At 41.7% G+C, this 72,089-nt stretch overlaps 1 pseudogene; it reads left to right on the plus strand.

Annotated features, from left to right (window-relative positions):
• The first annotated feature begins 27,499 nt into the window (after nucleotides 1–27,499).
• LOC144761442 (ER membrane protein complex subunit 3-like) lies at nucleotides 27,500–35,708 on the plus strand (annotated as a pseudogene).
• The last annotated feature ends 36,381 nt before the right edge of the window (nucleotides 35,709–72,089 follow it).

Below are 72,089 nucleotides of genomic sequence, written 5' to 3' on the forward strand. Positions count from 1 at the left end.
AAAACGGGTCATGTAAAATCTGTCCTGTGCATTATGGATCCATGAGAGATAGGGTTCCCTTCCACTCTCCATTTTCAATAATCTATAAGCCGCAACTGTGGATATACGCTCTTCAGTGGCTGTCCTACTTACAGTTGTCCATTCCCTAAACATTTTCTTAACTGTCATTTTATTCTGGGCAGTGAGGGCTTCAGGCTCAGTGAAGAGGTTCTTACAACCAATGACCTCTAAAGTACACTTTACATATTTTAGCCAGGGGATAGAACTACCTTTGTCTCGATTTAGACAGTCTGTGATAATTTGTCTACTGAGGCCTGCCTCGGGGTTAGACCAGATTTTCACCCAGGCCAGAAGTGGCCTGATCTTAATCTGGTCTTCAATATAAGGTTCTCCCAGTTCCTCATGTATAATGTAGGCAGATGTGCTATGTGGAACTTTCAGTATCCTTCTAAAGTATTTGTTTTCCTCTGCCTGGACCTGATATATGTTCCCAAAACCCCAGACTTCTGCCCCATAGGCTGCCTTGGCGCAGCATATTGATCTATGCAAATTCATCACTTGCTCAGGGGACCATCTTCCCAGCCTTCTCCCATACCCATTATAGCCCTGGATGAGGCCACCAGTTTTGCGCAGTATTTGTCCACCAAAAGTCTGAACTTTAAAAGCCCATCAAATAATACACCTAGATAGGAAAAGGACTGGACCAGACTAATTTTGTAAGTTCCTATCTTATAAGAAAATGTCTTATCTGGTCTGGCCCCCGCAAGCATAACATATGATTTGTCCAGGTTTGCTGATAAGTCAAGTGTGGACATAAAACATACAAATCCGTCAATCAGCCTCTGTAACCCCCGCGGTGTCCGGGCTAACAAAACCGCGTCGTCCGCGTAAAGAAGGACTGGGACTGGACGGGTGCCTAATTGAGGAGAGTCCACTCCAAGTTTGCATAGTTCCCTGTCTAGGTTATTAATGTAAAACTTAAATTTAAACTTACAAATTAAGTGAAAACAAAAAAGGAGCTAAAATGCAGCCCTGCCGCACTCCACTAGTGCATGGAAATGGTGAAGTCTTACTTCCGTCTTGGTTAAAACGAACAGACGCAGTTGTGTTCCAGTAGAGGGCCTTATGGATGTTGACTAAATCCTGGTCCACCCCTAGGCCTATCATCAGGGCCCATAGCTTCTCCCTGTTCACATGATCAAATGCTGCGGAGAGGTCCATGAACCCCAAGTAGACCGCCTCCTTGCTGGCTATAGTATACTTAGCAACCAGCAGGTAGAGGTTCAGGCATTGGTCCGTGGTTGACCTTCCCTCCCTGAACCCATATTGCGTGTCCGTTATTACCTGGTGGGTGTCTGCCCATTCAGTCAGGCGATTTAGGACAACTTGACTCAGGACCTTCACCGTGACATCAATCAAGGATATCGGCGATAACATTGGGGGTCATCCTGATTTCCTTTTTTGAATATTGGGACTATAGTTGCTGATGACCAAGAGCGCGGCAGACCCGCCTCCACTGCCTCGTTCAGGACCCTCGTAAGAATAGGTGCCCACAACTCCACTTTACTAAGGTATAGGTCGGGAGGAATGCCATCCGGGCCAGGTGCCTTATTTTAGGTTAGCCCCAGGATTGCCTCTTCCACTTCTGCCAGGGTAATCTCTGGCCGTGCAGTCAATTTTAGCCTCTGCCCTTCATCGTTGTTAATTTCACCCGTATGGTTATATAGATTTTTAAAGTGGGAATACCGCTGCTCTGGCAAAATGGTATTTAAAATTTGTGGGGCATTTGAGTCCTGGAAACATGGTTTATTTATAATTTTTCAGAACTCAGTGAGGTCTCTTCTATCCGCCGCCTCCCTTAAGTCCACCCAAGCTTGCAATTGGAGGCTAGTTTTGCGGGCTTTTAGTGCCTTCTTATGTGTCAGCCTGCATTGGGCTATATAAATATTATCCCTGGGAAGCAATTTTAGGCTAAATTTAAGGTCTTTATGTGCCTTTGAGCATTCTTTGTCGAACCATCTAGGTATGATAGTAGTTAATGTTCTTGTCCTAGTGGTCGGTAATAGTCCTTCAATGAGGTGCGCCATCTCTTCAAATGCAGTTCCTACCGCAGCCCCCTCAATATTGGGGTCGAGACATACATTTAATGTGTCTGCCCCTCTGGTTATTAAGCTTTTATAAAAACTATCCCCATCTATTTTGGACCATCTAAGTCTCCTCCATTGGTCTGATATCGTCTCCACCAATCCTACCCCACGTGATGCATTTTTGATAGTTGGGCCTTTTAGTTCTAACACCAGGGGGTTATGGTCGCTAAATATGCTACTTTCTATATCCGCCCCGCTAACCCATGCTTTAAGTATAGGTGAGACCATGATATAGGCAATGTATGATCGATGTCCTCTGCCCTGAAAGGTGGGATTGAGCTCCCCGCTGCTGCCCATTCCTAACAGGTCCATTGTGTGGACCAAATTGTGGCCTTTCAACACCTTATCTAGCTCCACCCCTTCCGGGGAATGCAAGAAGTGTGGCCCTTTCTCCACTGTGCACCGTGACCAATCCTTGTTAAGTGGTCTTAGGTTCGCGCAGAGATGACAATTAAAATCACCTACAAGAACTACAGATGGAGCTGCTACCGACTTTACCGTCGACAACTGGGCGTTTAGGCGAGGGTTCAGTTCTTTTATTGTGTTTCCCTTGCCATTTGCTCCCACCGCGTTGTACCAGTTAACCAGGGTGATGTTTACCCCTTTTGAGCGGAGGCCCACCGCCTGCATGTTCTGTGATGCCCAGTTGGAATGCCCCTAAGTAGCAGAATTCTCTAGTTGGTCCTGGCTCACGGGGGGTCGAGGCTTGTCCATGTACCATTACCCGGTGTATGCCTTTTGGCGCTCCCTGGGGAACTTCTCTGCTGGTAGCGGGCAAACTCGGGGGGGCCTGTATCAAGCCTGCTGGTTGTGTGTTCGAGGGGTCAAGGGATGTGTGATGGTGTTACTTTGGTCATTTCGGGGCCTGTTTATAGGTGATAATTCTGAGCTAGTGCTAATATCCTCCCCAAATGGGTTATTACCCAAGGAGGCAGGATGCTGCCACCAGCCGACCCCTTTGTTTTAACCAGAGTTATTACTTTATCCAACCTGCTGAGAATCAATTTAGTTTGGTTGGCGATAAGTTGTTCTAAGTGGTTCTGTAGGTTAGATATTATTTGGGCTACCCACATTGGGGGAGCTTGTGTGTTTAAATCGGCCCCTCCAGGAGACCTTGTTTCTGTGGAGGGGGTATCTAACGGGGCCTTATTCGGGGTGACTCTCTTACGCCTAGTCTTTTTCCTGTTAGTTTTCCTCATCTTACTCGTTTGTGGTGTTTCCCCCCTTGGTGTTGTCTCCTGTACCAGTAAAGTCCCCTCTTGAGCACAAGGGATATCAAATATCCCGAGGTCAGGGGAAGCCAGTAAAGATGTTTGGGCTTCTGGATCCTGCTCCAGGCTTGGTAAAACAGGTTGGGGGTTAATGAGAGGCGTCTCTCCGTTCGCTCAATCTCAGATGCTACTTTCCCTAATGCTTGACGTAGCATTCTGTCAATAGCAGTTGGTTAATCCCGGATCGATATAGGCATATCTTTAGATTTACTACTTTTTGAGGGACCTGGAGGGGTACACTTGGATAGTTTTGACGACCTTGTTTGCACTGCTCTTGCCATGTCCATGTGCTATTCGATTTTAATAAGTGGTTACCCAGGTTCATGAACACTTTGTGCAACTAAATGTCCAGGCGATTACAGCTGCCCACTATCACTAGTCTCAAGTCCCAATGGTGACTCACAAGATCACCCGTTAGTTAATTAACAAGGATTATTCCATGTACTGACCCGATACTTGTCCAGTGCTGTTCACAGGCACTTCCCAATCCACAAAGGTTAGAGACCGGGCCCGTCCCGTCCTCCTCCGTCCCCGGACGGCCACAAATGGCCCGCCCTTTGCCCGGGCGTGGCCCGGCGCGTCCCGCGCGCGTCTCGCGGGGCGAGGATCCCAACAGAGCTTTATGCGCCTCCTGGCTCTGGGGCTTGACTTGTGTGGCGCCACGCTATACTTCACTATACAAGGCTACTTCCATATACACATGGAAGACCCCTCTTATGCTGCCATTAATATTCTGCGTCAGGATCTTGGGCCATTACAATTAAAATGACTTATGAATGGGCCAACATAGGAGAAAAGGCATACAATTGACTTATTATTTAGTAATTCCAATTGGTTAGAAGCACAGAGCCCCACTCCAGTCACGTGATCACCCATTTCCAGGCCCCCAGTAAGTTAAATGGAATGCTGTTAGTAAAATCTAAATCGGAAGGACTGGTCAACCGCTCCACAGATCACCAGACCTTGCCTAATTGACTTGATCACCTCTTCCTCCTGCTGCTCTAATGAATGGATCAAGAATTCTCTTGATTCTGTTCAACCAGTTAAGAAGCTTACAATCATTCCCAGCAAAAAAATCACCTCATTCAAATCCAACCTCCTTGCACTCAAAAAGGAGTGCAAACAACTTGAAAGATGTTGGAGAAAGGCATATGATGAGGCATGCAAAAGTAACTACAGGATATCCATGAGGCATTATCATGCTGCAATAAAAAAAAGCTAATTACAGTTACTTTGCTTCAAAAAGTGAACATGCTTCTACTTCCCAGAGAGAGATTTTGAACATCCTAAAATATATCACTGAGCCTAAACTGCTAGGCTCTGCCCACAAAGCCTCCTCAGAACACAGCTAGAAGCTGGCCTTATTGTTTCACCAAACAATTCTGGACATTTACTCCACCTTCCCTAATAGGCCAACTGTGGTAAATAAATAAATAATACCCTATTTTTGAGTGCATGAATGAATAAATAACAGATAGCTCAATAAATAAGAGTCAAGATTCGAGGTAGTAGGAGTTTTGCAGGTTTATTACAGCATAAGGACAGGATCAGGACAACCTGCATAGGATGAGCAGAACGACAGGGCCCAGCAGGACAACTGGGACCCAGTAGGGGAAAAAAGATGCCCAGCAGCTGCTGGGGCTTGGTCTGGGATGAGCGCGCTAACATTCAATAATAAAACACAGGCATATATATATAGCGCAAACACATAGCATTACATTGCAGTAGGCGTAACAGTGGGTGGAATAGAAGGCGTGACGTGTAACAGTCGCGAGAGATAACAGCAAAAGTGGGTGTAACTGGGAGTTTACATAGACATGTGATGCAAACGTAACAGAATATGTCATGAATGGGCGGAAACATAGGAGGGGGCTACCTAAGGAGCCGGGACCTCTAACCTAATGGTGCGCGAAAACTGGCAATGACGTGTTACTAGGAGAAGTTGGGGCTACGAACTCTGTGCTAGGAGCAGAGACTAGAGTCTGGAGGGTCGGAGCGACATGTACCTAATCCTATCTGGTATCTAATGTTTAGGGAACATGTTGATATAAACTAGAAGTCATGAGGGGAAAAGCTAACCTGATTCTAAGACTGGACCATGCATTATTCTACATGTAGTACGTGAAGAATATTAAATGACCATTAAATACAGTATTTCTCTAACGTGGAGACGAGAAGGCTAGACGATGACGGAAACTATTGATGCAGTTCAGTAGCTTAGGAATGCAGAAGAGGAGGACTGAACTGATAGCAGGAACTATAACATACTTTTGGCAGACTCAGAGGCAGAGCCGGGGTGCACCGGGCACTGCGAGGCAGGAAGTAAGTGAAGGGTCGAGGATACAGGCGGGGGCTGTATCGCTCCTCAGCGAGGCTTTCAGGAGACAGGAGCTGAATCTGTGGTCCGGGCCCTTTTGAGGCCTAGAAACGGGGACTTTATAATTGAATAACGTGTACACTGAGAAACGTGGCAACATTACTTACATAGGCCTGATATTCGTAGTATTCACGAGGACTGGAAAATAGCATACTAGGGGTGGACACAACTGTAATTGCGTCTTTAATCAGAAATGGGGAATAACATATGCATATTGGTCATGCATACATAACATATGATGGATGAGGCGTAGGGACACAGAACATGGCAAAATTTACTTTTCCACATTCCCTCCTTGTCACTACGTTCACATCAGGAAACATCAATATTCATGATACCGTCTATCATTTCATACAGTACCATTTGCTCGTCTCGAATTGTCTTGGAACGGGATTTAGAACGGGGCTTGGGACTAGGAATACAAGAGGTAGCACACATACTGCAAATCGCAGGGCCACATTGTATACAGAGGCAGCAGCTAAATATGATCGCTACTGTAATACCTAGGAAGGACAGGACTTTCCATCCCCATGCGGAAATTACATTCCAGAACCAACCGGACCATGTCCAGGTGCCTGGATCTTGGTGTATCAGATGGGCAATTTTATGGAGTCTGGTTATAGCTGAATAAACAGACGGCGCGTTATTTGGAATGAAAATGCAACAACTAGATCCGAGAATTCTACAGGCCCCGCCCCTATCGGCCAGTATGACGTCAAGGACGAGACGATTTTGCAAAACGACAAATCTCATAGCAGATTGCTCTTCGGTTAAGTTACCTAGAGCAGAGGCAGTCTCATTTACTACAGCTTCGAGGGTTCTTGTTAACCTACGGATCAGTTTACTATTCTGGACAGGTCCTATAAAGAAAAAGAAACCTTTATTGAAATCTGTATATTGTTCTAGAGTAGTTTCAGTTTGATCGACAATCGGGGACTCCCTTCTAGGTCTAGTGTGTACTAAGAAAGAATTCCTATGATAATCAGGTGGGGCTAGAAAAACAGGTGGCAGTAGGAAGGCAATGTAACAGGTTCCCTCCCAATCGAGGGGCAGACGGACATATGCAGTTTGACCACAAACAAAATAAGAATGACGTGAAGCTTTGAAAATAGATTTCCCACTGTCACTATACTCGATAACAGTAGTACATTCACTATGACCTATATGTATAGAACCATAACTACGGATACATAATTCGCCTTTGACTGGTAGTACTGAAATAGCAGGTAAGTCTGGAGTAGTATCAGACTGAACATTCAGAACCATGAAATTCGACGAATAATTTCCTAAATTATATACCTCATTTTCTAAATCTAAACCTGTTCTGTGGGGAAAACCTTGCTTGTCTGGAAAACATGTACTGTTAAGAAAAGACATATCTGTTGAGGATGACGTTAGCGTGGACCATGCTCCACACGAACCATTGTGTGAGAATGGATAAGGAAAGAGTGGCAGAACTCCCTTCGATGTCTGGAAAGGGGGGAGTCGACCACACACCCAACAATTAGTGGCATTGCTGGTCTGGTGTGAATAATGTAACATACGGATGAATGTGTTATTACGCATGGCAAGGCGGTATGCATATTCGTGAGGAGGCAGATCACTAAACGTGTGCTCTACTGTAGCATTAGCAGACATATTTACATGAGGAACTGGTAAATACAGAAAAAATGCGTAGCTGGTGCAGGAAATCATTAGGCTGAGAAATAATATGAAACTCAGAAAAACGATGCATTGTAGTGAACTGCGACTGACTCTCTCACTATGGGGGTCTATTTTATACATGTCAGAAACAGTCTAACCGTTTCACCTAGGGGAGGACTTATACAATCAAACTGGCTGACTTATTAGACCTGAGCTTTAACTTATACTCCTGTTGCGGAGTTTTCTCTAACAAGGGAGGGGTTGTAACAAAGTCTGGTGCGGGACAGTCCTTTAAAACAATGTTCTGGCAATCCTTCGAATCCTGGAAAATGTTCTTGGCAATGTCTTTGACGACTGGCTTTGGTCCTTTAAAAAGTTTTACATGAGAAAGGTGGACCCACCCCTTCCTGCCTTCTAACTTGACGGCAGTTCGGGTGGTCAAGAGGACTTGACGTGGCTCTTTCCAACGTGGTTCCAGCGGACTTGATCTGTCAAAGTTGCGGATCATCACCAACGACCCTGGAACGATCTCGTGCGGTGCCACCTCGGTATTGTCTGGAAATGCGGCGGCAACCTGTGAACGACATGAGTTGAGGGCAGACATCAAGGAAGCTAGGTAATCTGTCAGCATATTACATGAAACATCGGTAATACTTCGGGGTCTAGGAGTACCCCACATGTTAGGGGGGCGGCCGAATACGACCTCATACGGGGACAGACCTGATCTGGAATGTGCGACCATACGCATGTAAAACAGAGCGACTGGCAAAGCAACTAACCAGTCCACACCCTTGTCTTGACAGATTTTTGCAATACGGATTTTCAGAGTCTGATTATGTCTTTCTACTAGTCCAGCTGCTTCTGGATGGCGTACACAATGGAACTTCCACTGGTACCCTAACAACAGGGAAACGTGTCTCATGAGTTCGGATGAGAACGGCTGACCGTTATCAGAATATACGACTCTAGGGAGTCCGTATCTAGGGAAAAATTCACGAACCAACTGTTTGGCAGTGGTCGCGGCTGTGTAATCTGGGACTGGATATGCTTCTGTCCACCTGGACAAAGCGCATACTACTACAAGGACATACTTGAAACCTCGACATCGCTCCATCTGAATATAATCCATCTGGAGGACCTCAAAAGGGTGGTCAGGGGGCTGGAAACCACCTTGTTCCACCGGGACACTTTTACCTGGATTAAACTGACAACATATCATACAGGTACGGACTTTCTGCTTGGCTGCAGCTCGTAAATGCTTGTTGAACCAAATGTTCTGGATACTGTCTAACATAGCTTTTTCTCCTAAATGTGCTGGACTATGTGCGGTATTGATAATGACTTGAACCATAGAATCGGGGAGAAACCATGTGGCTCTACCCTTCGTTAACCATCCTTGATCTGTCTGGACCCCTCCTTGTACAGACCATTTCTTGATTTCATCGGGAGTAGCATGTAACTGGATATCTATGACATCTTGTGTAGGGTCCTTAACTGTCATGCATGTAATCAGATCTGGAGTATGTGTCTGATTAACTGGAACGTCTGGAGTCTGTGCTGTAAGCTTGGCTGTGCGGTCTGCTAGATCATTACCTTGGGAAATAATGTCTGTGACTTTCGTATGTGCTTTGCACTTCATGATAGCAATAGATGTCGGTAAATGTATGGCATCTAACAGGGCTTGAATAAGGAGACCATGCTGAATCTTGGTTCCATGAGAAGTCATAAAACCTCTCTCCTGCCAGAGCACTCCGAAGTCGTGTACAACTCCGAATGCGTAACGTGAATCTGTGTAAACATTAACCTTCAGGTTCTTGGCATGTATACAGGCTTGTGTCAGAGCAACTAGCTCTGCTGCTTGAGCGGACAGAGTATCAATACGGTGTGTTTCAATAACTTCAGTGTCAGTAGTCACTGCATACGCGGCGACTAGTTCTCCTGTACTAGTTCTCATACATGAACCATCCACATAAAGTGTCAGGTCAGGATCTAGTAACGGAATGTCTGTCAGGTCTTGTCTGGGCTTTGTCGTAATGTTAACTACTTCCACACAATCATGTGGATCTGGATTTGAATTAACTGATGGTAACAGTGTAGCAGGATTCAGGACGTTGCAGCGTCTAATTTCTATGTGTGGCTGGAACAGTGTCAATTCATAACCTGTTAAACGTGCAATTGTCAAGTGCTGAGTCTGTGTTCGGTTTAAAAGAACTTCTACTGAATGTGGAACTTGTACTGTCAGGGAATGTCCTAAAACTATGGAATCACTTTGTCTGATAGCTAGTGCTGTGGCTGCAACTGACTTGAGGCACGCAGGCAACGCCTGGGCGACTGGATCTAATGTGCTCGAAAAATAAGCACAGGGCTTGTATTGACCTGCTTGATCTTGTGTGAGAACAGATAATGCTGTACCTTCGCGTTCTGTAACGAAAAGTGTAAAAGGCTTACTGTAGTTCGGTGTAGCTAGAACTGGAGCTTGACATAGGGCTTTCTTTAACTCGTTGAAACTAAGTGTATGTTCAGATGTCCAAGGGAGGACAGTCGATACGGCTGCCTCCTGTGTCGTTAACTGTATCAATGGCTTGGCTAGAAATGCATACTGGGGAATCCATTGTCTACAATAGGAAGTAAGGCCGATAAAAGCACGTACCTCCTTCTGGGTTCTGGGCTGGGGAAGACTCGCTATTAACTGGATACGGTCGGGTGTCAACTGCCTACCCCTCTTGGACAGCAAGTGTCCTAAGTATACCACTTGCTGGACACAGAATTGAAGCTTCGAAGGTGACACCTTGTGCCCCATCTCGGCTAGAAAATACAGAACTGTAAGTGATGCTCGCTCGCAAGCACGTTCAGAACGGGCTGTGATCAGTAGATCATCGACATACTGGAGCAGGGCAGTGTCAGTTGGCATGTGAATGTTGTCTAGTTGTCTCTTGAGTGCTTGACTGTAAATACTAGGGCTTTCTGTAAAACCTTGAGGAGCGCGTGTAAACATATAGCTCCTTCCATTTAAACAAAATCCGAAAAGAAACTGGCTGTCTGGATGAATTGGAACACTAAAAAATGCATTCTTGAGGTCAATAACAGTGAAAAACATGGCTTCGGAATCAATGGCTGTTAACAGGGAAGAAATATCTGGAACAACTGGGTACTGAGGAATAATACATTTGTTAAGCTCTCGTAAATCAATCACTAATCGATATACTGGTGGTGCATTCGGATCAGTACGTTTCATGACTGGAATGATCGGAGAATTGCATACATTGGAGTCAGTTTCTACAACTACCCCTTGAGCCATGAGCTCGTCAATAATTTTGGATAAGGCTGCTACAGCCTCAGGTGGCAATCTGTACTGTCTGATTCGGGGTAACACTACACCTGGTTTGAGAGTCACACGATAGGGTGTGATTTGCATGTAACCTACATCAGTTGGACCTTGCGCCCATAACTGCTGCGGAACATTAGACAATCTTGAATCAAAATCTCGTAATACATAGTGACCCTTAAAGTCACGTAGGAACAGACGTATTCCCTCTGGGGAACAACAAATAATTGCACCTAATTCTTTCAATGTCTTAATACCCAATAGATTTTCTGGACATGACTTAGTAAGTAACAGATCAGTAGTACGGGACAATGGACCTACTTCTAGAGTAACTGGCTGAGATATTTCATTAACTATGGGTTTTCCTGAAAATCCAAGGGAAACATTTCTTGAGCCTGAGAGCGGAGCCCCTGGAACTTCGGCGTGACTAATTGTGGTCCTACTTGCCCCTGTATCGATCAGAAATTTTCTGTCTTTCCCTAATACTTGACTATGAACATAGGGACCTTCTTGGTCTACAGGTATCTCGATGAGAGGCAAGCCTACCTCCCTCTCTAGGCTGTTTCATGTATATGACTGGTACTCTGGATACTCAGACTGTGCATACTGGTACATCTGCGATGTAACGTGCTGTGTTGCAGCAATAGGCTGCGGTACTGTAACTGTCTGTGGTGCATTCTGTGACTGAGGAGCCTGTGAAACTTGTTCTTGTCTCGGCGGACGTGGTCTTTCTTTAGTCTTACCAGTAGCTATATTGTGTTTCAGAACTGCACACTCGTTTATAAAATGACCTGGCTGTTTACAATAATTGCAGTTCCCTTTAACGGGAGCTGCAGGATGACTGGCTTGATTCGGACCCCTCTTCTGACTGTCTTGAGGAATAGATTGTGCAACTAGCACTTTCATTTTCGTGTCTTTCATACGTTTTCTTTCGTGTTCTTGCTCTTCTCTGATTCTATTCTGGTGGTACTGGAGCATCTGGAGCATCTGGGACGGACTATTTGCTTGCCAGGTGCTTTCGACTTTCAAAACTCGGTTTTTAATCTGTGGACTTGAATTCTCGACCAATTTGGTAACGAAAAGATGAGGGTATGACTCACTACTTGTCTTGAGACCACTGTTAATACTGAAACATTTCTCGAATCTGGAATAAAAATCACTAATATCTTCTTCTTGTTTCTGTTTGCAGGCTGAGATTGCATCCCAGTCTTCTTTCCTAGTTGTCAATAATCTGGGTAAAACTTGAATCAATAATTCTGGTAATTCTTTACATTTATCTCCAAGACCGGTCCCTGGTACTCGTGCCTTGTCTTCAGCTTCTAGAGCTGCCCAATCGATCTTTTTCTCTCCCACCTCCCATTCTTTTTCTTTTAACTTTTCATACACCCCTGCGGGTAGCAGAACCTTTAACATTTTAATGATATCTGGGTAGGTGTATTCTCCCATACGGAGCATGTCTTTTAATTCTCGATGGAACCCTGCTGGATCTTTGTCATGACAGGGAATTAATTTCTTCATCTCGAGGAGTTCCATCTTTGATATCGGAGTGTATACAAACACTCGTTGCATGTCGCCACCCGCCCCTTGGACTGGGTGGACTTCTCGTAACGGATTCTGTCTGTCTATGTAAAACGGTTTACTTTCTGGGGGTGAGACATGAACAAAATGCGGGTTCAGGAACGTTCTATACTTGTGGCGCTGTTCTAGAATGACACTAATTAAATCGGTACCTAGACCTCTCCATCTATACTGGAGTAACTCGTTCAGGATATCATGTAACGGACCTGGATCAGAATGTTGACCCTCATACAGGGTAATGAGGTGCTGGATCATATACATACCCACCAGTCGTTGCTCGGCTGGGGGCAGTTTCAGAAACATTTGTGCCACTATTTCGTCTGGAAAAGTGGTAGAATCAGTAATCCATCGGACTGCTGATCGGGCTAGTTCTTGTTCGTGCATAGTACTTAATTCGCTATAACCGACTCGTGATTTCAGAATGTGATCGGTAGCTTGAAATACTTGTTCGAGAGAGCGAGGCTCTCGTGCTGGATGATGAAAAATAGACTTAGGTTCTGGACGTAAATGGCGATCTGGAAATCTGGATTTTCCTACATACGCTATTCTGACGGGATTCTCGTCTTCCTCTTCAGGATCAGAGGCACTTTCTTTCTCGCTTACTTGTGCTGCTTTACGCTGTTCGTGTAACTTTATTATTTCTTTACGAATTTTCTTGTACATACTTTCCATGGCACTAATGGTCTTGTGCTTACCCTCGGCTATATTATCACTCCACCTTGTTAGGATTCTCATGTCGGCGGGATCTTTAGTCGGGTAATCTTGTTCTCTTATTAGACAATTGATCAGGAACTTTAATATCATGAGCTGAATCTCGGCTTTCCTTTGGGACATAATCTCGCCAATACTTTCTGGATCATCCCCTGTACGGATGAAACGATATATTCTGTCTAGATCTTCTTTCATATTTGGTAAGGTGACTAGATACTCGGTCACCCTTCTTACACGCAAGGAATATAAAACCATAGTATTTTCGCCTGGAACTGGATCATAACTACATTCGTTAAGGGCTTGCCTGATTTCTGCGACAGACTTATTACTCTTGGGAGTACGCTGTGATGCTTGAGCATGTAATTCGAGTGCTGATAAACGCTTGTGTGGCGGCGGGGTTTGAGGAGGACCTCCTCCTGCGGCCCCTAGACTAGAATCGTCAACTGACATTCTTCGTGCTTGCAGGGTCGGTAATTGTAACGTGGGCTGAACTTGTATGGCGGGCTGACCCGGGGGTACCGTAACAGGTACTCCGGTGCCTGGAAGAGCGGGAAGTGCCTGATTTACAGGGACAGGTGGAGCGCGAACTGGATTTGCATATTCTGGGACTGTGTCATCCAAGTAGGACGAAATAAAAATATCAGCTGCGGTCGGTTTGTGACGTAGCTTGGTCGGAACTAATGGTGGCGGGAAATTACTGGATGCCTCCGGGGTCGCTTTTGGCACACCTTCGGCAAGAAGAGGATACATACCCTTAATAAGGGCATGCCTCTGTCTGTCTGACTGTTCGGCTTTGACTTGTTCACCTATCTCGATTAATTCTCTTTCTTGGGCTCGTTCTTGGGATTCTCTACTTAACTCTGACTTTCTGACTTCCTTTTCCGTTCTTCTATGCGCTTCCTTACGCCATAACTCGATGGCATCTTTCTGTGACTGTCTGGCTTTCTTTTTCCATAATGCTTCTTCTACTCGCATGATACATTCGGCATCCCATGTACCCGATACGGGCCATCTATACTTTTCTTCTAACTGTTTGGTATACTCTACCCATAAATCTAAATACAATATGGCGCTTATGCCATGTTTCTGATACATAAAGTGACCTGGACTGTCCCTTGGCGGAACAGGAACTGCTGCTTCCAGCAGACCCTTTCTAGTTTTTAACTGACGTAACTTTGAAAAGAGCGGCATTCTAAACTTAAATCGGAACACAATACAATACACGAAAAACAATAACAATTGGGAAAACAATTCAGGCATACCACGACATTGAAAATACATTAAACAACATCATAAATAACAGTTCGAACAGAATACTACCTGAAAAATACTGAAAACAGAAACAGAACAGAATTCTCGAGAACGGAACAGACTAGAGTTACTGGATGCACTGCTGTAACAGTACGGAACATACCGGTCCCATAAAGGAACACATCAAGACCCGTATCCACCTAGGTGGACACTTCGTTTGCGGGCTTGGGTACCACCAACCCACGGACCAGAGTCAATTTAGACTGACCCTGTCTAGACACTACCCCAGCAATGGTACTCACCGGGCAGCACGGAACGGAAGGCCTCGGACGGGACTGGACTACGACGACGAACTTCGGACTTCGGACTTCAGTTACGGGTGGACCTCCGGATACCTCGGACCTTGGACTCTCGGCTTGGGCTCTGGTCGGGACTCGCCGCGTTCCTCCACCGTCTCGTTCGGATGCTGGACCGCCTCCTCCGTCTCCTCCGTGGGCCTGAGGGATACTTGAAGCAGAAATATCTGCACTTGGCCAATATGGTTCCGTCACGACTGCAGAGGGTCAGGGGGTCGGCGTGGCTTCACCGACGCGTGGGGAAAGGGCAAGTCCCTATTCGGGCGCCATTATGTGGTAAATAAATAAATAATACCCTATTTTTGAGTGCATGAATGAATAAATAACAGATAGCTCAATAAATAAGAGTCAAGATTCGAGGTAGTAGGAGTTTTGCAGGTTTATTACAGCATAAGGACAGGATCAGGACAACCTGCATAGGATGAGCAGAACGACAGGGCCCAGCAGGACAACTGGGACCCAGTAGGGGAAAAAAGATGCCCAGCAGCTGCTGGGGCTTGGTCTGGGATGAGCGCGCTAACATTCAATAATAAAACACAGGCATATATACATAGCGCAAACACATAGCATTACATTGCAGTAGGCGTAACAGTGGGTGGAATAGAAGGCGTGACGTGTAACAGTCGCGAGAGATAACAGCAAAAGTGGGTGTAACTGGGAGTTTACATAGACATGTGATGCAAACGTAACAGAATATGTCATGAATGGGCGGAAACATAGGAGGGGGCTACCTAAGGAGCCGGGACCTCTAACCTAATGGTGCGCGAAAACTGGCAATGACGTGTTACTAGGAGAAGTTGGGGCTACGAACTCTGTGCTAGGAGCAGAGACTAGAGTCTGGAGGGTCGGAGCGACATGTACCTAATCCTATCTGGTATCTAATGTTTAGGGAACATGTTGATATAAACTAGAAGTCATGAGGGGAAAAGCTAACCTGATTCTAAGACTGGACCATGCATTATTCTACATGTAGTACGTGAAGAATATTAAATGACCATTAAATACAGTATTTCTCTAACGTGGAGACGAGAAGGCTAGACGATGACGGAAACTATTGATGCAGTTCAGTAGCTTAGGAATGCAGAAGAGGAGGACTGAACTGATAGCAGGAACTATAACATACTTTTGGCAGACTCAGAGGCAGAGCCGGGGTGCACCGGGCACTGCGAGGCAGGAAGTAAGTGAAGGGTCGAGGATACAGGCGGGGGCTGTATCGCTCCTCAGCGAGGCTTTCAGGAGACAGGAGCTGAATCTGTGGTCCGGGCCCTTTTGAGGCCTAGAAACGGGGACTTTATAATTGAATAACGTGTACACTGAGAAACGTGGCAACATTACTTACATAGGCCTGATATTCGTAGTATTCACGAGGACTGGAAAATAGCATACTAGGGGTGGACACAACTGTAATTGCGTCTTTAATCAGAAATGGGGAATAACATATGCATATTGGTCATGCATACATAACATATGATGGATGAGGCGTAGGGACACAGAACATGGCAAAATTTACTTTTCCACACAACCAATGAGGAACCTTCAGGCAAGGCATTCCTGCGTACACTGAAGGCATGCAATCTTTTGTTTTTTTTCGGAAATTCCATACATGTCTTATCTCATAGCCTTGACTGCATTGCCCCCACTTTACCTGATCTGTTGAATCTCTCTCTTACCTTGGGTGAGGTTCCCCCACAAGGAAGAATGCTGTGGTCAAACCTTTAGTTGAAAAACCTGGATTATATCCTTGTTGCCTGAGCAATTGCAGACCAGTAATTTTTGTATCAGGTCTCTTAAAGCTTCTAGAAAAACATATAAATACTCATATAACGACATCCTCCACCCTACACAAAATGTGTTTAGACCAAATACATCTGCCAAAGGTAAGTGCGGTAGGATGGGGGCATGGTGGGGTGGTGGAGTTAAGTCAACAAACAATGGAATATGTCAAAAAAAATAAAATGTAATAAAACCACTTATCTTGTGTTCACCGCATTGCCAACTCGGCAATGTGGCAAGCTCAAGGTAAGTGGTTCTTTTTTTGTGTTTGTTTTACCTATCCCATCATCTGTTGACTTAAAAAAAAAACATTATTCGTACCTCTGCTGCGCACCCTGGTTTAGACCCCTTCATAGCAGTGGAACAGCCTCCTCCTTGTAGTTGAAGAACTTAATTTCTGTCTATGAACTTAAAATATCGCAGCTTGGGTATGTCTTTAAATATATGGTATAATGTCTTCAAGTTGTGCGGGGCACCTTAAAACTTAAGTACGGCTCTGCTTCACTGGGATTATAAAATTTGAGACCATCACCCAAGCACTCATCACAAGCAGGCATGCTTATGGCAATGCACTCTACGCCGGACCGTCCAACCAACTCTTACAAAGACTCCAGACCATCCGGATTGCCACCACTCAGAATCATACTGGACTTCCTATGCCGCATCCATATTGCACCACCCCTCATTTACAAATACATCCAATTAAATCTCCTCACTCACACATATAAAGCCTTACACAACATTGGACCAACATACCTTAACAGCTTCATACACTTTCGCCAAGCAACCAAACACCTATTGTTGGAAGGTGGAATATTGGTAGGGATAAATGTGCACCTACCACTAGCAATAAGGACAACAATTCAATATGGGACCCGATCAAGGTCTCAATACATTAGCACCTGGCTCAACCCTTGGTAGATGGCTGCAAGCAGGCAGGCTTAACTTAGGGGACAGGTGTGTGAAACATTTAAAAACACCAATACATTAAATAAGTAAGACACAGCACACAATAATAATCCACAATCAATTTCTAACAAATAAAAAATATTTTTGATTAAGATTAAAATTACACAAGTGACAAAAATCCAATATAGGGAACTGAATCAATAAGGGGGTGATTACTATAGCGGGCGGATCACCGCCCGCAAAGAGTCACCGCACTCAACCCATTTCCCCCGCCATATTACTATGGCGGGGGGTACCATGGTGGATGGGAAGTCCGTCCACCGGTTGTCCGCCGGTAGGCAATCCGCCCGATCGCCTACCAGGCGGAAACGCACAGCAATATGGTGGCGGTGCCTTGGAGGCACTGCCATCCATATTATTATAATGCCGGAGATGTGCCTTTCCATGGTAGAGACTCCGACATGGAAAGGCATTTTTTTTTTCGTCCTCATCACGCAAAGTTTTAAATACTGGAGTGTTTTAGCAATTTTGCCCACCTGATAAGAGCCTTTTTGTATAACTGTGCCTTCTGTAGCCCTTCCCCGACACTTAGATCATTTCTAATCCATGTGGGGGTATCCTGTTGGCTTATTAGGCGTCTCTTAAGCAGCATGCCCACTCCCCAGGGGTTATATTCTGTAACCAAAACTTCAAAACTTCAAAACTGAAAGTGCGCTTAATCATAGGACCTCATGAGAAAACCACATCAAGGAAAATTACTCCCTTTCTAACCAATACTGTTCCCAGTTTTTCCAAAATTCCAGCCTTTTGCTATGTTTCCCTGCCCTATCCAGCTTGTTTATCCTAATAACTGAATTTAACCATTCTTCCAATGTAGGAGGGTTGGGGTTAACCCATTTTATACAGATCTCACGTCTGGCCACTAGCACCAACATAAATAATAGATTTCTAAGACATTTGTTACGGCTAGAAACCCCTGCATCGTCAATTTTTACCCCAAATAGTATTAGGTGGGAGCTTACCTGTATTTCCTGTTTGAGGACCTCGGAGAGGGTCTTACCTACATTATCCCAATACAACCGAAGGTGCGGGCACTGCCAAAACATATGGATGTCATCGGCTCTCTCTTCAGTTCACTTGGGGCAGCTCCTTATTTTCTTCTTGTTCATTTTTGATAACCTCTTAGGAGTCCAATACGCTCTATGTATAGTAAACAAGAAGTATTTTTTTCAAGGGTGCAGATTTAATCACATCCCCACATGCAGCCACAGTTACTTGCCATAGAGCCGAAACATCCTGCGACGGCAGCACATTTCCCCATATTTCATTCGGCGGGCTAAAATCCTCTCCGCCCTCATTGATAAGCGCCCAGGACTAGTAGGCAACTTCCTTCCTCTGGAATGATTGCATAATCTTCCCCTCCAATTCTGAATTATCTGGCCCGTCCTTTCCCAAAGCTTTGGCCCACCTAATTAGCTGGTAGTACTTTAGTTTAGACAGCCATCCGCCAGATAACTCATACAACTTTTCCCAGTCAATAATGCAAACACCACTCAGAATTTGCCCCCATTCCACAATCCCATTTTCCTTCAGTGTAGTTGAGAATGCATCCCTTAAGCAGTCTGGAGTGCCCGGTGAGTCCCAGATTGGCGCATTTTGACTATAATAGGGGATCTTCCATAGGCGCCTCAGTTGAACCCATAGTTTGATGGCTGCTCCTAAAATTTTTTGCCTTATCTTTTTGAAAAATGTTGCGTGTCTTAATTTGTACTAAAAGTAGTCTCCTCTTGGTCCAACCATCGCTTGCAAATAAGCTGGGAAGTTCTTAAGGTCTTTACATAGCACCCTGATATTCTTAAAGTGGAATGCCCTATAGTACTGTAAAAGATCAGGGGTGGCTAACCCTCCATGTTCCAATTTCCTTCTCATCTTCTTCAAGGAGATTCTGATCCCCTTGGAGGCCCATATGAAGCTACTGATATCCCCCTGTGCCTTGACTATTGCTTCTTTTTTAAATTCTAATGGAATTGAGTTAAAAAGGAAAGTAAATTTAGGTATGATCATCATTTTAATGAAAGATAAAGGAAGAGAACTCCAGGCGTTAAATAACTTTTTAGCCTCTGAGCAGACCTTGTTTAAGTTTATCTGGGCAATGTTCTTGAGGTTTATCACAATTGTTATTCCTAGGTATCTAATTTGAGGTCTTTCTAAGGGGTGGACGGCCTGATTGTTCCAGCACATTATCTCTGTTTTTTGTTGATTAATTTGATACCCTGATATGTTTCCAAACTGTTGTAAAGTAGCCATTATTTCTGGGAGAGTACCTAAAAGATTATTTGTGAAAATCATCAAGTCGTCCGCATACAATGTGACCTTCTTTTCCCATTCCCTACATCTGAATGATGTAATTTGGGGATTGGATCTTAAAGAGCAGGCCAAGGGCTCTATATATACATTAAACAATAAAAGGGATAGCGGACAGACTTGCCTAGTTCCCCTCTCTATATGTATCCTCTCTGTCAGGGAGCCATTGACCAGAACGCATGAAGTTGGAGAAGCATATAATGCGCTGACCACTCTTGAAAAATGATTGCCTACCTTTGTATGCTTTTAATGTGCTATGTAAAAAGCTCCACTTAACCATATCGAAGGCTTTGGCAGCATCAAAGGTTGCAACTGATAGGGGAAGATTTTCTTCATTAGCTAAATCCATTGCACCTATCAATTCGTGTGTAAGTTCCTGAATTTGTCTCCCCCTCATAAAACCCTTCTGATCGGAGTAAATTAGGTCCCCAGCGCATGCTCCTAATCTCTTTGCTAATAACTGAGTAAAAATCCTATAGTCACAGTTTAACATAAAGATTGGTCTATATGACTCACATCGCTTAGGGTCTTTTCCCGGTTTTAATATTATACAAATTACTGCTTCACTCCATGATTTTGGTGGTGTTTGCCCTTTCACAAAAATCTCATTAAACAGATTGGTTAGAACTGGAACCAGTATCCCACGCAGAACTTTATAAACTTGATTAGGTTCAGCGTCTGGACCAGCTGCCTTGGCACTCTTTAGGTTTTTAATCACCTCTTTGACTTCTATTTCTGAAAATTCCGCATTTAGTTTTCCTCTTTGTTCTTCTGACAGCGACTGTTGAACCCATTTGCTAAGAAAGTTGTGGGCTAAATCTTCGTTAGTGCTAGTATTCTCTTTATATAAATCTGAGAAAAATTCAAAGAAGGCGTTTTTAATTTCTGTCTCCTCCAGCAGTGGGGAAGAGCTTCCTGCTTCTTGAATACTTGAGATTTTGTTTTTACTTAGCTCTGTCTTAGTTTTCCAAGTGGGAAGCTTTCCGCACCCCTCGCCAAATTGGTAATGGGCTTTCTTGCTTGCTTCCCACTTCTTCCTGATTCTAGCGTCTAAAGTATTCACTAGGTTATTTTTTGCCTTAGTCAGCTGGTTCCTTAATATTTCTATTCTTCCTGCTGAGGTTTCCTCGTTGATTTTCTTCTCCCAACTGTGAATCTCGGCCTATAAGTTCTCTATTTCTTTCTTCCTTAACTTATTTCTGTGAGCTGTTAGGCTGATAATTTTGCCTCTAAGGACTGTTTTTTGTGCCTCCCATCTAATCTGGCTCGAAGTCTGTTCTTGGTTATGTTGGAAGTATAACAGAGTTTCTTCTGTAATAATCTCTATTATGTCAGTTTCTGCCAGTATTGCTTTATCTAGGGTCCACCTTGCATGAGGCCTCACCCTATTCAGCTCTAGTCCTAATACAACTGCAGAATGGTCAGACATGTGTTCAAATAAGTGTCGAACATTCTTAGCTTCCCCCACAAGTACCTTATCGATTAAAAAGTAATCGATTCTGGAGGAATGTCCCAATTTTTTGTTCTTAAAAGTGAACAGGTGGTTAGTTGTTTTTTCTCCCTTGAGTTTCCAAACATCAACTAGCCCTAAGTCTTTTTGGTAAGATTTAAGCCACCTCCTCATTTTAGGTAGGTTATGACAGTTTTTTGGGGGCTCCTATCCAATGCCGGGTCCAACAGAATATTGAAATCCCCCCCTAGGATAATGGGCCCTGGAGCATCCAACAGGTAAGCATAAAGCTCCTGCAGTGTTGAGGGATCGTCCGTGTTTGGGCCATAATAATCTCCACCCGTCAGTTTTCTACCCTCTAGACATATGTTTCCTACCGCCCATCTCCCTTTTGTATCAGCTTTTTGTGACTCTATCTGTGCTCTTGCTGACTTCTCAATTATAATGATTACACCTTTGATACACCATGTTTGTTCAGTGCATATATAGTGTTCTACCCAGCGCCGCCCTTTCATTATTGCTTTCCATTCGGACTCCAAGAGATGGGTTTCTTGTAAGAAAATAATGTTCCAATCCTTATTTTTCAGGTACTCTAATATCCTTTGCCTTCTTGCTCTCACTCTCAAGCCATTTACGTTCCATGAAATAATATTAACCCCCATATTTTAAAGGTTTGCGGGCGGAGCCACTTTCTACTTTGAATGACTTGGACAAAAATTGTTTTTTTTGTTTTTTTCCCCTTATGCTTCCACACCGTGCACATATTTTAGCATAACAAAGTCGTGACCCCCCCCTTACCCTTCAATTAGTCCCCCTGGAGAACCCTCCCTTTACTCCTTGGCAGACCTGTACTTCCTATTCGAGTGCCCTATCCCATGAGCCAATTATTAACCTTGTGGTCCTGTTTTCCGTACTTTAATCCTGTCTATCAGAGTTTCTACTTCTGTTGTTTTTTTCAAATAATACATGTGGTTATCCCACATAATTCTCAACATTGCTCGGAATTTCATTTGTACACTTGCCTCCAACGATTTCAGTTGTTGCATATATTGCCCTAACTGTCACTGACGGTATTGTGTGGTTTTATAAATATCGGACCTTATTCTAAAAGACCATTCTTCTTTTTTGTGCGATCCTGCAACTATCGCCTCTTTTAGGATGTTTTCTTTGAGAGCATAGGTCTTAAAGTTTACTAGAATTTTCCTTGGGTTTGTCCTATTTTTATTTTTTGTAAAGGGATCTCTATGGACCCTTTGTATATCATCAACGAGTTCCTCAGAAGTTGCCCAAGGAAAGAACTCTTTTAACAGATCTATTACATAAGTCTTTATGTCGCCTGCCTCTTTTCCCTCTGGTATATGCAAAAGCCTCAAGTTATTGCGCCGGGCCTGATTTTCTAGGGACTCAATCTTACTACGGAGCTCTTTCTCACTGGTCCGCAGATCTCCTGTGGCCTTCTCGTTGCGAGTAAGTCTTCTATCCAGTTCTACCATGTTGGATTCCAGCGTAGTCACCCTGTCCATCATAGCATTCATCTTAGTTTCTAATATCTGGCAAACTCCCTGGATCCTAAGCTGTTTTTTTTCTGACATCGCAAAACCTGATCTCATTTCTGTGATCAAGATTTCCATCAATTGATCTGTGTTTCTCACTCCCCCTGAACTCTTTTGGAATGTGGGCTGAGATTTATCCTCGCTCTCGCCATCCTTACTTTGTTCGATGTTGCCAGCTCGCTAAAACGATTGGGGCTATGTGGGATACCTGCCGTTAGAGCATCATCCGCCATTATTGGCTGAGCAGGCTGAGCCAGCGCTCTTTCCGAATAAATTTCTACTGCCCCCTTCTCAGGGCTTTGCTTTTTTGAATTTTTAGGGGACGTGTGAATTACTTTAAAGTAAGTGCGTAAAGAGGGGGTAACTTTTACCTTTTGTATTGCCTTTTGTGATGCCGCTATAGTGTGTATGTGGACAAAAACTGATTCCTCAAACAATGCGTACTTTTCGGACCAAATATGCAGTTAAACGCACTCGCTGCTCATGGGACTACGGGAGCTCCCGACCAGCACTCCTAACCGGCCGCCTTGTTTTCCAGCCTCAGGGCCCGCATCTCAACAGGAAGCTGCAGTCTGGGCCTGCATCTCAATAGGAAGCTGCAGTGTGGGCCTGCATCTTAAAGCCATGGAAAGACATGCAGCTTTTTATTTGGGGGCCCTTTGCAGGCCTCCAGAAGGTTGGGGTGCTGGGGGGTGCACATGGGGGTACCTATGGTACCCCCCTGCATTTGCATGCACAAGGTGGCCGGCACTGCGCTGTGCCTGCCACAACATGCATTTCTGACATTGCGGAGGGTGCGGCTGAAAGCACCACCCGCCGCAATGTCAGAAATGTGGGATGCACCCGCCAGTATGGTAGGGGCATCCTAATGCCTAATGTGGGACCGCCACATACATAGCGGGCGGTCCCATTTCTCGGGCCCCCAGCCATACTAATGAGCCCCTTACTTTCTTGTGCTTAAAAACATATAGAGCCAGCTTGGGACATCTAGTTCTGCTTAGAAACTTTTCTGGACGATTTTCTCTCGTTGTTGAGTAAGGCTCCTCTTCAGGCCGGAATTTCAGTTAATGACAGCGGTTGGGCTCAACAAGAGGCTTCAGTGAAATCCTGGACATCTTGAGCTCTGGAGTTTTTGGTCACCTTATGCAGCTTTTTCCAAAAGTTGCTCCAAACTTCCCCACATATCTGGAACTTCTTTCTGAAGTTCCTCTTGAGGGTTCAAAGTGCCCAAAATACAAATCCAAGTGTCTAGATCCTCTGAGATGGTCCTTGGAGTTTTGGTACTACAATTCCCACAATGCACCTAGCCAAATCCTTAAAAGTCCACTGAACATACTCCAGGCTGGGGACATTTTAGGGGAGTGGTGCAGGTGAGCTTTCTTAATTTTATGTTTTCAGGGAATGAACTCCCTAATCCTTCTTGAAGCAAGGCAAAGTCCTCAGGGCTCAGGGAGATCCCGCCACCGCATGTCTAGCAGTCCCTCCACCATTGTAATGAGCCCCTTAGTGCTGGGTTTCTGCAGCTTACATATCACTGGGAGGAATTCACGTCTGGCAGCCTGCACAGCTAATGTTAAACTCTCACCCTTCTGATATTGGAGGGGCTGTCAATCTCTGGCCAGGCACAGCGTGGAGTTTTGGTTCTCGATAATTTAGCAGACTGACAATGATCAGGTGCACTGGGGCACCTGAGGGCTGCTGCTGGCCTGTTACCTGGGAGCTCTCTTTATGATGGACCTGGAGGAGAGAGCATCCCCAAAAAGAAACCAGAGCATTGCTTCCACATAGTCTTCTATTCGATCAATCCCCATTGACGCGGAAACTCCTAGGATGCGCATAGTCTCAAATGAGATTTAAGGTCCTTATTCTTGTTGCATATGACCTTAAGTACATTCTCCAAATTGGGTAAGCTATCCCCAGGGTAGGAGTGCTCTTCACGTTTGTCCACTTTCTTCTTCAAACAGTCGAACCTGTCAGTGAGCTGATCTATTTTGTGTCAATAGCATTCCAGCTGTGTTTCAGATCCAGGAACATGGAGCATATGTCTGGCTCTGGTGCGGTCCCTTTGCTGACGTGTGGAATTGGCTCCTAGAATTCCAAGCTTAGCTCAGCAGTATGTGTGAGTTTGAGTGACTCAATGAGCATCCTGGACTTTTTCTTGTCAGTTTTCCCCAAATTGTTTGACGGGGGTGCAGCCAAACCTCATTGGGAGACCTACTGTTCACCAAAAGACACCTAGTTCAGGGGCAAGATGTGCATCCTCGCGGGTCCCACCACTCTCCAGGAGCTTCCAGCTAGAAGGGCACAAGCACGCCCAGCCGTATACCCAGCTACACAGCATCACAGGAAGACTCACAGGCAGGTCAGGGCCCCAATTCAATACTGCACCACCAATGTCATGGACACTATTCTCAAAATAAAGCCTTCATGGGGCCCAGGTGACCCGCTCACTCAGTCTCAACTCGGCCATGCTGGGACCCGCCAATCAGTTCGTCTCTGCCTCCCCAGGCCAGGTGCAGCTCCTGATTGAGTACAGGTGTCTTTGGTTGAGCGCCCCCACCTCCAGGCCCAAGAGCCACATCAATTGAGGCAAGTGCAATCGGCAGCAAGGGGGACAGCAGGCCTCACTCCACGTACGGGTTCTGCTCCACCCCGTCTAACAGTGGTGGGTTAAAAAATCACAGCATGTTGTGTGGAGCACAATCCTGCCCAGTGTTGTACCGATACCCCCAAATAATTTGGATAATTACCGGATAAACTGCCCCAGCCGGCGAAGCCTCACTGTGCAACAGCTATCTTGCTGTCAGACTCTGTAGTGTCCCTAAATAGAGAGACAATTCAGTGGTACTATAGTGAGGAATTAGGTAGTTTAATATGAGTTCAGTGCCATGAGAGACCTGAAAGTATATAGAAGGTCAGCTCATGCACATTTATAAAAAGAAATCCTAATACCTATGGGAAGCATACAAGCATTAAGTCTGTGGCTCTATGTTTTATTGGAAGACTCATTAACAATATGCATGACACGAATTTAGGTCACCAAAATTTGATATATAACAAAGTAGACAGGTAGATTTGCGTCCCCGGTTCCGGAGCTCAATAAGAAAGATGCTAGCTGCATAATGTTCACCTTTCAGAATGTCTTTTAAATTTCAAGTATTACTGCAATATCAAAACAATCATAAAAACATCATTATTATCATTATTGTCAGTTTTGTTCCTATCCCAAGAGCAGGAATTACATTATGTTTGTTGTTTTGCAGTGCATGCATTATTTACAGAGAAAGGTTTCTGCTGCTGCTTCCAGCTGAGCCAGATTACATAATCATGCTGTAAGTCAAAGAAGGAGACTCAGACATGAAGATGTTGTGCCTGGGAAAAAAAGCTTTCAGTAGCCCATGACGACTTCAGCTCATTTTCACTATTCCTCTTTCTGATTCCCTCAAGAGTAAAACCAGAAACTTAAGGCGTTTTAATATTCCGGCCTCATTATTCTCATTTTCTATAATTTAACAACTTCTCGTATTTTTCTTAATGGAAAAGTCATGCAATATTAAACAGTAACTGCTGTTAATTTCCCGCTGTATATCATTTGCATTTTTTTTGTTGCGGGTGGAGGGTAATTAACATGCTCTAATTATCATACTGATTGTCTGCTTTGGTTTATGAGAATAGAGTGATCTCAACCCTTGCTGAACGTACAATGGTGCATTTTGTAGTTTCCAATAATATTGTCCTGTGAGAATGAAGGCTTACATTTTTGCATGCTGGAAATGGCCTGATCTAGTCTGGTAACAGGATCTGCAAATGATTCAATTTAGAGCAAAGTAATGTACTTTTTATAGCACCTATCAAAAATATAGAGGCTAATGTTGGTAGTAGGACAACGTCTGAACTTTTATTGGGTATAATTGTAGTTATATGGCATTATTAACCATAGATTTGGGTCTTGCTGCCATTAAGAATGTGCCTTTTTCTTTCGTTCTGCACACTTCCCTAGCAAGAAAAAACATACTAAAAATATCACCCAGCCATCATGCTTTAGAGAACTGCAGTTGTTCTTGGGAATTACGCATTTTCCTGAGATGCTCTGAACTCCATCGTGAAAAAATTATTTTCACCTTTAGTTTAGCTGCTAAGGTCATCTCTCTGCAGATCTGATATAACAAATCCAGCTACTCCCTTGAACATTGGACAATATATAAGAGGAGGTGAGGTGTGCTCTTTGTGTTCCATTGGAAGTGTACTTCGCAAATATTAAAGGACAACTATGGACCAGGATTCAGCAGTCTAGAGTGCAGCTTAGTTAATCGATGCATTTTAATAAGACTGACAGACAATTGCTTTCATCCCGTGTCAATACTATCATTTCAAACTGGAAGGTCTTTTGGGGTTATAACAGATCAAAATTAGATCGCAGTTAACGAATTCTCCCACGAGGGATCTGCAGTGGCGTAGGTGCTAAACGTAGTACAATTTATGATTTCTACAAATTTGTACATTTTTTTTTGTATATCAATGAACACTTTTCATTCAACATAGTAAATAGAAGCTAACAACCAGCACATAATTTGCAAAGCTTGTAGAATGTTTTTCTTTGCTTGGGTTTCGATTTCAAAAATATTTTCAGTTTCTAAATTGAAAGAAAATCTTTTTTCTTTGCTTGCCAAGAATGCCATGAACATTGCTATTCCGGCTGGGCATTATTAGATATCATTTATTAAATTAGACAGCATGGTGTACAGGACAGGTGTGTTTGTGCTGTCCATGTGACGAATGAGCTGCCTTTTGAGGACTTTAGGAAGCTGAGAAACACCCCGGAGTTTACCGCCTCCTGCCAGGTGCGCGGTAACGTCATATCTCCCAGCACTTCCGGTGGGCAGCCAGTCTGAAGTCAAAGCGTAAGCGGAGCGACTTTCTCGTGGGTGTTACGTCACAGACTGGTGTAAAGGGATGTCAACGGTGATGACGTCACCGTTTTAACTGCTCAAGTTTTGGACTTTGTGCTGGTTATCTTGAGGACAGGGTTGTCGGCGGGGTCAAACGGCAGTCGTAACGTTTTTAACTTCCAGCGCTACTTTGGAGTCATCCGGCAGCAGTTGGGAGAGAGGGCATCATGGCGGCCGTGGAGCTGCTCCTGGACTCCTCTATCCAACTCTGGGTGGTGCTGCCTATAGTCGTTATCACCTTTTTTGTGGGACTTATCCGACACTACTTGACCCAGCTGCTGCACAGCGACATGAAAGTGGAGCTGGAGGCAGTCTCTGACAGTCAAATCTTAATCCGAAGCCGGGTGCTGAGAGAGAATGGACTATTTCAAAAGAACAAGGGTCCTCAGCTTAGAACAATTTCAAAGAGAACAAGATAACATAAAGACCACAATCGGACAATATGTACAATTCTTCTTCTACCCAGCCGGGCAAAGAATTTATTTTAAGAATGTTTGACAGGGAGTCAATTCAAATACTACAATATCATATCAAACATAATAGTGTTTGAAGTAAGGCACAAGCCTGTGCCGTACTCATTAAGATAGAGAGAAGTTGTGAAAAAGGGTGCAGGAGAGAAAATAGTTTACATCAGGCAAAGGAAGAGTTGAGCAAAACAATGGTACTGCTTTCGAATTTAGATTTGCAGTATTCCCTTTAGTAGAACACACAATAATGATTCACAGTAGTAAAAATGTATGTCTACATAGCAGTGTCGACGGCGTTTTGATCCTATGCTCTACAATAAAAGGATCATCATCAGGACTTAATGTATGCCTGGAATAACATAAAACAATCAGGCCGTCGACACTGCTATGTAGACATACATTTTTACTACTGTGAATCATTATTGTGTGTTCTACTAAAGGGAATACTGCAAATCTAAATTCGAAAGCAGTACCATTGTTTTGCTCAACTCTTCCTTTGCCTGATGTAAACTATTTTCTCTCCTGCACCCTTTTTCACAACTTCTCTCTATCTTAATGAGTACAGCACAGGCTTGTGCCTTACTTCAAACACTATTATGTTTGATATGATATTGTAGTATTTGAATTGACTCCCTGTCAAACATTCTTAAAATAAATTCTTTGCCCGGCTGGGTAGAAGAAGAATTGTACATATTGTCCGATTGTGGTCTTTATGTTATCTTGTTCTCTTTGAAATTGTTCTAAGCTGAGGACCCTTGTTCTTTTGAAATAGTTGATACCCATGGTCCAAAGCCACTAAGTGGGTTTCCCTTGTTAAATTTAAATAAAATGAGAGAGAATGGACGGTACATCCCGAAGCCGTCCTTTGTGATGAGGAAACATTACTTCAATTATGCTGAGACTGGATTTTTCAAGAAGACAAAGAGGAAAGTTACTGCCAAGAATCCTATGACAGATCCCACTATGGTGACCGAGATGATGAAAGGAAATCTTACCAACGTGCTCCCTATGATCCTGATTGGTGGCTGGATCAACTGTGTTGCAAAGGAAGTTTAGTGACCTCCAAGGAAATGAAAGGCAGAATCCGTTCCAGTAAGTAAGAGGAGCTTTTATTAGCATGTGTCTCCAGCAGCATACACGTTAGAATACCAGTAACTGTCCCCGTCTTCACATTCATACCATGCCGCTCTCATTCAAAGCACAACACGCACACGAGACATCAGATCAACATCCACACAGCACGCGAGCACACACGCGACATACACACATTCAAACCGCAACAACGCGCACATTGTTTGTGGATGACGCGCGTGCATACACGCGCGTCATTCCAAACAATTACATATACCACACACCTCCCCCCTTTCTATTTTTTTTTTTTTTAAGTAAGAACAAAATCTCTGAACCGTATGGGAGCTCTGCGACATCTTGAACCCCTCTGCAATTCTTGTGCATTGGCATCACAATTGACAGAAACAGCGGCTGCCTCAGGTAATCGTGAACTGTCTGCAGTGACATCCAAATACACATTAGATGAATCATCTTCATCCAAAAACACATCAGATGAAACATCTTCTGAAAAATGCTTGCCATTATTAAACTTTGAAAGTCTACTAAAATGCCAAACACTTCCGTCTAGCACTCTCACAGCATTCTTAAATACCTCAATTACCTCAATAGGATCAGACCACTTTGCTAATCCTTTATGTACATAACTTCCTTTTTTTATTCTCACAAAATCTCCCACATGAATGGGAACACAACTTCTTGCCTCCATTTTTGACAAATCATTCTTCATTTTCTCTTTATAAGCATCAACTTTCTTGCGAATTTCACCAAAATCAACTTCTGCAAAATCAATGCGACCACTATCCTTGTTCTTTAACCACCAAGGAACAAGATTAGTACTGGGTCTCCGCCCTCTCAGCAACTCAAAAGGCGATAACAAGGTAACAGCATTAGGAGCAGTCCTATAAGACAATAACATGGAATGTAACGCCTTATTCCAGCATAAACCACCTTTGATAGCCAATTGAATGGCTTCCTTGACTACCCTATTGAATCTCTCTATCTGACCGTTGGCCTCTGGATGGAATACCGCTATTCTTCTATGAGAAATACCACACCTACTAAAATAATTCTCCATTTGTTTACTAACAAATTGTGGACCATTGTCCGTCACAATCTCTTGGGGAATACCCTCTCTACAAAAAATTTCGTCCATAAATTGTATAATGGCCTCACTAGTAACTTCCCTGACCATCTTTATTTCTGGTCATTTTGAAAAATAATCTATCAGCACTATGCCAAAGGAATGCTGTTGTGGCAACACGCCAAACGGTCCAATAATATCAATGCCAAGTTTGTTCCAAGGTGACACAGGTAATTCAACAGGTTGTGGTACACTGGGTAAAACCTTAGCTGTTTTATCACTCTTAGCACACAATTCACATAACTTCACTTGTTGTTCTACAAAATAATCAATACCAGGCCACCAAAAGTTGTTTTTTAATCGCCTTCTAGTGATTGATATGCCAAAGTGCCCTACATGAGCTAAGTCCAGAAATTTCTTCCTGAGACCAAAAGGTGGTATGAATTTATCACCTCTTAATAAAATGTCGTTTTCTATGGCCAATTCATCTTTAATTTTATGATAGGTCATTAAGCCTCCCGTAAAATTTCCTCCTTCAGGCCAACCCTTCAATACATATTCTTTCACTTCTTTAAGTTCTAAATCCGTGTCCATTTCTTCATTCCATGTTTCTTCTTGTACTACAGAATTTTCTCCAAACACTAAATTTACATCACTGAAAACATGTGCAACTTCACACTCATCTTTGTCAACCACATCAGATTCATTGCACGCCAATGGAAGTCTTGACATGCAATCCGCATGAACATTAGACCTACCAGGAATATATTCTAAGGAATATTGAACATTTTGTAACCTGGAAGAAAGCCTTGCTAATCTGGAAGACAGTTTACGACCTCCACCAGGTGATAATATATGCACCAAGGGTTTGTGGTCCGATTTAATGATAAATTTTGTCCCCCACAAAAAAGGTCGAAAATGTTCTGCTCCCCAAACACATGCCAAAAGTTCTCTTTCAATTACAGAATAATGTCGTTCTGACTCTCTCAACGTCCTTGAAGCATATGCCACAATCCATTCTTTACCCCATTCCTCTTGAGTTAACACAGCACCCAATCCGCAATTACTTGCATCAACCGTCACTATACATTTCTTCCCAATTACAAATGGTTTGAGACAAGGTGCTCTAACAATCATTGACTTTACAGCATTGAAAGTTGCCGTCATAGAATCTGTCCATTCAAATTTGGCATTTTTCCTCAAAAGTAATCTAAACGGTTCAATTACACTTGCATAGTTTTGAATAAATTTAGCCTAAAATTCCACAAGCCCTAAAAAGGCCACCAACTGTTCCTTGTTTTGAGGAATAGGTGCTTTGCTAATGTTTTCCAAATGTGAAGCCTTAGGTTTAATGCCATTTCCACTAATGCAGTGCCCAAGATATTCTACTTCCTCTTTCTTGAATTTGCACTTAGAAGCACGAAGTGTTAGACCTTTATCTGACAGAGCATTTAACACTCTAAATAAATTCTTGTCATGTTCAACCCCATCTTTCCCAAAAACTAAAATGTCATCTTGGAATGCACTTGCCCCAGTTAAACCAACTAAGGTCTCTTTCATCAACCTTTGGAATACTGCAGCTGCACTTGCTAACCCAAAAGGCATCCTGCAAAATCTGTATAAGCCTTCTGGTGTAATGAAAGCAGTTAGGTTCCTTTGAGTCTTCATGTAGGACCACTTGATGATATGCACTTGCCAAATCCAAACAAGAAAATACTTTAGCATTGCCTAAAGTGGAGACCATTTCATGCAGATTAGGTAAAGGATGTGAATCCACACAAATAGCATTGTTCAAACTGCGTAAATTGATACATACACGAAGATCTCCCCCCGATTTGATTGAAATCACAATGGGTGAAACCCAAGGGGATGATTCAATAGGTTCAATTATCTTCTTCTCACACATATCATTAAGGATTTCTTTTAGTTTTTGCCTATATGAGAGAGTAAGATTCCTGACTTTATGACGAACAGGCAAGGCATTTGCATGTACTTTTATCCGATGTTCAAATCCTTTATATCTTCCCAAATCATTGCAGAACAATTTAGGGAATTTCTCTTTAATTTCAGAAATCAGCAAATCCTCTTTCCCTTTGCTTGGTACAGAATTACTCGGCTCAGAATCAATGGAGTAAACAGGAGGATCGGCATTTGGATTAAGTTTCATTCCAAGTTGTTCTTGGTGTGGCCAACCCAATAGTGAATCACCAGATTTTGTGATATACACGTTTCCAAATGTAGAGTGACTCTTGAATTTAAGTTAAGCTATGAAGTAACCAATGAGTTGCAGCCTATGACCTGTATAACCACTTGGTGTAATATCTGGTTGCATTAGGTTAGCTTTAGGCCAATTGGATTTAAATAGAAAATCAGGTAGTATAGTGTACCATGAGCACGAGTCTACAAAAACTTTAGTGGGTATTCCATCAATGATGATATCACACGAAGGAATTTTTTTTACTTTAGGTTCCTTAGTTATGCACATTATAGTATTAACATCAAATTCACAATCACTTGAACCTTCTTGCTCTTGGTCTTGAACTAAACTAACTTTCCTTGGTGCAGATCTACAGACTTTAGAAAAATGTCCCTTTTTCTCACACCTTGAACATATTTTTTCTAAGGCAGGACTTGACCTCGAGTTCCCTAAATGGTAACCACTACCACATCTAAAGCAATATACATTGTATGCTCTTGAGTCCGGTCTTTGCCACATATTCATTCTTTGATCCGATCTTTGCCAACTATTCATTCTCTGATCAGATTTTTGCCATTTACTTCTATTTTCACTCTTAAATAGATTATCATTCCTTGAATTAATAGACTTCCTATATTTGTCTGAGTCCTTAAGTTTGTCATTTTCTCTATTAAGAATTAACACATCTGGTTTATTGCTACTTTGTGATCGAATTTCATCAACAAATTTCTCAGAATGCTCTATTGACTTAGCTATCTCAATTGCAGCGTTCAAAGTCATGTCAGAAGTTGTCCATAACCTCTGTTGTATCTTTTTATTGTTGGTACACATGAGAATTTGATCTCTTAATACCTGATCATAGTTAATATGTTCAAAGTCACATGTAACTGCTAATGCTCTCAATGCAGAAACATAGTTGTCAATAGACTCATCAGTTTGTTGTTTCCTAGAGTAAAATTTAAACCTTTCCATGACCATGTTAATTTTCTTCCCATATCTAATAGAAAGTTGTTTAGCTGCAATTTGATATACATTCATATTAGCAGTATCATTTAAAGGAGGTAAACTTTTGAATTCTTTAAGAGCGATCCCTCCAAGACAATGCTTTAATAAAGCCAACTTTCTTTCTGCTCCACAATCATCTTCTTCAAGAACCTCAACATAAGCTAAAAACATGGGTTCCCAAATGTCCCATTCAATTGGAGGGTCACCTTTAATGGTTAAGAAAGATGGAGGAGGTTGAATCCCAGTCATAGCTGTATAGAATTACTAACAATCAATATATGCAAGTGAATGTAAATACGTTTTTTTTTTTTCTTTTTTTACAGTTCCTTTCCCTTGGAAATTAATAAGAAAATGAGACTCGCAATTTTGTGTGCGAATCACAGAGGTCACTTACTGTTCATTGTATCTTGGCACAGAAAATATTGGTATTTTTCCTTGTAAATATCCTCACTGTAGATATGTTAGAATTATCTACAATCCTTGGTCAGGTTAACTGAATTTTTTTTTTTTCCACAGAAATGCAATAGCAACCAATATCCAATGAGAAAAACCGTCTTAATCAGTCTTTGCTATTATCCAATAAGAAAGAGAAGTAAGCATCCAATAGGAAGAGCCAAAGGAAAAAATCTCCGATGTCAGTGACCAATGAAACGAAGTGTAGCCAAAATCTAGTAATTTCTTCGAAAATCCATTTTAAACACGCATGGAAACGTGTTCCCGATCGTCGCCAGTGTTGCAAAGGAAGTTTAGTGACCTCCAAGGAAATGAAAGGCAGAATCCGTTCCAGTAAGTAAGAGGAGCTTTCATTAGCATGTGTCTCCAGCAGCATACACGTTAGAATACCAGTAACTGTCCCCGTCTTCACATTCATACCATGCCGCTCTCATTCAAAGCACAACACGCACACGAGACATCAGATCAACATCCACACAGCACGCGAGCACACACGCGACATACACACATTCAAACCACGCGCGTCATTCCAAACAATTACATATACCACAAACTGGGCCTTCTCTGGGTTTGTGACCACAAAGGTTCCTTTCCCGTTGACCCTCCGCTTCAAGCCAAAGCTACAGCGTGGGATTGAGCTGCTTTCCCTAGATGCATCTTGGGTGAGTTCAGCCTCGTGGTATTTTCTCAATGTTTTCGGCCTCCGCAGCATGTACAACCTGATCCTGGGACAGGACATCGCTGCTGATCAGAGTCGCATCATGCAGGACTAGATGACTGGAGCTGCAGTTGCCATGCCTCCAGACCCTAACAAGGCTTTCAAGGCAGAGTGGGAAGCCTTGGAAATTGTTGATCATCAGTGGGCTCTGGAGACCGTGGAAGATGAACTAATGGCAAAGGACTTGGACTTTGAGGGGTTCCACAGTCGGGAGCCTATTGCCACCTCGCCCTTTTAAGGCTGTTGGCTCACCACTGCCCAGAATACAGTGACCACCAGGAAAACCTGCAGGAAGCACAGCAGATAGTATTCAGAAGCACCTTCCTGCAGCTGCCTCTCTATCTCATCCTACACATTCAAAGTGCACAAGACCGTGAGGGTGCCTTCATCTTTGGCTGGTCCCTTCTGCACAATGCCTGATGAACCAGCACAGTATTTAGGGCCAAGTTGGACTCTCTGTTATCGTGTGCAGTTCGGGAGAGTACCCAGGAACAACACACTGCCTTAGGTCTAATTTCCAGGGGTGCACTCTCCAATAGGTTGGACCTATTGTTCTCCTTTCTTCCAGCCATTCTAGGAAAAATGCCAGAACCTTTTACTTCAGTGATTTCTCAGGGATCTGATCGCCATTTTTAATGTAATTTTCGTTTCCTTGTAGCACTGTTATGCGAATTCCAGGTACAGTTACATTTTGTAGACTTGCAATAAGTCGTGAAGTGACCTTATATCCTAGACCCTAGTTTTGCTTTCCTCTTGGAGGTCCTCGGAAAATATGCTACTGCCATTTGTATTCCTATGTCAGTATTTCAAACACTTACTCTCTTTACTACCAGTGCAGCATATCCCAAATGGTGCACGTTTGACAGAACATGCGTATTTGCCTATACAACCTAACCCTGCACTGTGGGTTCCCTGAACACAGTAAAATATAAAATTGCTGGGTATTTGTGATAAATGACTGAAAGTACTCTTAATTCTAAAAATTGAGATAGTGTTACTTAATGTGCCAAAGTTGTGCCAATCTGTCAAAAGCAATAAACACTTAAATTTGAAGAAAAAAAAAACAGCATGGGAATAGGAAAACTTTAGAGAGATTGGAGATTAGGGGACGTCTGATAATGATAAACCTAATCTCAGATTGCATAATACAGCCAGCCTGAGAAGCACTCAAGCCCATTAATTGAATGTCCACTCAGAATTATATTCAGAAACTTCTTTATTAGGTGTGGTAATCTTCAATTTTAGCCAACATGCGTTTTGTCATAAACTGACTTCTTCAGGGCTAGAATTAACACATCATCTCTCATTATTTCATACAATTCTATAGATAGCATTCCCATACACCATAGTGTATCCATCAGTTATATGTGAAAAGATTTTCTTTGTAAACAACATTTTATTTACATTAACCATGGGATACCTGATGCCTTATTCAAGGCCAAACGATCTAAAAAATAGATCTGGTAAAAGTAATATCTTCATTTGCCCATAGTGATAGCCATAGTAGCAAAGGTCCTATCAAAAGTATATCTTCGAGATACTGCAGACCAACCTCCTGAAGGACAATCATAGTTAAAACAGAAGTGGGTAAGCATAGTAGCCATTTAAAAAAAGTGTTTTCCTCAACTTGTAAGACAGTACATTTGGCATAGCCCCAGAGACCGGCCCCATATGTGGCAGTAGACGCTCCTCTGGCCTTGATGGGACGGCTACCTAATTAAGATGAAAATGTAAAAATCGCTTGCGAAACCCCGCTCTTTTTGACTTTGGTGTTTAAAATCTGTTGACCCTAGGATCTGTTACCTGTAAATAAAACACACACATAACGGAATTCATTTACAGAAACAATTGGGGTAGTGTCAATATAAAAAGTTCTATATTGTTTATGCTTGGACCCACAAACCAATGTAAATGTTTTGGATTTATTAAGCACCATTTTCTTATATGACATATACTCACCAAAAGCATTCATTAATTTTTATAAGCCAACAAGTGGTCCTAGATAACAGAACAGCATTATCAGCATATAACAATACTGGAATATAATGCCCGGAAGCCTGGGGAGGGGGTGGCGGGGGGCTTCAGGTTGCAAGTCCTACAAGTGGATATCCACCTCATTAATACATAGAGAGAATAATAGAGAGGCTAACACAAAACCTTGTTGAATGCTTAATCCTACTTTAAACATAGGTGAGCACTCGCCCTGAAACCCACAGCGAAGTGTACTAGCTAGATTCTCATACAATAAGAGAGAAACCCTATGATTGACCTCAGTGCACCTAAAGAAATCAGTGTACATCCAAGAAGATTATGGTCACCAAATCAAAAGCACTGCTTAAATAAGCAAAACAAAGATATAACTATCTCAACTTAGCTCTAGTATATTTCCTGATTAGCAGCTTCAAATTTATACATTGTTTAATAGCCCCCATCTGCTTTCTAAAACCATAGTGCTCTGGGGATAAGATAGATTGTTCTTGAGCCCATTCCTCCAAACGGAATAATAAAGCTCTACTCTTTACTTTCACTGAGAGAAATAGGACAATATTTTTTGGGATCTAATTTTTCACCCTTTATATAAATGGGTATAATTATTGAAACTCCCCAAGAGGGTTGAATCTATTTGACAGCACCTGCATTAAATACTCCCATGAGAATAGGCTCCCAGAGTTCGGTAGCAGATTTAAAAACATCTCCATGTACCCCATCGGATCTAGGTGCATTGATAGGTCAATGTGCAGACCTTCAATCAAACCGAAAATGTATACACCAAATAATACAAAACAACAATTTGACACAATAAATGGTAGTACTCAATACACTGACCATCCATGGTATATATGTATGCTGCTTATAACTATACAACTGTACATAACATTCTTTTCATGTATTTATCATTTCTTTTTAACTTTATGCGCATAATGATACCTTATTTAAGTACTTTTTAAAAGAGAACAGATTTTCTTAAATGATAACTAATAGGATATTGTAACATATTCATACGTAATACACTTTTCCTTGTGAGTCTACGGATTTTTCCTATTGTGATTATTCAAAATTAGACTAGAGCTCAGTGCCAAAGTGCAGCAAATAGCACAATACAATAAGAAATACAGTAGTACAGTTGCTCTTATGACAGTTGTGAGAAGTGGATTATTAGTCTGGGTGTATGGTAGTCCACTACAAGTAATATTGGCACTGTTCTTGTTAGGTCAAGTAAAGGTTTCAGTAATTTAAACCTGAGCTAACTGCCTGGTAGCTATACCGCAAAGCAGACAGGCTTAACTAAAAAGAATGTGAAAAGCAGTAGAAATAACAAAACAGTTAAAAGGTCATTGTTAGAAATGGGGTTTTTGGTTATCAGTATATACACTATCTACACGCAGGAACCACCACTCTAGTCAGGGAAAGCTAGATACACACCAAAAGACAACCTATGTTCACCCCCGTGGTAGCATGGCACAGAATGGTCAGGCTATCTAAAGAGGCAAAGTGTAAAGTATTTGTGCAACACAAACACACACACAGTAACACAATGAAAACACCATAAAATAGTCCACGCAGGGTTATAAAAATACATTACATTTTTATGAGTATAACAAGTCCAAAACAACAAAATATTCTAATAAATAGAACAGAAGTTATGATTTTTTAAAGAATAAATAAAAAAGTAGTGCTTAGAAGCATATAGTCTTTAGGGGCTACTTGAGGTCATTCTGGAGCAGGTAAGATCCAAAGTTCAGGCCGACTGCGATGGAGCGCAGGACAGCTAGAGGACTCATGCAGTTCCCTCTGAAAAATCTCTTGGATGGAGCAAGCATCAGTGTCGAAGACTGAATGCATGAGTCTGATCTTCGCAGGCGATAAAGATTTTATCGACCATTCCCTTTATGATGCAGGCAATGCATCAATGTCAAGCCACATTGTCTGTGATCGTTAAGCTGTGCAGTCTTTCACAGCCATGTTGTCGATTGACTTATGTGTCTGCGTCGAAGTGTGTGGGCGGGGCCAAATGGGCGTGGCTTTCATGCGAGTTCACATGCCTCTTGTGTGTATAAAAGGTCAGAGAAAGATCATAGCAGCAGATGAAGAGAAAGAAGCTCCTGGTCACAGGAACAGCACGGGTATTGCGCTCGTGAAAGTCAAGGATTGCTTTGGTTCCGATCAGTGCAAAGATGTTGCTGCATTGATTTTTATGGTTCTGTACAGCAGAAGTCCTCTTTCTAGAGAACAGGACTGGCTGCAAAGATGGTAGAGTCCAGGAGCAATTGTAGGCTTGAAGAAAGTCTTTGATGGACCTGAGACTTCAGAACAGGGGAAAGCACTCTGGGTGAAAGCGAGATGGGTCCAATCCTTGCCCTCAGAAGGGAAGCAGAGCAAAGCAGAAAAGCAGCTATTCCAGAGCAGCATTCAAGCAGACTGGCAATCCTTGGAGCACAGCAGTTTTTACTCCTCACAGAGTTTTTTACATGTCCAGTAGGGTCAGAGACCCAGTAATTATACCCAGTTGTGCATTTGAAGTGGGGGTGACTTCAAAGCAGGCCCTTGAAGTGCACGGGCCCCCTTTTTCTCCCAACCCTGGCTCCAGACTATCAGTAGGGGTTATCAGCCCTCTGTGTGGGAAACAGGACACTGTCTATTTAGATTTAAGTGAAAGCTCCTTGCTTTATTCCTGGCCATGAAGAGCTTTCAGAATGTAGATGAATTATCAGTTACACCCACCCTTCCTGTGTTTGTAGCTGCATAGAAGGAATTCATAAAGTGTAGCTGTAACCCACAACAGATGTGTATTAGAGACAGGGCCTGACAGGCTACCGGGCCTTTTGGCATTCTGCAGAGCTGGGTGATTATGTCACTGCGGTGCAGGCTAATTTCGTAGATGGAGACCTGCGTGTGCTTCAAAATCAACAATGCAAAACGGATTTCGTTTTTCACACGTAGGTCCCCATCAACAAAATCAGCCCCCAGCTTGGGAGCATGACAAAAAGCCCGGTAGTCAGTCCGGCCCTGGTTAGAGACAGGCTGCAAAGCACACAGGGCAGAAGGAGAAGAGAAATGTCCACTTTCTAAAAGTTACACATATAAGGGAAACCCAAACTTCCCTTGTGGGCTTGGGTATTACAAATTAAAATTGGAAATGGTTCAACCTATATAGCAATTATATATGATGTGTGTACAGAGCATAATTAATTAATTGCAAATTGTATATTTAATTTTTACTGGAAAATGTATTTCAACAAATGGGTGTAAGTCTTTCTATCAAATTCATATAGAAAATCTGAGGCATAAAATTAGGGGTTCAAGAGAACATCTCCACATACATTGATAACAGGCACTATACTCATTATCTATCTTGGTGTAACAGTCATCAAGGCATGTAAACTCACTTCCAAAATTGTAACAAATAAGTTTGTCTATTACATAGGAACTAGATGTCAAACATAAATTTAACAATAACTAAAAGGAAATATGGGTTAAGTGTCCAAGAGTCTATCTGCAGGACTGTATAGTTGAGTAAAGATCCAGGACCCCCTGATTAGTGAGTCAACATGTGATTTTGATTTAACAATTTTCTCTTGGTGGAGGAAAGAACACTTGTTATTATGTATGTAATCTCCATTTCATTAACGGGGTAGATTTCAATATTCAAGGTGTGTCTTTTTATGTCAAATCTGCGGAGTTGGTCGAAAGTGTATCTCTGCATTCGATAGACGGATGAAAATGATGCACCTACTCCTGTCATTGTGAGAGCTGCATTGAATGCAATTCCACATATAAAGCAAAAAGACTGGACCTGGAACCCAATAAAACCATGAGCCTTAAAAATCAAACCAATTGCAACTCCACTAACACCATAATATTTTATATTGGCATGACAAGCAGAAAGGTCAAAATAAGAATCAACGAACACCGAAGTAATATCCTCAGTAAAAGAAATACAACAAAAATGTCAGATCACTATATCAGAACCAATCATACGATCAATGATCTGAAGAACAACTTGACACACAGCACGCAGATCCCCAATGAGCGCTTGTAGAAAAAGAACAAAGGCGGATCTATGGTTTTTCCACACATAGTCAGGGACTGAACAATGAGATTCCTTGGAACACCGTATTACCTACAAGGCAATAATGTATGCCTCATTGACTTACATGAACTGGGACTTGGCAACACCAGAAAACAAAGACTGAATTAATACTTACTTCCTAAACCATCCACTCATGCTCTCACATCTGTATGTTCCATTGACCTACATGATCTGTTTCTTGGCAACACCAGATAACCAGCTCGTTGCGAACAAATATGAATGAACTAACACAGTCTTTCTTAAACCTCTCTTCCCCAGCTCAAAATACTACCAACCTAGACCTTTTGCAGTGGCCATAATTCTATGAAGTAGTTACCACCTATTGGTTTCTGGGAAATAATAGTACTTAATTTTATGAGTTGTTTTTTATTAGACAGTGACCATATGCTGACATCTAACTCTTAACCTTTCCAAAGTATTCTTAGCATAACTCAGGCGAAACACAAGACTATCCAAGGGATACGTGGAAAAAGGGCTCGCCTGCCGACCAACCAATCACATAGTCCGCCTCCCCCTCAACGCGCATGCACGTTGACAGGACTTGTCCAAACAAACGGATTGGTAATGATTTACGTCTGAGAGAGGTGTGTCCACTGACAGCCAATCCGAAACTCCATTTCGGTCTTAACGTGCATGCACACAGATTGTCCCTGCATCCACTTGTTAAGACACTGCTTTGCAAATGCTCAGCCTCAACGAATCCAGAGAGAGGAACTAGTAGGTTCTAACGTAGATGGCCGACCTTGACACAGTGAGTAACAGAGCCCTGCTCTTATAGCACCTGGAGGAATGGACAAATCCATTTGCTTTAAGTTAATAACTACACTAACTAATTATGCATATTTTTTGTTCTGCCCACCCAGAGTGTGACTATAGGCGGCGCCTCACTCCAGGATCTATGTCATGAAAACATTCTAGTGTATTAAGTAGGTGTTTCTGCATTTTCGGGCATAAACTTGATAAAAAGAAAAGCGTGCGTTAGGATGTTAAAATATAAAATCCAACACAGCCACGCTGGCTGTTTGCCTTTTGCCTTGATCAATATCACGCTCAAAAACCAATTACGCATGGCTTGCCAACACTATATAGTAATTGCATGATTGAAAATCTTACCAATATTTGTATGAATGATAAATATTACATGCAAAAAACCACTCCATGCATGGACGATTAGCCTTTTCTGCACTAATTAAAGACACATTGTGATGTATTCCTATAGGTTCTGAATCGATCCCCCTATTCCTGACCCTATTCTGGTTAACAAACCAACAAGTTAACTAGCAGTCAGCCCATGAGGCAGCAAACCCCCATGATGCAGATACCGTTATCTGACGAAGCCACACTACGGCACAGGAACGTGTTATCTGATTAGGTCATAACGCTTGCGATCTAATTAGACAAGCGATATTCCTCCAGCCCCTGATAAGGCATACGGAGTTCTCATAACAAATCAAACCTATGACAACCTGGGAAAAACGCTGCGGCCATTGTTTTGATTTCACCGAGAACTTCAGCAAAAGAATGTGCTAACGACCTGGTCGTATGACATCCTTATTGACGTATCTATGTCCATCCTTACGTCAATCTCGGCACCTTAAAGGTATAAATATTACCGATATTGCCCTATGCAAACACACGCGGTGGTGACGAGATGGAGCAGCCATACTTGCCGAAGCCCAGAGCAGAGCAGACCCCGCTGGCGCAGCCCCGCCTTCCTGACGCGCTGAGAACGAGACGCGCTGCTTTCTCCTGCTGAGAAATCCAGCACCGGTGTTTCCGGGTAGCCCTCGCAGGCAGCCTGGAATATCGAGAGCAGAGAAGAGAGATACCATCCCTCATTCATCCTAACTTCCAGGTACAGAACTGAATAACCCCTCACAGAGAATTCTTTAGTCAGTCACTTGGCAAAACAAACTTAACTTAAACTGCAACTTTCTATTCCCGCCCACGTATTAGACTTAGGTCAGGTACACGGGGTAGGCGTATTTAGAAACACCAGTTGAGTACGTTTAGTCAAATGTATATGTGTATGTAATATATTTTATTCATTTTAAACCTTCATATGGCTTAGAAACCATATCAATGTTTTTACAGTATTATTTTATACTTCTGCTTCTAATGTATGCACTTTACTTAACCATAAGTATTGCAATAATATCGATCCATTTCTCTTGTACGAGAAAAGAGACTGATCAATAAATAACACCTTTTTATTGAACACGCCCGTCTCTTCCTTTTCTCTACATTCTGATGAGACTAAGAATGCACGTACTGACTGAGTAAAATAAATTGCCTTTTGTTCACACGACTCTCGAGATACACTCTTGATTAGGGGAGAGCAAAGTTGTCATGTTCTATGGTTGTCAGAAACTAAATCCCTTCTTGTCTAATCAGGGAAGTTAATTCCTTCCTGAACATTCGAGAACGTTTCTAGTGAACTCTGAGCTAGCTGGCAAACCCAAAACTTTAAGTCTAATATCGACAGTAGTAGACCTAGTTAACGTCTGTCTAGGCCTATACTATTGAAGGTATTATTCCAATGCGCAGAGCCTATTGGGATAATAGGAACTACACTACATGGCGCCCAACGCGTTTGGAAAGGGCGATCAAACTAACGTAAGACATTTAGAGTAACTCAGTCGTGCTTTCTCACTCAGACCCCTTTTTCCCATTATACTCCAAAGACGTCTGGAGTGGGTGAAAGGTCATATCAGCCAGACCTCGCAGATGGGAACTCCTATGTATGGTTCTTGGTATAGTCAACGTTGAAGGATACATTGTTCCAAAATATGGTGCATCTAATCTTTGTTTCCATAAGAAACCTGATCTGCAAACAAAAGAAATAACCATCCTGTCGGTAAAATGGTAGACAGTGATGAGGAAAGAGAGGCAGTTAGATTAGCAATTGAACTCGCAGAAGCTGATACTGCACTACAAAATGCAGACCCGGAGATAATACTCATCCCGGTCATCAAAAGGAAATCTATAACCTTAAAACTTATAGAAAACGGACTGACACCTAGAGGTGGCACAGTCATATTCGTAATTGAGGCACACGAATATCGGCAGACAGAGGTATACTATTCATGGATAAATTTTCCAGCAGCAAATGCTGTAACAAAGTACTTCCACTATTACAAAATAGAGGAACCTCCTGAAACGTACACTCCTTTCGAGGAGGTGGAAGTACCACTCAAATTTCAAGAGCACCTGCTCTTATTTGATGGCGCCCTAAAACATAATAATCACATCACCAGGCTCGGTCCTTTAGGTAGACCAGGAGCAACGTGGCCGGTCCTAGCCGGATACACACCACATCCAGACATCGATGGGATGTCTGCAGCAAACCTTTTAACACAGCTAAAACAACTAATAAAAATACACAGACAATTAGTCCAGTATGTGATGCGGACTTCAACAATTCAGCCAGCGATTAAAATTCCACAGCTGACCCCTCACCAGGGGAACACAAATAAAATTACACCACAGAACATACAATCCTGCCTAGGTAAAGTACCGGCTAAACGGGAACAAATACCATTCTGGTTGGCACAGAAAATCACCCAAATAGAGGCGGTGTTTCCTGACACCACCCCATTAGAAAAACACAGGATTCTGACTATCTGTCTTCCAATGGGAATCGCACCACACATTGAGGACTGTGACACTTGGGGTACAGTCTTCGCTTCCATCTACACAAAAACGCACGGTGTTCCATCCATTTCGGTAATACCAGATGTGCTAAAACAAATTCAAGACGAATACGGTCCAGAACCCGCTTTAACTCTTGGTATGAAATTACTAAAAGACTTCAAGCAGGTCTCGGCTATATTATTAGCCAACATAAAAGGTGAAGCAGCAAACGTGGCGATCCGCCAGAGGTTAAAGGAGACAGTTATAGCAGACCAACCAGCTGAAATTGCCAGAATCATAGAAAAATCCTATGAGGAACTAGGTAGAGATAGTTTAGGTGGATTACCAGTAAAACCACAACTGATTGAAAGTCCTGAAAAAATATTTTTTAATAATAACTCAACATCACAGAAAAAGAGCTGGGATGGAAACAAACAATCCAATACTAAAGAAAAGAAATTCCAGTCCAGAGGAAGGTCTCCTAGGCGAAGAGAAAAATCTCCGAACCAAAGACACAGGTCACCGCAGAGTGACCCCTCTGGGAAAAGATATAACCTTAGAAATAGGGATAATATAAAAAAGCCTGATAGATATCAAGACATTGATACACGTCCCTCTCAATCTTTCCAGACTTCCTCACAGAAATCGGAAAGAAGAGGACGATCAGAACAAAGAGAAGAGCACGCCAAGTCCAAAGACAAGGAACCTGCTCAGCTAAAAAAGAAATTACAATTTCCAAAAAAGAAGGTAGCCAGTATCAAGGTAGTTAACAATGCCGAGAATACCGAGGACACAACTGAAAAATGGAGAATGGGCTCAGACAATGCTAGACAGCGCAGCAGAAGTGAGCATAGCTCGCAAAGTCCTTATGAATCATCTGGAGACAGTGGACACGAATGAATATCTTCAAGTGGAAACTGCAGACACCAGAGTTAGCAAACCTCACAAAATATACGAAATAACATTACGTATAGAGGGAGATAAGACTAGAAAAATAAGGGGACTATTTTGGGATAATCTCTCCAAGGGCTATGACATCCTTCTAGCTGAAAAAGACTGGCCACCAGAGTTTGTCAGGGAGTGCCCTCATGGCGAAGAAATAATTATGCCTGCCTTCTCAAATCACATCCCAATTCATAAAAAATACACACTTGCTAGAAAGTGGGCAGTAGCTCTAGCTCCTGCTTTATATAAAAATCACGTAGGATGGGATGAGGACTCTCCTCCTCACAAAATCCAGTTAAAATCACAACCTACTGCACAAAGGCAGTACCCAATTAAGCAAGAAGCTAAAAAACAGGTAAAAGAAATTCTAGATCAGCTAGAATACCAGGGGGTGATTGAAACTTGCACCTCACAAATGAACAACCCTTTGTTTCCGGTCTCCAAACCAGACAATTCATATCGTCTAGTTTTGGATTACCGACACCTTAACTCATGTTGCAAAACTTTTGCAGTGCAAAATTCGCATAGTGCTGCACTAATGAATAACATAGTGCGCAAAAAATACAAAACAACATTAGACATTTCTAATGGATTCTTTTGTCAAAACATAGCACCAGAGAGTAGATGTTTGTCTGCGTTCTCAATAAATGGCACTCAAAAACAATTCTGTCGGTTAGCCCAGGGGTACAAAAACAGCCCGGGGGTATTCTCGTCGAGAGTAACAGAATTACTACAAATATATGACGACAAAGCATTATCGTATGTCGACGACATATACTTAACAGATGATGACTTGGAGACTCACTTGAAGAGAGTGAACACCATAATACTTGGGTTCGCAGCAGAGGGTTACAAATTCAACTTTAAAAAATCCAGAATTGCCCATCTGACAGTCCTGTTCTTAGGATATGAATTATCAAGTGAAGGTAAAAGCCTGGCTGACAATTCTAGAAAAATGTGCCGTCCTCCAAGCACCTAGAACAATAAAAAACCTACAGTCAATTCTAGGCTTCCTAAATTTCGGAAGAACATACATTGCAAATTACGCAGAAAGGGTCAAACCCCTTTATGATCTGATAAAACCAGATTTTAAAAGATCCAATTGGACTCAAATACACACAGAAATTCTGAGATTCTTACAAACAGACATGCTAATTAAAACAAAATTAGAAACACGTGATAACACACGCAATCTTGTGATTCGAGTCATCCCAGGGAGATGCAGATTCACATACCTGACCTCTAATGAGGGAGAAAAGGTACCAATTGCATTCAAATCACACTTGTACACTAAGGCTGAAATGAAATTCAGCCCAACGGAAAAAATTCTAACTGCAACACAGACAGCTATAGCAAAAGAACGAGCCCTGGCACAAGGTAAACGAATAATAATCGTGACACCGATACCAGCCTTAGAGGCTGTAACAAAAGCAAGCATTCCGAATGCTAAAGCGCTCCATCCGAGATGGATACAATGGGCTAATTCTCTTGCTGCAACAGACGTGGCGTACGAATTTGATCCTTACTTAAAAACACAAGAATTTCTCCAATATGAATTTGAATGTCCTCCGCCGACCGAAATTCTGCCTCTAGAACACTACGGCTGTATAATATATACAGACGGATCAGCACAACCCGCAGTGGGGGGTAAGCAAGCTTACAGTGCTGCGTGCGCGATCGTTAAAGGTCGCTGGCACGAAGGAAAATTTAAACCATCAATCACTAAAACACAATCTTTAGGAGATTGTACAGCTCAGCGAGCTGAACTACTGGCGTTCAAGATGGCGCTTGAAAATACCGATCGAGAATTCCCCACACTCATAGTGTGCGATTCGTATTATTGCGTTCAGTCTTACAATGAATACTTGCAGATCTGGCTTCAGAATGGTTTCAAGGATGCGAAAGGTGGCACAATCAAGCATAAAATGCTCTGGGAACAAGTAGTTCTTTTACAAAAAGAACTACCAAAGACTCACGTGATACATACGCTGAGTCATCAACGTGATGGCGTTCACGTTGCAGGGAATTCATTGGCTGATGAGGCCGCGAAGGCAGCTGTGCAAACGGCTTCCGTAGCTGCCATCACCCGGTCAAAAACAAAAATAGACAGCGAAATATTACAAGCTGTCAGCGCTACAGAAAAGGATTCGATAGAAACACTCCCGAAAGGCTTTCCTGTAAAATACTCATACATAACTGATACAAACAATGTTCCTTTTGCTCGAATCCCTGGAGTGGGGGATAGGGCAATTCCAAACATGGAACATAGGTTAGGACTTATAATAGCGGCACACGAAGGGCTTGCTTCTATACATGCTGGCGTCTCAGCCACAGTATCATTATTAAAACAGAGATACTGGTGGCCACAAATGAGAAGACAAACAAGGAATTATGTTTTAGAATGTGAAATATGTCAAAAAATGAAAGTATCAACGGTGAGACGTCCAGCACAGACGCCCCTTCTAATCTCGGATAAACCATTAGCATGTGTTTACCTAGACCACTGTGGTCCCTTACAAAGGGATGGTAACTATAAATATATCTTGGTTGCAGTGGACTCATGTACGAGATTCATATGGATGTGGCCCCAGCGAACGGCTGACGCCAGAACTGTTATAAAAGATTTGCGAGTCTTTATCGGCACATACGCAATTGGCATGCTGCATTCAGACCACGGTCCTGCTTTTAGCTCTCGGGCTTATAAGGAGGCCATGGTCAGCATGGGCGTGGCATTGCGGTACTCTTGTCCATTTCACCCTGAGGGGAACGGAATTGTTGAAAGAAAAAACCGTGACATAAAGCAATCTATAACGGCAAAGGTATTAGGTTCGGGAGCTGGGTGGGTCAAACATTTAATAAGTGTCCAACGTAGTCTAAATAACTTGCCAAGAAATTCTCTGAAGGGATTCAGTCCGTACGAATTATTATTTGGAACTAGGATGTTGATCTCTGACCTTGATAGTCAGACTTCAGTGGTGAAAGAAAAAAGCTTTGATATCAAAGACCGTTTGGCTATTTTGCAGGACTTAAACAAAACAAGAAAAGACCTGAGCAACATAAAGTTGAAACAACAGCCAACAACCACTGAAGAACCACCACCTGTCCCAGCAAGACCTGTCTGGATTCCAAAAGTCGGGGATCTAGTCAGAGAAAAGATCGCGGTAAAGAAGGAATTTGGGCCTTCTTACAGAAAAGCAGTTCCTGTCTTGTCTGTCAACGGGACAAGATCAGTTGTACTACCGCCACTTGCTGGTAAAAAGGAGAACCGAGTTGTATCCATCGACCTGGTAAAACCACAATCATGTGGCCGATAACAAATAGTAGGCCAAGTGGACTCCCAATAAGTAGCAGAACACCAAGGTTTGCTACCAGTACAGAGGTTCTAACAAAGAGGCTCATCACATTCGAAACGCCTACAGAAGAACAACAAGGGCCATGCAACAATGCAATGGAACTTAGACCTCTGAAAACCCAAATAAAAACATTTAGCAGAGACACACCAATCTATAATGAAGTACCAAGTGCAAATGCAAGAAACAGTGATCCTGAACCAATTGGAACAATTGACAGAAATGCATCCGGCTACTTCATAAACTTCGATGATTCCTCTGAAGGCTTCAGTGAATCAAAGACACAGCCATCATCAAAAACCTTTAAAGATAAAGCTAAAGAACTTTTGAAACAACTGAAAGAAACATATCTGGTTTCTCCATGGCTCGAATTTTGGGTGGGTTTTGGTGCATTTATCCTCATACTTTGGCTCATCATGATACTAACTTTGGGACGCTTCATTGAGGGAAAATATGCTAAAATGGACACAGCAAGTCAGAAAATCAACTTGATCCTCAAACCACACACATCTTCACACGTCGAGAAAAGAGAACTTTCTTCAGCCAACTTCACAGCCAATCCTATACCGGGTGGGGTAGCATGGGACAACACAGACTATGAAATTTATGGTCCGGTCGAAATCCTGAAATATCCACACCAAATTAAGATCTCATTGAGTGACTTTGTAAAACCAAGCTCATTTGCTGATGATTGGGACTTTGAAAGCATTAATAATATGATGTCTGACTTAGTAATGTCTGCTAAATTTACCAAACATGATTATTTGCAGGGTTCTACAAATTATGATAGTATGTACTGTTATAACCATTATGGTAACCATTTTCTACATAGATCTGCACAACCTAGAAATGTTTTAAATTATAATCAATGGGAACATTGTGCAACCCCTCCAAAAGGGAGCTCAAGAACCGTTTACGACAAATATTCATACTTTTCAGGTTTTAACAGAAGTAATGCTGAAACATTTTATTTCAAATTGTCAAATAAGACAGGGACAAAGACCATGATAACAAACACAAAATTGATATATTCGGACTCATTCTTTGAACAAATGAATACTTTTGGTTTTGATTATTGGGACAAAAATGTTGAATTGAAAAGTGTTTGGGGCACAAAAGAATGGCAAGTACAGGGTATAGAATCTTTGTTTAGAGCCTGCATGATCCCAGAACAAATTATATTTTTAAATGACACTGTTCAACAAACTACCTGTCTTGGCCTAGCCAAAATTAAAGACTTAAATAAACCGTCTATTCCAAAACCAACAATGTACAGCAATACCTCTACAGATGAGGAGATAGACGTAAATTATGTATTAAACCAAAACAGAACACATCCTGATTGGAAACAGTGGTTGATCTGGCCCACAGATACTAATAACTGTCAAGACAGATTCCTGAACAAAACACAGGGGTTCAAAATGACCAGGCCAGACCCTAGATATCCTCAAAGACATCACCCAGGGATAATAACCACCTACAGTGTGGGCAAATTATGCCTTCAATGGCTACAAACTTCCACACTGGCAGAAATTAAGCAACACCTAACTTTACTTACTGATGGTGCTGACTTGCGTGATTTCACTATGGGACCACGCAAACAGCGTCAAAAGCGATTCATAGCAGCCTCTGTATATGCAGCATACAATGAGGCCTGGAAGGTTACTCAAATTGAAACAGCAGAGAGAATACGGGAAAGTGACCGTATTAATTTGGAAAAATCACTTTCTGTAGTGGACAATGGGTTAATGACTCTGTCCTCCAGAATTTTTTCTTTGGACAGCATTGTGTCTTCAGCAATCGACATATTATCGCAAGACTTACTGTTATTACAACACGGTCAGTCCCAATTGCGTTCTATTGTACAGCTTGGCTGGACGTTACAAAATCTGCGTTCAGGCTATGTGCCTTGGCGTTTAATCAACACAACGTCACTATTCTATATCTTTAACCTTACTGATAGACAAATCAGTATGGCCCAAAAGGGAGCTGATTATACAATCCTGAGCATTGAGAAACTTGAGAGATTACCAGTGACAATGTCAGAACGACCTGTCAGTGAATGGATAATACATGGAATAATAAATATTCCAATTTCAACCTTCAGGTTTCAATACTGCCAAAAATATATACAGGCTGGCATGTACGAGAAATTGGGAAAAGGGTACATTAAAACAACATGGAACTTGCCCTATTCACATGCATGTGTCAGTAATAAAGGACTGAAAGTGTTTCTTAGTGGCAATAATTGTGCAATGTCACTAAGCGGTACACTTCTGTGTAACGGAATTAGTTTGCACGGAGCCTGTGAAGGGAACTCAAATAACCTTTCATGTCACCAGCAAGGCGCACCTGCAACAGAGATTGAACCATTCTTTCAAAGACTCTATAATGGGAGTTACATTCTAATTGTAGACCGCAGATGCTGTAGTCTTATGCCCGGGACTCCTTATCTCGTAACTACGACTGCGAAGGTCAAGTGCTGTGGACACTCATTGTTCCCCAGCTCCTTTCCAGACAGGGAGGCAAGGGTATGGCCCAAGTTGAAAATTACTTCTATTTGAATAGATACTTTAAGCAGAATGAAAACAGTGCTTCTTCAGACGCCTACTAGGCTCACGTCATCAAAAGAAACGTATGATCTCCAAGTCGCAAGGACGACTGCAGAGATACATTCATTGTTATCAACTAATTCCCCCATACATTTCGCAGAAATCCTGAATGAAATCTTAAATATTTCTGAAACCAGTGGGGTCTCACAAGTATTTAAGACAGTATTTTCGATGTTATTAACACCATTCAAAGCCATACTGGGTATTTTTCCAGACTTCGTCCATTCGATTTTTGGCGGACTTCCCCTCATTCTAGGACTGATTGCAGGAATCCTATTCCTAGTCCTTATTTTTCGTTATGGCAAACCATGTCACAGACAAAACACCTGCGACAAGGGAAGAAACAATCCTAGCCATTGGATACCGGGACCGGATATCAAGAATCCTGGGACTATCCCGGCTTAGAGACCTGAACATGACTTGGTTTCTATCATTTCGACCTATGTGGCAACGATGTGTTTTACCTGTATTAAGGTGCCTGCTATGCGGAGAAGAATGCGTGTTAGACACCTGTCTGACGCTACAATCGGATGCGCCAATGGATGCAGAAACATTGTTGAGCCCAATCAAGGTTCATGCTTTGTGCTGCCCTCAACGGCTACCAATCCTGATGACGGCATTCGTGGAAGCTTCACCACTACGATTAAGGGGTAGTGAAGTACAAGATGAAAGCAGCATCGATCAGGTACGACCTTCTGTCAGCAATTCAAATCAGAATGTCAATGGAGACAATCATGCGCATGAATGCATGGTTACACCTATTTCCGAGTTAGTGGAACTCTCCCAGGAAGCTGTTGACAACTTTTTCGAAAGCCTAAATGATATGATGTTCTCACCAGAACAGAAATAGAGACTTTTGAACAAACTCGTACACGGCGTTCCCCAAATTTGGCCTTCAACTTTAATACTAAAAGCACATGAAAACTTTTCCCTCCAGTTCACGGACAGCAATTTTTTCAGCAGCCCCAAAATATTTTTGCATATTTTTCGGGACACTATCTTCTGCTTAAAGTAAGAACTATTCTTGGAGAACTAAGATTTCTAAACTTAGATAGCTTATAGACTTATAGCTTATAGACATTAGCTGCCCGCTGGTATGTTCATTGTATTATATTCTGTGATGAAGTGGTCTCGAACCTTTTTTCTGTATTAAGAGCCATTTCATGTGTAAATCTCATATACCAAATAGCATTAATGTATACAAATGCGTTATTACTTTAGCATTATTCTACAGCTTGAGTGCATACTATACATATGACTGCATTTCTTCCGTATATTTGAAAATTTCAAAATGCATTTATGTATTTTGGGGTGGTAAGGTATACACGATACTCTATAAATATATTGTACTATGTTTTACTATGCATAGATTAGTAAATATGTCCATAGTTAGCGTGGAGTGGGTGTGATGTATTCCTATAGGTTCTGAATCGATCCCCCTATTCCTGACCCTATTCTGGTTAACAAACCAACAAGTTAACTAGCAGTCAGCCCATGAGGCAGCAAACCCCCATGATGCAGATACCGTTATCTGACGAAGCCACACTACGGCACAGGAACGTGTTATCTGATTAGGTCATAACGCTTGCGATCTAATTAGACAAGCGATATTCCTCCAGCCCCTGATAAGGCATACGGAGTTCTCATAACAAATCAAACCTATGACAACCTGGGAAAAACCCTGCGGCCATTGTTTTGATTTCACCGAGAACTTCAGCAAAAGAATGTGCTAACGACCTGGTCATATGACATCCTTATTGACGTATCTATGTCCATCCTTACGTCAATCTCGGCACCTTAAAGGTATAAATATTACCGATATTGCCCTATGCAAACACACGCGGTGGTGACGAGACGGAGCAGCCATACTTGCCGAAGCCCAGGGCAGAGCAGACCCCGCTGGCGCAGCCCCGCCTTCCTGACGCGCTGAGAACGAGACGCGCTGCTTTCTCCTGCCGAGAAATCCAGCACCGGCGTTTCCGGGTAGCCCTCGCAGGCAGCCTGGAATATCGAGAGCAGAGAAGAGAGATACCATCCCTCATTCATTCTAACTTCCAGGTACAGAACTGAATAACCCCTCACAGAGAATTCTTTAGTCAGTCACTTGGCAAAACAAACTTAACTTAAACTGCAACTTTCTATTCCCGCCCACGTATTAGACTTAGGTCAGGTACACGGGGTAGGCGTATTTAGAAACACCAGTTGAGTACGTTTAGTCAAATGTATATGTGTATGTAATATATTTTATTCATTTTAAACCTTCATATGGCTTAGAAACCATATCAATGTTTTTACAGTATTATTTTATACTTCTGCTTCTAATGTATGCACTTTACTTAACCATAAGTATTGCAATAATATCGATCCATTTCTCTTGTACGAGAAAAGAGACTGATCAATAAATAACACCTTTTTATTGAACACGCCCGTCTCTTCCTTTTCTCTACATTCTGATGAGACAAAGAATGCACGTACTGACTGAGTAAAATAAATTGCCTTTTGTTCACACGACTCTCGAGATACACTCTTGATTAGGGGAGAGCAAAGTTGTCATGTTCTATGGTTGTCAGAAACTAAATCCCTTCTTGTCTAATCAGGGAAGTTAATTCCTTCCTGAACATTCGAGAAAGTTTCTAGTGAACTCTGAGCTAGCTGGCAAACCCAAAACTTTAAGTCTAATATCGACAGTAGTAGACCTAGTTAACGTCTGTCTAGGCCTATACTATTGAAGGTATTATTCCAATGCGCAGAGCCTATTGGGATAATAGGAACTACACTACAACATGCATGATTGTCAGGTCCATTGCAATATGGACCTAGTTTTGTTTTTAATATTATGCTGTGTCTCCTTTACATCTTTCTTTCCACAGGTACAGAAGCTACCACAGTAAATAACCGTAAATGATATTGCTATGCACACCTTAGCGGGTGTGCAAAGTTCCACGTGAGCTCAGGGTTCACCCTGCGCCTCTGGTCCTGGAGAAAGCCATTTCAATTGTCACATATGGTTGACACATGTAGACCATCTAACTAAAAAAACTTAGGTTTGCACATTATTAGAGGAGATGTACGAGACCAGTGTCTCACTTACATCCACCTTATACTGCAATTTTTAACCTTACCACAGGAACCATATATTAAAGAATGAGGTATCCTGTAGGTATTTTTAATCTATCACCTTCACAGCACCCACTTGGGACAAAAAAAACTGCTCCGCTGTAATCAAACTTCAAAGCACACCTGGAAGGCACTTGGCCTTTCAGGTGAGTACCCGATGATGAAGCATGCCACCAACTAGGTTGGTGGGTGAGGGTTCTTCTAAAAAACAAATAGTTTTCCTGTTAAGCAACACATTTTGACTATGCAATAATCAATTCCAAACCCAGAATGTGGAATGTCTGGATATCTATACCCAGGGGAGACGAACAAGCTCTATTTCTCCTCTTTCTCCTCATTTGTTTTCTGATATTTAAGTTTTAAGCCTATAGACCGTACCTATAACCTCGTTCCTTCTGGAGCAAAGTGTGCTCACTGACGAAGATGGGTGAGTGCTTTCACTCACTAATAGCAAACTACCTGGGAGGCCCGGCAGTATAAGGCCTCCATATATATTTCTTTGGTCCTGATGAAACCATAGACCTGTGGGGCCTGCTCCAGGCTGCAACATGTCGACCCAATGACTAGGTGTCGTTGACCAGTGACTCACCCAGAAAACACCGCTTTGTTTTTAGACTTACCCCTATCCTACTCTTTCACTCAATAAAGATTCACTAGGAGATAATACACTCACCACTGTCAACATCCAGACAGTCTCCATCCTGGTGGGGGCTTTGATGTCACTTGTAGAATGGGACACTCAAGTGACAAGACCCGATGATGACGTAATCCACTGAACCACACTAGGCGGAGATTACATACACCACAGTCTGTGAACGTGTGGTTGAGGGTCTCCGAGACAAAAAGTTCTGAGACTCTAGTATTGAGACCTATGTGATTCATTCCCCTCTTTCTGATAGATAACCAGTACCTCTTGAAAGCTAAATGAACCTCTGTTTCTTCCTCACTACACTTTTTGAACTGTAGTAATCAGGAATTACACCTTAAAAGTGTATTAAGGAATTTCCAATGCTATCCTATGAGAAGAGTATGCCTCATAGTAGTGACAAAGGAATCTGGGTGTTTGTCACTACCACAACATAAGAAACATAAAAGTACATGTCCTACCTTTTACCTACACATCACCCTGCCCTTAGGGCCACCCAGTGCCTACCTTAGGGGTGATATGTGTAATAAAGGAGGAGTTGAAAGCTTGGCAATTGGTTTTAAAATGCCAACTAAAAATGGCAGCAAACTGCACATACAGGCCTTGCAGTGGCATACCTGAGACAGTTTTGAAAGACTATCAATATGGGTGGAACAGTCAGTACTGCAGGGTGAATGTTTGATTTGTTCAGCATTCCGTCCACTATTTGTAATTTTTACTTTTGAAGCCGAAAGTGGGAAGGGTATGGGCAGACTCCCGTGCTCACTGTGCCAATGGATTCAAGCCAGACTGGCTGATATGGGTTTAATACGCCAAAACTGGTCCCAGGATGCTTATTTCCACTCCAGGGTGGACCTGGCCTGCCAGTTCAGGCTGGACAGTTCCCATGAGGTGCAGGGTCAATATTGATTTGCACATGGTTCCATCCAAACAGGGGTCACGTGGTGAGCAAAATAACGATGGATTAATCCCAGATCTGTGATTGGGAGTGAGTGTTTGAAAAGTTACAACACTCCATCTATCTTTTTATTTTGTCATGTTGGGAATATGTTTATTAAAAAACATATTTTTTTATTATTGTGATTGTTATTTTTGGAGTATGATTACTTTTAATTATGCTAATATTTTTGAATGGTAGCAAATACTTTTACTACTATATCATTTATTAATTGAGATAATTAATTACATGTACATGTTTAAATATGAGTATATATGTTTGTATTTTGGGTTAGTGTGTGTTTGAATTATTTTCTTTTGTTTCATAGATAAAAATGATGTGTGAGTATGAGGTTATGATTTTGTATATTACATTTCTGGTGAGTAGTGCCTTGCATAAAATCATTTAACTTATGTGCCAACAGTAACTGTCATCCCTTTAGAGCCCAGCACTTTCTTCAAAATATATTTGGGTAAGTGATAATAATAAATGGCACCCCTTTCATGTCCAACACCTTCCCTAAAGTGGCTTAGATTGAAGTGGGAATATTAAAGTCCAACACCATTACCAACTTGGTTTAACATTGGAGTGGGAATAGAAAAGAGCACCCTTTAGTGCCCAGCATTCTCTCCAAATTGACATAGATTGTAGTGGGAAATGTAAATGTCTCCCCTTTAGTGTCCAGAACCTTCTCCAAATTGGTATTCATTGGAGTGTGAATAGTAAATGCCACCCCTTGTCCAACATTGTCCCCAATTTGGTTTCCGAAAAATAGTTGACATTGAAGTGTTACTATTTAATTTGATAATTTTAGTATAAAATCCTTTGTTTTGATTGTCTTTGTATGTAGTAGAATTAGTTGATGTCATTTTATTATTATTGTTCATGTTTAGAAACATAATAAAAACTAGTTGTACGTTTGCAACAAATACTATCAATAATGACTTTTCTATAGAATAAAGACATGTAACACATATTTCAAATTTTATTTATGTTTTCAAAGATTATTTAAGTTATATTTTTACATTTTTAAACATATATTTCCACTTGAAATTAAACTTTTAGATATGGATGAATATTATTTTTTCTTGAATGGTTATTATTACATAAACCATGAAAATCACATTTAATTAGGATTGTATGTTGTACATTGTTAAATGTTTTCAATTCTAACATTTCTTAGATTGTTTTATATACATATTTGTAACATTGCAACATAAGGTTATAGGTATATTTTTAAAATTTTTATATATATCTCATACTAATATTTAATTTATACTTTACAATTTGTTAACATTTTTTACAGCAGGTTTTGACACATTTGAAATGTTTAATAATGTTTTATATTTTTTACTACATTTATTCAACATTGTTAAAGTATTTCCAATGCATTGCTATGGGAAGTTAGTCTTCATTTAATTTCACTGTGTGGCCATTTTTTTTAAAACTACCTCCTATTTTGTAGTCTGTTTGTGCCATTTTTGTCTACTTTCTGGGATACCAGGTCAAGGTAAGGCGCTGCTGTTCATCCGAACAGGTAAGTCCTTTTTAAAGTTTTTTTTAAGGGATAGAGAAGATGTAGGGGGAAATCTAGAGGTTAACTATTTTGTACTTTGTTTTTACATGTAGTTTTATTAATAGAAGTGTTTTTCACTTGTGTGTAGCTTTTGTTTTTCACACACTGTTTTAGTAATGTTTCATTATGTTATGTTACTTATTTTTTTATTATTAAGGGGCCTATTACGTCTTTGGCGGTCCTCCTATGGGAAGACTGCCAAGACTGTGGTGTGCCTGCCTGCCAGATTTAGAGTTGAATCCGGGTTGGGCAGCGGTGCTTCGGTGGTCTCACGGCTGCGGCTGCAACAGGGTCATAGTAGAGCCTTCACAGCAGACCGCTGCCGTAACAGCGCCTGCAGCATGTTTCTGCACTGCACAGCTATGTGGTGTGTGTACCACGCTATGCAGGAACTGGGTTCCAAATCTAGGGGAGCACAGCATGAATACCCCAGCATGCACCCCCAGACCCAAGAGTTAGTTGCTTCTCCACCACACTTTTCATGGTGAGCTCACCACCATGAAGGGTGATGGACAGGCAACTCATAATATGCTTGACGGTACTGCAGTGACACAGCTAGCATATTGCTGCCCCTTTTCACTATGTGATCACCGGGGGATCCCGGATCCCCGAAGGTTCAAGGCAGTCTTGTGGCAGTCTGACCGCCACACTCATAATACTACGTGCTGACCCATGGTGGTGGAGTAGTCGGACCACCATCACGGCAATGGCATTCCTGTGGACCACTGTCATCATAATAAGGCCCTAAGTGCAGTGTGTATATATAGTTTCGGGAATGTAATGTGTATCGTGGATGTTTTAAAAAAAAAATCAATTTACAGATTTCTGTCTGTGAACAAGTCCTATTTGCATTTGGAGTTACTGTTTTGTTTATTAAGAATAACACTTGGTGTATATTAAACCGATATTTTAATTTCTTTTTTCCAGTTTCGGTTTTTCAAACCATTTTTCAGGCTTTTTATGGTTCCTGGATACGTTTGAATCGCTACAAAGGATCTCTATTTGATTTATTTTATTTTTGCATTTTTATTTGGGCTTTTTGGAATTTTATTTCTCATTTTAGGTGGGTTACTATTTTTGACTACATTGAGACAGAGGAAGAGCTGCAGTTACAGAACTGGGGCCCCCTCTGCCCCGGGGAAAGAAGGTTGGCCATGTGGCACCTCCCTCCTTCAGCCCTAGATGGCCCAGGGAACCGCCAACCCACAGGGCCACCTCCAGCAATGTCCCACTCCTGGGACATTGTACATTGCTATGCAGCTCACTGGTCTTAAAAAGCAATGATGGCTCCCGCAGGAAGCAGGAGCTGGATAGAATCCCTACAGTCCCCAATGCAGAGGCCCAGACCCAGGAATCGGGTTCCCAGGGCCAAAATCAGCCTCTGGACTGTTTTATTTTATTTTATTAATAATGGGTCAGGTACCAGGGGTGAGGTCCCCTCGACCCAAAAATGGTCAAGAGAAGGGGGGACAAGGCCCCCGCCATTCTAAAAAGAAAAATATATAAAAAGCTGGCAACTTACTGGAGGCCCCCCTTTCTCCACTACTCTGCAAATGTGCCTTCTGGTGTGCTTCTGGTTGGGGATGAAGTCCCCTTCACTGCTGAGGGCTCTTAGGAGCCAACTGGCTCTCCTCTTACCTCCAGTAAGCCCCACATAGTGGGATTGCTGAGAGTTGGTCAGAGGCCACACCCCCTTTCTCCACCACTCTGCATATGCACCTCTCACTGGACTGCTGGTGGGGATTTGCGGTCCCCTTGCTTCCTGAGGGCCTCAGGACAAAAGTGGATTTCTTCCCACAAGCAGCAGTGCACCAGTAGGCTCATTTCCAGAGTGGTGGAGAAAAGGGGCATGGCCTCTGACCACCTTTCAGCAATACAGCTTTGTCGGCCTTACTGGAGTTAATGGTAGGGTTAGTTGGCCCACAAGGACCCTCTAGAGTCAAGGGAACTTCATCCTCCAACCAGTAGTGTGCCAGGAGGGGTGTTTGCAGAGTGGAGGAGTAAGGGAACCTACAGTCCGAACCTCAGGATGGAATTACACCAAATTTGGCATAAAGGTAGATGTTGTTGGGCAGAATGTGCCTTTTATTATTTGGTTCAAATATGTTTAGTACTTTTTCCTTTAGTAAGGTATAGTAGATAGTAGATATAACAGAAGAACAGGGATTTGAAAGATGAACTAGCAGAGCTAAGACAATGGAGAAGGGGAGAGCACTGCAACATTTGAGCTCTTTGTTGAAAAGTAAATTATGAAAATCAGCATCCAGCTCTACACAGCAATTAATAATGTTTATGAGACTAATATGATGCTTATTGGATTAAAAAAAACAGACGCTTGCACTAGCTCCAATGCCTAGAGCTGGGTACTGCTACCTTTATGCTTCCTTTATGCTCCTCTGTAATGAAATGTCCTCTTTAGCCAGATTCATGGTTATCACAGATCGTTGCTGCCCCCTTAATCATCTCTGTAGCACTCATTTTCACCTCACTTCATTTCTCTTGCCGCTTTTCATGCTGTTGGCTCATGGAGAAAAAACCGTCAGGCTACACCTTTCTGCCAGAGAGCGCAGTGCCTTTGCTCGTCCTAGCGTCCTTCTGCTGCTGCCAGTGCCTGATGCTCTGATTCCAGTGGAAACTACTGATCACCTGCTTTCCTGTAAAATTCCTCTTTGCAATGGGACTGGTTAGATCCGTATCTCACCTGTTGCGGCAAAACTTACTTGGGGCACTTGCAGTTTGAGGCAATTTAGAGGCACTTGGAAGTACTTACTTGCTCACTCACTTGTCTGTCAGCGTTGTAGTCTAGCATGTAGCACTCGCGTCCAGTCACCATCACACTGCTTCTCAGTTGGGAAAGAACTAGCCATGGAGCATGACAGGAGCTCCTGCGAGCCTCTATGTTCAGTACTTGCTGCGAAATTTAAGCCGAAAATTATAGTGATATTTCTGGTCACGGATATTTTGCAGCAACGGTTTCACAAACAAGCGCCCTTGCCAGAATACTGTGATTGACTGGAAACAACCTGAACAGAAAGTTGTGGCCGCCATTTTATTTAGCGGGAACGGTTCCGGGGGCTAACATTTTCCGTGAAAGCAAACAGAAGGGTTCAGGGCTAAGGAACTCTGACCCCGTGTTTCAGAAATGTAAGTGTTAGTGGCACAAGTAATGAGTCCAAAATAGATTTTTTAATCTTGTGCGATATTCGCAATGCTGCGAAGATCGCCAGTGTGGCCCCTCATGTACCATCACGGGGACATTGCAATATTGCGACAACAACACGAATAATGGTGGAAATATAAAGAAATTATCATTAATACACATTGTAGTATATTGAGATTCTGATAAAAGTTTTTATTGTGTTATTTAGATAGTGATTTATCTATTGTAATGGTGGCATTAATTATATAATTATGACTTTTGAACGTTGTGGTGGCTATTGAAATCCTGCTTTCGAGCCGTATCCGCAGAGATCCTAATTACAAACATCATTGCACTCCACAACCTCACCGCAAAAACGGAAAATAGGTTTTAAAAATGGTTGTTCTAGAAATCAACTAGAAAAACATGAGTTTGAAGGGTGCAGTAATACACCTCTAGTGTGTAAAATACTGTAATATGTGTGCATATATGTATTTTTCACTTTATGAAAACGGTGTGATCATCATGGTTAACAAAGTTGGCATGATGCCCCAAATAACACTGAAAATGGAAAATAGGTCTTAATGATGAATTTTACTGAACATTAGTACAAAAACATGAGTTTAAACATGTTTTCAAAGACACATGTATATATAAATATAAGTAGCGCAATGTTTAGAATGGATTTTTTTAGTTACTGTTTTTTGATGTGGTAGTGGCCGTTGAATGTCTGCCTTTGTTTTGCAATTTTGCATCACAAAGATTCCCCAAAATTAAAAAAATATATATTTATAAAGAACATTAACAGTATTCCGGATATTAGGTGGCTCTGACAAAAGCCTATGTGTATATGACAGCTAGGAAAACACAAGGAAAGTCCCTGGGCTATGTACTAACTTAGGAACCCTAGTATAGATCATGTGTACCAAAAAGCTGTACCCCAATATTGAAATATCTTCTAGATAACACTATAATACACCATATTTGTATAAATTGTAAAGCAGAAATGCGAAAAATGCGAAAAAAAGAACCTTAGATGTTTGTTGTTTTATATTAAAAGTTGTACAGTTTATTACAATGTTCACAAGGTTAAAAACATTATTATGCACAAATAAAAGTAAATACAATATCACAATTAAATTAAAAACAATGAGTATCAGGAGTCACAGTTTGTTTTCGTTGTCGACGCTGCGTTTCGGTGAAACTGTAATAACACCTTCCTCAGGACAAACAAGTTCTATAAAAAAACATTACAATTAGAAGACATCCTTTTTTGTGCATGTAGAGCGGTTAGGGCTCTCTTTGTCTTTTTTTAGGACGAACATTTTTTAAGAACATTTTAACCTCCGAAAAACAACAAGCTAAACAACATGGTACTCAGTAGAGATGTTAATTACATGATTAGGTTCTAATGGGTGTATTTCTGGAAGCATTTTGGTACAAAGGACTATAGCTAAGGGCTCTGTAGTACTGTTGACTAGGCAACAAGAATCGAGTAGCTTCTGAGTGGGAATTCTTGGTATCCTCTGTTAATCAATTATGAGGAACCTCATAATTGATTAACAGAGGATACCAAAGAATTCATACACAGGTACGCTTCATACCTATTCCCACTCAGAAGCTACTCGATTCTTGTTGCCTAGTCAACAGTACTACAGAGCCCTTAGCTATAGTCCTTTGTACCAAAATGCTTCCAGAAATACACCCATTAGAACCTAATCATGTAATTAACATCTCTACTAAGTACCTAAGTACCATGTTGTTTAGCTTGTTGTTTTTCGGAGGTTAAAATGTTCTTAAAAAATGTTCGTCCTAAAAAAAGACAAAGAGAGCCCTAACCGCTCTACATGCACAAAAAAGGATGTCTTCTAATTGTAATGTTTTTTTATAGAACTTGTTTGTCCTGAGGAAGGTGTTATTACAGTTTCACCGAAACGCAGCGTCGACAACGAAAACAAACTGTGACTCCTGATACTCATTGTTTTTAATTTAATTGTGATATTGTATTTACTTTTATTTGTGCATAATAATGTTTTTAACCTTGTGAACATTGTAATAAACTGTACAACTTTTAATATAAAACAACAAACATCTAAGGTTCTTTTTTTCGCATTTTTCGCATTTCTGCTTTACAATTTATACAAATATGGTGTATTATAGTGTTATCTAGAAGATATTTCAATATTGGGGTACAGCTTTTTGGTACACATGATCTATACTAGGGTTCCTAAGTTAGTACATAGCCCAGGGACTTTCCTTGTGTTTTCCTACTGAATCCTCCTTGTCCCTCATCACCACACATAGGAGGCCTCCCTTTCCTTTTTCACTTTATATGACAGCTACACATAAGACCAGATACAGAGTTTCAGGTTACTTAGAAACACCCTGCTGCTTTCGTCTGTAAAGTGCAGTACATCACATCTATAAATTCCATGCATGTCAAAACACAGGCTGTTATTATAGACTGAGCCCATGTTATGGTCTCTGAGGAAGGCAAAAACTGTTTTATTAGCATGTTTCCAGGCTTTTTCAATCTGTGAACAGAATTAATTTGACAACTTCCATTTCTGCTTTCGGCATATACAACAAGATAGTGTGAGAGAAAAGCGGCCTCTGTTCTGCAAAGGGATACTTCATTAGGATTTCCAACCCTTCCCCAGTCAATGTGCCTAAGTCATTGCCACCACAGGGCACAATCATGAGGTGAGAAGCTCGGCAATCCAGAATGGTTTTAACCAAAGTCAGCAACTGATGAAACTTTAACCCTCTCTGGCCAAACCAAGTAATCTCCACATTTGGCAAACCCAAGTGCCCGTCAATACCTCTAATGTTTGCAGCCTCTTTAGCCCAATAGATATAGCTGTGGCCAATAATCCACACTGTAAGCATTTTGAAGCGACTGAGCAATAGCAGCCAGGAAAAGGCTGGAGATGAATGAGGTAGTTTTCCAAATGAAAAGCAGTTAAAGTGGAGGTGTTTTCTTTTTTTGCAAAAAGATATATTTCAGTGGATGCTGTCAGTAATAGGTAGTACATCGGATGAATTAGTGAGTAGTTTTATCATTGGCTGTTGTATAAAAAAAGGAAGGTAATACAGATATAGATATGCTTCTGAATCTGTGCAGTAAACCACACCTGCTCTATCTCGTTTGGAAGTAGAATGTCACTTCTAGAATGTGCTATGAGCTTGTGACCTACTGGTTCCACTGGATTCCTGAATGCACTGAGACAGAACATTGAACAAGTTGAGGAATTATGGCATAATTTAAGTAATGATAAACTTTAATGTCCAATTGAGGATTTTGTAATAAACTGTTGTGCAGTATCGAAATTTAAAAAAACTGAAGCTAAATATAAGTTTGGACTCCCGTTTTGCGATTACTCTGCGATTATCACGAAAAAAATCGCAAACATGCAGAGACAGGAACCTTGTTTTGAAAGAGAGCGAACAGGTTAACAGATGCTAAACATTCACAAGTGGAGATAGAATAATCTAAAATGAAGTACATGATATAATTTGCTGCCTTTATCATGATTATAGATTGGAAAGTCGAAGAGGTTGCCTTTTTAAGGTTGCTTTGCATGATAGTGGTGCACCATTCTAGTGCTTAGTTTTTACAAACTGTGTCAAAACTATTTGAAAAAGAGCTAAAACAACAATATAATCTATGAACATAATTCACTGGTATGTACATACCTTTTTCGTTATTTAAAAAAATATTGCATGAGAAATGATAATGTATATGGGAGTTTGATAATAACGAGTATCACAGTGATATGGAAACAATATATGAGATGAACTGTATCTATCATATTGTTTAATATATGTGTGTAAGATGTTAGTACGGAATGTTTTGGGATGTAAGAGAAAAAATAATTATTGCCCCTTTATTCCATTGCGTAGTTTATAGAAAAATAACAGTTTAGTATAGTAGCCGAGGGGGTTCCAGGAAACAGCGTCGGCGCCCCGTTAGTCCTTCGGGCGGTCGGGGGGCCTAAACCGACCGGGGGTGTGCCTCATCTTCCGCCCCGACAGGGGGGGCGGGAGTCTAACAAAATAAAGTGAATGTACTGCACCGTCTGAGCATCGACTCGCCGTGCAAGATGGCTCCTTGGGCAAGCGGGTCAGCGAGAGGTAGACTAGGTAGACCAGGAGCGAAGTGGCCGGTTCTAGCCGGATAAACACCACATCCAGACATTGAAAAAATGCCAATACCAGAACTTTTAACACAGTTAAAACAACTGATTAAAATACACAGACAACTAGTCCAATATGTAATGCGGACTTCAACAGTCCAACCAGCTATTAAAATTCCACAGCTGACCCCTCATCAGGGGAACACAAATAAAATCACACCACAGAACATACAGTCCTGTCTAGGTAAAGTACCCATTAAACGGGAACAAATTCCATTCTGGTTAGCACAAAAAATCACTCAAATAGAGGCGGTATTTCCAGATACCACCCCTGTTGAGAAACACAGAATTCTGACTATCTGTCTTCCAATGGGGATCGCACCACATGTGGAGGACTGTGACACTTGGGGTACAGTCTTTGCTTCCATTTACACAAAAACACATGGTGTTCCGTCCATGGCGGTAATACCAGAGGTGCTAAAACAGATTCAAAATGAATACGGTCCAGAACCTGCTTTAACTCTGGGTATGAAATTACTGAAAGACTTCAAGCAGGTCTCGGCAATATTACTAGCAAACATAAAGGGGGAAGCAGCAAATGTGGCGATCCGCCAAAGATTAAAGGAAACAGATATAGCAGACCAACCATTTGAACTTGCCAGAATCATAGAAAAATCCTATGAAGAACTAGGAAGAGATAGTTTGGGTGGGAAACCAGTGAAACCCCAACTAATTGAAAATCCTGAAAAAGTATTTATTAAAAATAATCTAAAAAGAATTGGGATGGAAATAAACAATCCACTCCCAAAGAAAAAAGATTCCAGTCCAGAGGAAGGTCTCCTCGGCGGAGAGAAAGATCTCCGGACCAAGGACACAAGTCTCCCCAGAGGGAGCCCTCTGAGAAAAAATACAACCTTAGAAATAGGGATAATTTGAAGAAACCTGATAGATATCAAGATATTGATACACGTCCCTCTCGATCTTTTCAGACTTCCTCGCAGAAATCGGAAAGAAGAAGACGGTCAGAACACAGGGAAGAGCACGTCAAGTCCAAAGACAAAGAACCTGCTCATCAAAGTAAAAAGTTACAATTTCCAAAGAAAAAGGTAGCCAGCATTAAAATAATAAAACATGCCGAGGATCCTGAGGACTCAGCTGAAAAAACGGAGAGTGGGCCCAGACAATGCTAGACAGCGCAGCAGAAGTGAGCATAGCTCGCAAGATCCTGATGAATCATCTGGAGACAGTGGACACGAATGAATACATTCAGGTGGAAACTGCAGATACTAGAGTTAGCAAACCTCATAAAATATATTAAATAACCTTACGTATAGAGGGAGATAAGACTAGGAAAATAAGGGGTCTATTTTGGGATAATCTATCCAAGGGCTATGACATCCTTCTAGCTGAAAAAGACTGGCCACCAGTGTTTGTCAGGGAGTGCCCTCATGGCGAAGAAATGATTATGCCTGCCTTCTCAAATCATATTCCAATTCATAAAAAATACACACTTGCAAGAAAGTGGGCAGTAACCCAGGCTCCTGCACTATATAAAAATCATGTGGGATGGGATGAGGACTCTTCTCCTCACAAAATCCAGTTAAAATCTCAACCGACTGCACAGAGGCAGTACCCAATTAAGCAAGAAGCTAAAAAACAGGTCAGGGAGATCTTAGATCAACTTGAATACCAGGGGGTGATTGAAACATGCACCTCACAAATAAACAATCCTTTGTTTCCTGTCTCCAAACCAGATGATTCATATTGTCTAGTTTTGGACTACAGACACCTTAACTCATGCTGCAAAACGTTTGCAGTACAAAACTCACACAGTGCGGCACTAATAGCATAGTGCGCAAAAAATACAAAACAACATTAGACATCTCTAATGGATTCTTTTGTCAAAATATAGCACCAGAAAGCAGATATTTGACCGCTTTCTCAATAAACGGCTCGCAGGAACATTTCTGTCGTTTGCCCCAAGGGTTCAAGAACAGCCCAGGATTATTCTCAGCGAGAGTAACAGAGTTACTACAAATATATGATGATGAGGCATTATCTTATGTTGATGACATCTATCTAACAGACGATGACTTGGATACTCGCTTGAAAAGAGTGAACACCATAATATTTGGGTTCGCAGCATGGGGTTACAAATTCAACTTCAAGAAGTCAAGAATTGCCCATCTGACTGTCCTATTTTTAGGATATGAATTATCAAGTGAAGGCAAAAGCCTGGCTGACAATTTCCTAGAGAAATGTGCTGTAATCCAAGCACCTAGAACACTGAAAAACTTGCAATCAATTCTAGGTTTCCTGAATTTCGGGGAAGAACTTACATTATAAATTATGCAGAGAGGGTTAAACCTCTCTATGATCTAATAAAACCAGATTTTAAAAGAATCAATTGGACTCAAAAACACACAGAAATTTTGAGATCTTTACAAACAGACATGTTAGTTAAAACAAAACTGCAAACACGCGATAACACACGCAACCTTGTGATTCGAGTCATCCCAGGAAGATGCGGATTCACATACCTAACCTCTAATGAGGGAGAAACGGTACCAATAGCATACAAATCACATTTGTACACAGAAGCTGAAAAAACGTTCAGCATTAAGGAAAACATTGTTCACGCGGTTCAAACAGCTGTAGCAAGAGAAAGATACCAAGCTGACGGCAGACAGATTACAGTCAGAACAGCAGAATCGGCCTTTGAGGCATTAACAAGCCCATGTAATTTACCTACAATGGCACTAAATCCAAAATGGATACAATGGGAAGATTCTCTTGCTACAGACAGAGTGAAATACTATTTTGATCCAGAAATGACAAAATTAAAAAATCTAGAATATGAATCGACATTCTGCCCATACGACAGTACGCCTGTGTGATACATACAGACGGACATGTTCAGCCCTTAGTTTGGGGAGAACAAGCTTATAACGCCACATGCGAGATTACAAAAGACGTGTGGCGCGGAGGTAAATTAAAACCTCTGTTTTGAAAAACACACTCAGTGGAAAATAATTCAGAACAACAAACTGAAATAATAGCGTTAAAAATGGCGCTAGATAATGCTGATCGCGAATTCCCGACACTAATAGTGTGCGATTCATATTACTGCGTCAAATCATACAATAACGACTTGCAGAAATGGGTTGAAAACGGGTACAAAGATGACACAGGTGCCACAATAAAGCAAAAATCGCTTTGGGAACACATAGTTCTTTTAAAGAAAGAACTACCAGAGACTCACGTGATACACTCACTGAGTCATCAGCGTGATGGCGTTCACGTTGCAGGGAATTCATTGGCTGAGACAGCCACAGCGGAAACAACTAAATCGGCTTCCATAGCTACAAAAAAGCGTTCAATAAAATACATTGACAGGGAAACAATGCTGGCGGTAAAAACGTCATCAAAAGGCGACTGCTCAGCGCTACCCCTCATGTATCCACTCAATTTTACATACATAATCGATGCAAACTCCGTTCCTTTTGCTCGAATCCCTGGAGTGGGGGATAGAGTGATTCCAAACATGGACAGGAGAGGCTTGTTAATAGCAGACGCACATATGGGTGAGGGTCTTAGACACCTTACACTTAAGGATTCTCTAGAAGAATTACAATCGACATACTGGTGGCCAGGAATGAGCCTGCAACATCACATATTTGCAAAAAACTGTCCAAACTGCAACAGAGATCGCAGTGGTGACCGAGACGGTGTACTGCCATGGCGTTTCACCCAATAAGGATTAGGCTATCGACATAAAATACTCAGTATGAATAATGCGTCAAATTAACATATAGAGACTATTTTCACTTATAATGTAGACCCCAGCTCTCGGCTGAGGTCTGAACTGTTATAAAAAGATTTGCGAGTCTATAATGGCCTATACGCAATTGGCATGCTACATTCTGACCAGGGTCCTGCTTTTAGCTCTCGAGCTTATAAGGCGGACATGGCCGGCATGGGCATAGCATTGCAGTACTCTTGTCACCTCCTTCCTGAGGGAAACGGGATGGTGTAAAGAAAAAACCAGGGCATAGAGCAATCTATAACAGCAAAGGTATTAGGTTCGGGAGCTGGGTGGGTCAAACATTTAATAAGTGTCCAACGTAGTCTTAATAATCTGCCAAGAAATTCTCTGAGAGGTCTCAGTCCGTACGAACTATTGTTTGGGACTAGAATGTTAATCCAGGACCTTGATAGTCAAACTTCAGTGGTTAAAGAAAAATGCTTTGATATCAAAGATCGTTTGGCTATTTTACAGGACTTAAACGAAACAAGAAAAGACCTGAGCAACATAAAGTTGAAACAGCAGCCAATAACCACTGAAGAGAAACCACCTGTCCCAGCAAGGCCTGTCTGAATTCCAAAAATCGGGGATCTGGTCAGAGAGAAAATCGCGGTGAAGAAGGAATTTGGGCCTTCTTACAGAAAAGCAGTTCCTGTCTTGTCTGTCAACGGGACAAGATCAGTAGTACTACTGCCCCTTGCTGGTAAAAAGGAGAACCGAGTTGTATCCATCGACCTGGTTAAACCACAATCATGTGGCCGATAACAAGTAGTAGGCCAAGTGGACTCCCAAGAAGTAGCAGAACACCAAAGTTTGCTACAAACACAGAGGTTCAAACTGAAAGACTAATCACAATTGATAAACCTACAGTAAAACAACAAGGACTATGCAACAAAGCCATGGAACTTAAACCTCTTGAAACCCAAATTAAAATCTTAAATCAAGAAACACCAGTCTACAATGATGTAACCACAGACTATGCTAATGAAACAAAGAAAATTCCAAAAACGAAAAGGAATCCAGAAGCAATTGAAACAATTGACAGAACAGCATCAGGCTACTTCATCAACTTCGATGATTTTTCTGAAGATCTGAGTGAACCAGAGGAACAGCGGACAACAAAAACGTTTAGAGATAAAGCAAAGGAACTCTTTCATCAACTAAAAGAAACCTATCTGATTTCTCCATGGATTGAACTTTGGGTGGCACTAGGAGTATTCATCCACATACTTTGGCTCATCATGGTACTATGCTTGGGACATTTCATTGAGGGAAAATATGCTACAATGGACACAGCAAGTCAGAACATCAACTTGGTCCTGAAACCACACAAGTCTTCACACATAGAGAAAAGAGAACTTTCTTCAGTAAACTTCACAGCCAATTCTATACCCGGTGGGGTAGCATGGGACAAAACTGATTACGAAATATATGGTCCGGTTGAGCTCCTGAAGTGACTTTGTAAAACCAAGCACATTCGCTGATGATTGGGACTTTGAAAGTATTAATGATATGATGTTCTGATCTAGTAATGTCAGCTAAATTTACAGAACATGATTATTTGGAAGGTTCATCTAATTACGATCAAATGTTTTGTTACAACCATTATGGTAACCATTATCTGCATAAATCTACTCAACCTAGAAATGTAACCAATGGGAACATTGTGCAACTCCACCAAAAGGCAGTTCAAAGAAATTTTTTGATAAATATTCATACTTTTCAGGGTTCAACACAAGTAATGCAGAATCATTTTATTTCAAATTGTTAAATCAGACAGGAGTGAAAACCATGCTTACAAACACAAAATTGATATTTTCGGACTCATTTTTTGAAAAAATGAATACATTCGGTTTTGATTTCTGGAACAATAACATTGAAACGAAAACGATCTGGGGCACAAAAGATTGGCAAGTGCAAGGTATAGAATCATTATTTAGAGCCTGCATGATCCCAGAACAAATTATATTTTTGAATGATACAATTCAACAGACATCCTGTCTTGGCCTAGCCAAAATGAAAGACTTAAATAAACCGTCTATTCCAAAACCAACACCTAACAGTAATAGCACAACGGATGTTGAGATAGACGTATCCCATATTTTAAACCAAAACAGAACACATGCTGATTGGAAGCAATGGTTGATCTGGCCCACAGACACAAATAACTGTCAAGACAGATTCCTGAACAAAATACAGGGGTTCACATTGACCAGGCCAGACCCAAGATACTCCCAGAGACAACATCCAGGGATTGTAACTACTTATAGTGTGGGGAAACTCTGCCTTCAATGGCTACATACATCCACACTGTCAGAAATTAAGCAATACTTAACTTTACTTAAAGAAGGTGCTGACTTGCGTGATTTCATCATGGGACCACGCAAACAGCGTCTAAAACGTTTCATAGCGGCCTCTATATATGCAGCTTACAACAAAGCTTGGAAAGTAACTCAAATTGAGACAGCAGAAAAAATACGGGAAATTGACCGTGTTAATTTGGAAAAATCACTTTCTGTTGTGGACAATGGGTTAATGACTCTGTCTTCCAGAATATATTCACTGGACAGTATTGTATCTTATGCAATCGATATAATAGAACAAGACTTACTGATGTTGCAACACGGTCAGTCTCAATTACGTTCTATTGTACAGCTTGGCTGGACGTTACAAAATCTGCGTTCAGGCTATGTGCCTTGGCGTCTAATCAACACAACGTCACTATTTAATATCTTTAACCTTACTGATAAACAAATCAGTTTGGCACAAAAGGGAGCTGACTATACAATTCTGAGCATTGAAAAACTTGAGAGATTACCATTGACAATGTCAGAACGACCTGTCATTGAATGGATAATACATGGGATAATAAATATTCCGATAACAACTTTCCGGTTTCAATACTGCCAAAAATATATACAGGCAGACCAGTATGAAAGGTTGGGTAAAGGATACATTAAGTCTACATGGAACTTGCCCTATACACACACATGTGTCAGTAATAACGGACAGGGTGTATTTCTTAGTGGTAATAATTGTGAAAAATCACTAAGTGGCATACTTCTGTGTCAGGGCATTAGTTTGCATGGGGCCTGTGAAGGGACTTCAAATAACCTTTCATGTCACCAGTTAGGCACACCTGCAACACAAATAGAACCATTCTTTAGAAGACTTTCGAACGGGAGTTACATTCTAATTGTAGATCACAGATGTTGTGGCTTGCTGCCAGGAAAACCTTATCTTGTAAGCGTGACTTCCAGGGTCATGTGCTGTGAAAGAGTATTGTTCCCGAATGATGCTCCAGACAGGGAGGGAAGGTTATGGCCCAGTTTAAAAATCTCTTCTATTCGAATTGATACTTTAAGCAGAATGAAGACTGTGCTCCTACAGACGCCAACCCAGTTGACGTCATCAAAAGAAACGTATGATCTCCAAGTTGCAAGGACAACGGC

Source organism: Lissotriton helveticus, chromosome 6, assembly GCF_964261635.1.
Source record: "Lissotriton helveticus chromosome 6, aLisHel1.1, whole genome shotgun sequence".
Lineage (NCBI taxonomy): Eukaryota > Metazoa > Chordata > Amphibia > Caudata > Salamandridae > Lissotriton > Lissotriton helveticus.